Source organism: Xiphophorus couchianus, chromosome 8, assembly GCF_001444195.1.
Source record: "Xiphophorus couchianus chromosome 8, X_couchianus-1.0, whole genome shotgun sequence".
In the NCBI taxonomy this organism is placed as follows: domain Eukaryota; kingdom Metazoa; phylum Chordata; class Actinopteri; order Cyprinodontiformes; family Poeciliidae; genus Xiphophorus; species Xiphophorus couchianus.
The window spans coordinates 13,247,166-13,308,113 of NC_040235.1; the positions used below are offsets into that span (position 1 = coordinate 13,247,166).

The 60,948-nt window shown below is 37.6% G+C and overlaps 4 protein-coding genes across 6 annotated transcripts; 1 reads left to right on the forward strand and 3 right to left on the reverse strand.

Moving 5' to 3' along the window:
• Positions 1-8,244: 8,244 nt before the first annotated feature.
• Positions 8,245-16,921, reverse strand: LOC114149324 (zinc finger and BTB domain-containing protein 6-like). Of its 3 annotated transcripts, none has more exons than XM_028025096.1 (3): positions 16,813-16,921; positions 10,224-10,548; positions 8,245-9,726 (listed from the first exon to the last, which is right to left on the reverse strand). In XM_028025096.1, exons 2-3 carry the CDS (start codon positions 10,530-10,532, stop codon positions 8,668-8,670), a joined length of 1,368 nt encoding a protein of 455 aa, XP_027880897.1. In that variant the 5' UTR covers positions 10,533-10,548; positions 16,813-16,921; the 3' UTR covers positions 8,245-8,667. The 3 variants fall into 3 exon arrangements, with proteins under 3 accessions (XP_027880897.1, XP_027880899.1, XP_027880898.1); XM_028025098.1 differs by having other exon boundaries at positions 16,798-16,876; XM_028025097.1 differs by lacking the exon at positions 16,813-16,921 and adding an exon at positions 11,423-12,018.
• jak2a (Janus kinase 2a) lies at positions 16,889-44,010 on the forward strand. Its single transcript, XM_028025094.1, has 24 exons — positions 16,889-17,188; positions 27,947-28,199; positions 31,576-31,699; positions 31,829-31,949; positions 32,566-32,711; positions 33,439-33,733; positions 33,828-33,947; positions 34,507-34,664; positions 34,772-34,883; positions 35,608-35,794; positions 36,455-36,576; positions 37,805-37,939; positions 38,021-38,108; positions 38,944-39,071; positions 39,201-39,339; positions 39,533-39,684; positions 39,936-40,086; positions 40,309-40,442; positions 40,774-40,963; positions 41,171-41,295; positions 41,369-41,541; positions 42,137-42,254; positions 42,425-42,538; positions 42,613-44,010. The coding sequence occupies exons 2-24, from the start codon at positions 27,965-27,967 to the stop codon at positions 42,718-42,720; spliced, it is 3,375 nt and encodes a 1,124-aa protein (XP_027880895.1). The 5' UTR covers positions 16,889-17,188; positions 27,947-27,964; the 3' UTR covers positions 42,721-44,010.
• Positions 42,945-46,999, reverse strand: rln1 (relaxin 1). Its single transcript, XM_028025099.1, has 2 exons — positions 46,418-46,999; positions 42,945-46,176 (listed from the first exon to the last, which is right to left on the reverse strand). The coding sequence occupies exons 1-2, from the start codon at positions 46,611-46,613 to the stop codon at positions 45,830-45,832; spliced, it is 543 nt and encodes a 180-aa protein (XP_027880900.1). The 5' UTR covers positions 46,614-46,999; the 3' UTR covers positions 42,945-45,829.
• Positions 47,000-47,326: 327 nt separating this feature from the next.
• plgrkt (plasminogen receptor, C-terminal lysine transmembrane protein) lies at positions 47,327-60,469 on the reverse strand. Its single transcript, XM_028025101.1, has 5 exons — positions 60,336-60,469; positions 59,874-59,962; positions 48,981-49,111; positions 48,751-48,860; positions 47,327-47,759 (listed from the first exon to the last, which is right to left on the reverse strand). The coding sequence occupies exons 2-5, from the start codon at positions 59,952-59,954 to the stop codon at positions 47,632-47,634; spliced, it is 450 nt and encodes a 149-aa protein (XP_027880902.1). The 5' UTR covers positions 59,955-59,962; positions 60,336-60,469; the 3' UTR covers positions 47,327-47,631.
• Positions 60,470-60,948: the final 479 nt, after the last annotated feature.

The following is a 60,948-nucleotide window of genomic DNA, read 5'->3' on the forward strand; positions in this document are numbered from 1 at the left end:
TTGTTTTTTTAGTTTTTTCAGCTATAAATCCCTGATATTTGTTTTATTTACAGTTGTGTATTAAAAGAAAACTATTATCTCGACTTAAGTATCTATTAAAGTTGCTGCTGTTGATTCATTGGGATGTACAGTTTTATCTTTCAAATCTATTTCAGCTCTCAGTGTTTGAAAAATATTAACACCATAAAAAAGCAACAAAAACTAACTCTCAAAACAAGCTTAAAAATATAGAAAATCTATATGGAAATTGAAAAATATTCAAGAAATATGGACTTTAAACAAGCTTCTATATCTTCCTGAGACAATATCTGTACATTTTCATCTTATTTCAAGTTTACTGAGATATTTACAGTTAAAACTACACAAAATACTTGGAATGAGAGTTGCAAAAATAGACATAAATTTAGCAAACAACTGCATAGACCCATGTATCAAATTGTCCTCTTTGATGGCCTCTGAGGCCACTGCTGTTTTAGCACAAAATTATGGCCAAATCAAACTAGTTCTGATGGAAACAACATCCAGCAGAGGGCACAGTTCCTGCTAGTTTAGGTTTTATTGCAGTCTGAGTTGTGGTTCACCATCTAACTTCTCATTCATGGAATCAAACTCAGGAAACAGTTTGGATTTTACAGAGCTGAAGTTGGCTTCAGACTGAGCTTCCAATTCAGGAAATGGGTAAAGGGCCTTTACCCATTAGGGTCACCTACTGTTTGAGCATTTTCAATCTGCTTGAGTTTAAAAGCTGAAATACTTGCACTCTTAAAATATGGGCTACATTATTCTACACTAATAGCAGAAAACTTTAAACTACAGATTGTGATTAGTGAAAATTGTGCCATAAATCCAGGTAAAAGCCAGGATCTGGCAGACAGGGGACAAGTTACTAGTTATCTCTCTGAGTTTTTAACTCTTCACTATAGCATGTAGTTATTGTTTCTAGTAATCTTTCTCCAGTTCACCTCTTGTGATTTCTGTGCCTCCATGGTTTAAGGATGCCTTGTTGGTCCCCAGATTCTCCTCCACTCCTCTGTTGTCTGCTGCAGCTCTGCTGTCCTCACATTCATCTGCCTGATTGTCTCCAACACCATTTGGATCTCACAAACTATTCACTTCCTGAAGAAGCTTCTCTGTAATATAACTCCTTACTATATTCTACATTTACCATCATCTGCCAGGCTGAACCTCAACCACACCTTGAACCAGGGAGCTTGTCAGAGACTTCAGTGACCTCTGAGGTTACTCAAAGTCGCTTTCTAATGGGCAGAAAGTGATTTAAACTCTGTGACAGAGTTTAAATCACTTTCTGCTTAGTGAAATCCACCATGTCCTCCCTTTTCATAGAGAGACATGGTGACTGTGGTCCAGATACATTAAAAGGGTTGAAATCAAACCTGTATTGAAGCTTCACAAATCAAAGCTTTAATGCAGCTTCATTTAGGGAAAGAAAAAAAAAAAAAAAACTAGAAACTTGGGTTTAGATAATCTGGCCTGAATAATCTACATGACTGAAGTCTACATATTTTAGTTTTTGAAGTAGATCACATTAAAGATGCTCAAAGTAGCAAGAAATTACGTAGAATTGTCCTTTAGTGATTTCCCAAATTAGAAACTCCAATTTTCCAGCAGAACCTTAAAGGCCTGGTGTAATAACCAATAAAAGTAGAACAAAAATCATTTTCAGCAAGGTCAGATTAACCATATTGGCAGCTGGGCAATTTGCTGACCTATAACTTTTGCCGCCTCTCTTTTTATTGTTTTATTATACACCTTATTTCTGTTATGCTAAACGTAACATTAATATCAACCAATATCCGATTGCTGCTCTCCTTAGCCATCCTCTCTGCTATTTCATTCCCCTTAACCTCATAATGTACTGAAACCCAAATAAAATTATCTGTAAGAATCATCAAATTGATTCTATGAAGTGTTTGTTTTATTTAGAGTTGATGACATGTTATGCTGCAACATGACCCTTCAGAGTAAGAGTCTTCACTTATAATTTTAAAAAAGAACAAAATAAAAAGTTAAATTTGTACGTTTATCTTGTGGCCATTTTTTAAACAGGCTCAAATTAAATGAGGACTTTATTAAGCCCAGTTACTTAAACATAAGTTCCAGTTACACCAGCAGGAAAAAGGCAGATTCAGTTGAAACTGACCACAAAAAGACTTTTAAACCTTAAATTTCCAAATCTCAACTAAAGACGTGGATCTGGTTCCACAGAGACGATAGAAGGAAGCTCTGAATGGAGGAGTTCGGTCTCACCTGGAGCACAGCTGCTCTGATTGGCTGTCAGCCGTCCAGATCCTGTTCTGGGTTCTTTCCCACACTGGGGGCAGCTGGTACAGACCGGATCCATCAGAACATTCTGACCCAAAGCACAGCAGGATGGGTCCTGTGAAGACATTTCTTCATCACTGAAATAGTTCACTAGCAACAGGCTGGAGCTGAAGATGTTCATGAAGGTCCACAAAAAACAAGGGACCAGAAACTGGGTCAGAACAGAACATTGATGATTTCTAGTTTTAAGTACTTCATTGAATTATATTTGGTATCATGACTGATGCCAGTGTTCCCAGTCTGGAAGATGCTGGGTTTCACTGCTTCAGTGGGTTTACAGACAATCTGAATTGTTGCTCTTCACAAGCTTGGTTGTTTTTGTTTCCATGCAACATTTTAATCCATATTAATTCATTCAGACTCTACTGATTTACTGACCAACATCCTTCATGTCCAACTTTAAATTAAGAAGTAAGAAAATTAAGTTACTGTTTATTAAAACACTGAGATCAACCAGTTAATATCATTTAGATTTTATCTCTATAAAGTCACGTGAATCAGTTAGAAACTGGTTTCTTACTTTCTGTCTGATGGTCCAGGTTCATTACTGAAGTCTGGAGGAGGACCTTTGGACCAATCACTCCTCACAGACGGACTGATGGATCCTGGAGGTTTTGCTCTGTTCCTTTTCCGATGCCGATCTTCCATTTTCTGGCCTTTTGGAGAGAGAAACCAGAACCAGTCAGTCCAGTGATCCAGTAACTGTCCTGTGAAGTAGAAAGCTGGTTCCCATCATGTGTTCAAAGGATCAGAGTGAATCATTTGAATGAATGAGTGAACATTTCCTATGAACTAGTGAACTTATTTAGCTCCCAGTGGACTTGAATGCATCATGACTCTATTGTAGCTCTGTATGGAGGGAGTCAGTGTGCAGAAGGTTCTGAGGGAGCAGCAGCTCAGGTCCACAGCTCTCCTCCAGACAGAACCAGGTCCAGCTGGGATCTCAGCAACATGTCAGCCTCTGTGTGCAGCTCAGCAGGATTTCCTCTCAGCTCGAGACACAAAGCAGCTTTCAGGGACCACAGCATCCAGCTGAGGTACCAGCTGGACCCACTGCAAGGAATCATGGGTAAACAGCTGCTTCAATAGGGGGATGAAGCCCCCAAACACTCAGCGAGGCCTGAAACATATTTAGTCAATTGATTCGTCTCAGAATAGAAACTCAATATAAAGAGAAACATTAATGCAACATTTTTAGCTAAAAACTGAAATGTAAATAGTTTCTTACAACTGATATTGTCATGTTGAGTCTATATTTCTAGCCCATATGCAGAACACGACACAGGAGAGCAATATATAGTGTAAGTGAATTTATTACAACAGCAATGATTGAATGCACTGAAGATAACGGGTCTATCCAGGGGGAGAAAGGCTCACGGAGTGGTCGGCACACTATAAAGAACACAGCAAGGAGATGGTGAGTTCACAGGGTATAGGAGACGGGAGTGATGACAGTAAATTAGAATAATCTTACTTGTTGAACAGGAGTTGTAGATTTGGAGGGATAACTGCAGTGCTCGGGGTCCTTGTTTCCTTGTGGTCCAGCGCTTAGCCACAGAGATCCAGAAGGTTGCGAGGGAGTGTAGTCGGAGGGCGGACAGGTAGGTTCAGGCAGAACAGAGACAGAGGAGCGGCACGACTGCCAGTCGGAACATCCAGGAGGAACTTGCGATCAGCCGGAGGAGGTGAGTCTGGAAACTCGGGCAACCAGTGGGTATGTTCCACGGCGTCACGAGGGAGGTCTAGTATAGGAAGCCAGGGGGAATCGTCACAAGGAGAACCCAGGACGTCTCAGGGAAAACACCTGAGGCAGGAGACAACAAGGAGAATCACTAAGTGATCAGACACCGAGGAGAAAAACAGAGACTAGCTCAAGGGGGCTCAGAGGTACCGTTACTGGTTAACACTCAGGCATCGAAGTACTGGCAGTCAGCTCCTCTTGTACACCTTGCCTGACGAGCAGATTGATCACAGGTGCGCAGGATGACAACACACCACTCCAGAGAGAGGTGAGTCTGGCGCCATCTGGTGGCTAGATGGTGAGAAGCAGCAAGCAGACTCTCACAAGGAAAACAAAGAACCCCGGAACACAGCAGATATAAAATGTGTTTCAATTATTATTATTGCTCCATTTAAAAGTATTAAGTTATTTTAGAGGTGCACCGATTGCACATCAAGCAGGTTAATATTATCTTTTTTGTGTGGTGACAAGTTTTGAAGTTAGGAAATATTTGATAAGAACAACTTTATAATTAAACAGTTGAGGCTGTAAAAGCAGCTTTAATGAACTGTGTGTCTCACCTGGACCAAAGGAGTCAGAGGACAAACCCAGCTGGTTGGACATAGTCGAATCTCTGTGGTGAAGACGTTGGATCATCAATCTGCAGGCTCTCTGTCCTTTCTTCATTACAGCATCTATGGCGGCGAGGGCCTTGTCTGCTCTGGTTTGGTTCTTCTGAAGTATATTCTCTCTCTCCGAAAGAGTAAAGACACAATCTGATAGAAGGCCATCGAGGAGCTGATTCAGGATTTCCTCAGAAACTCTGTCCACAAACTCAATGCGAACATTGAAAATATTTTTTTCTGCAGGCAGAAATCAGAGACAGGACTCATTTAACTTGAAGTCTCAGAGAAAATTGTGATGAAAATTACAAGATGTTGCCCTGTCGGCTCACTTTGATGTTATCTTTGAAAGCACAATCAATATTGGCTAACCTGGACAATCAGCTACTATCACAAAATGTTCTTTCACAGAAAACACAGCAGAAACATTTAATCAAATCTACTCTTATCCCCCAACTTTAAGCTGTAATGATGTAGATAAGTTGGTAAATGATTTTCAGTCTAAGGTTTCAGATATTGATTGCATTAAAATGAAGGTTTAGTTATTATATGTGTACACAGTCAGCTGCATAAAAAATACACAAAGATTTTTTTAAAAACGTTATTTGGTGGTTAAACATCCAGCAACCCACATTGCATTAGAAGAATTATGAAAATCAAACATGAACCAATCAGCACATTATCCCAGTGATTCTCTGAGGTTTGAATAAATCAGTAAAATCACAGTAAAGAGCCTGAAGTTCTCTAGAAAACTCAAAACATGAAATATGGAGTTAAAAAAGTAAAAACCAAAACAAACTGAGAGAAATTAAAGCTGAGAATCAATGATGACGTAAAACCTCAAGATTTAGCTTTCACAATGAACATAAAATATATAAAATCTTTTTTTTTTCCAGGTTCCACATGTTCCTGAAAACTGCTCTAAGATCAGAGTTTCTGTAGGACATCCAGTTCTAAACTGGTTAAACTGGTTTCTCTGATGGAAGCTGAAGTTTCTCTGCAGTTTCCAGTAAAGCATCTTTTTATCTGTGGAGCTTTGAGGAACATTTTCATGTCAGCAGAAGGAAGAAGCAGCAGAGAAAAGAGGTTTGAAGTGTCTTTCATGGCTTCAAAGCTGAACTGAAAATGATTCCCATGTTTCCATTCTCAGACCATTTCTGGTTCCAGGATGAAAATGAATCAGAGAGAAAAAAGATCAACTTTCCAGTTGAATCCAGTGCAGATCAAAACTCCATGAAGCCTCTTAATGGAGCCCAGTTTGAATTGGATTTTTATTGATCCAAAAAGACAAACAATATCAGACACTAAATGACAGACACGAGAAAATAAACAGGAGGAAAACCTTGGAGGTCAGAGGTCATCATCATGATCCAGTCAGAGTCTCTTTAGACTCAAACTGCTGCAGCTTCAACCTCTGAGGATCAGCAGGACACTGAGACCATTCTCTACTTCACAGAGATCAGAACCTGCAGAGAGAAGAAGGAAGGAGAGAGCAGATCAGTGAGTGTTTCCAGTCTCTCTCCAGCAGCAGTCCGTGACGCAGCACATCCAGTAGATGGTTTCCAGGCTGCAGTCAGACTGATCTCAGAGCTGTGTGACCAAGATGAACCCGATCAGTTGTTTCCTGTTGAACTGAGAGAACAAACAGATCTGAGATCAGATCTGCTGCTGCCACAGTTTGATGGATGAGGACCACTGTCTCTAGACATGTTGGACGGCTGGGCGATGGAGTCCAGCTGGACTTCCTGGAGACATGGACACAGCAACAACACTCATCTTCACACCAACACAAATGCAGGAAGACAGCAAGCTGTTGCTCCTCTGATTGGCTGATTGCCGTCTCTGTGTCCAATCAGGAAGCCTGAACCATTCTCCTCCCACTGAGAGTTTAAGCCTTAAAGTAAGTTTAAGCCTTAAAGTAAAAATAAAAATAATGAGATAGTATCTCATTATAATGAGATAATTAATTTATTTTTTTTACAGAGTGGCGGAAACGGGCTTCCATAGTCTTAACTGCTTCAGTGGCAAAATAAAACAAGTTTTTTGGGGGTATGAGAAGAAAGCGGTGTTCACAGTGGGTGGAACATGCTTGCTATAGCTGCTGTGGAGTGGCTCTGCCTCGCCTCTTGGTGACCAACACTTTGCAGCCACGCAGCACCGCCGTTCCTCTGCTTGGATCTCCGGATACCTGCCTCTGAGCCTTCCAGGACCGCACTTTAACTCTTCATATTTCCAAAACTAATTATCTATGCGCCACATCATCATCGAAATGCCCTCTGTCTGTCTCAAGACTCCGGCTGCCAGTTTTCCCTCTTCCTCTTGCAGCTAAAAACAAGAGCGCCACTGTCTGCTGGATGTTTTGCACATCATTCCTGATGTGCAAAACAAAAAATCACTAAACTGGAAACAAATTACAAATTGTTTCGCTCCAATATCAAACCTTTCCGCCAATTTCGCCATCTCACTGTTTTTCCCGCTACTCCTTTCGCGCCGCTAATCCCTTTCCCGCTTCTCATCATTTCGCGTTATTTGCGTAACTTTCCTCCGTCCATTTATTTTCTAAATGGAATATACAGTAGAGACCAAAGGTTTGGACACACCTTTCTAATTCAATGGGTTTTCTTTATTTTCATGACTATGTAGGCTATAAGGCAAGAAATCCCACTTATTAACCTTGACAGGGCACACCTATGAAGTGAAAACCATTTCAGGTGACTACCTCTTGAAGCTCATCAAGAAAATGCAGAGTGTGTGCAAAGCAGTAATCACAGCAAAAAGTTGCTACTTTGAAGAAACTAGAATATAAGGCATATTTTCAGTTGTTTTACGCTTTTTTGTTTAGTGCATATTTCCACGTGTTATTCATAGTTTTGATGCCTTCAGTGTGAATCTACAATGTCAACAGTCATGAAAATAAAGGAAACTCATTGAATTAAAAGGTGTGTCCAAACTTTTGGTCTGTACTGTATATATTTATTTTCTTAGTAACAGCACATTTGCTTTCATACTCTCAGGATAGCACTGTCTTTAATATTCCTCTGACAGTCTGGAAAAAAGAGATAGCTAAATTATTTTAGCATAACTCCAGTTTTACTTGGCATATCAGCAATTTAAAAACGGCTGTGTGGTTAAATAATCTCCACTCTAAATTCAAGTTGAAGTGAGACTCAGGGAGGCGGATTCTTGGGGCTTCGTCTTCCCAAGCCAAGTTAAATGGTGAAAAACGTATTTATTTATATTCCCTCATCAAAAACATACCCGGAGTATTGATTTGTTTCTTTTATGCATGTTTGAGAAATCCATTAGTCTTCCGAGGTAACACGCAAAAGGAATTGATCTCACCATGCGCCTCATTTTCCACCCAACAACTCCTCCTCTTGTTGGAGCTGCAGTCTATCTGCTGTGATGAACCTTCCTCCTCCCAACACCCTTAATTAAAGAATAAAACAGCTACAACAGACCTGCATAAAAACGTAATCACACAGTTTGTACATTTACTCCATTTTACAATGACTAAAAAGTGAAAAATGTTCATTTAAATTAAAAAATATAACAAAAGACAGTAAAGAGCTCATCAAGCTTTATTAGTAGAACATGCACAAATGAATGGTGTGCAATGTATTTTTATTTAAACAGCATAATTTAGCAATGTGCATATTGAGTGAATAAAATATTCTGAGACATCAATCACAGAGCCAATAGGCAATCCTGCTCATTTCGAACACCAAACGAATTCACAACTAAATGAAAATAACCTTGACCAAAGATATCTAGCATGGAAAAACCTCTGAGATATGAGGCACACACTCTTTTCATCTTTGGAGTCTTATATAACATTTTTGAGGGACTGAAAAAAAAAATCTGTCTTTTTGCATGTGCATGTTTTTTCTACAATTGAAGTTGGGACCAGATTTCCAAAAAAGACAACAAAAAAAAAAGATACAAGCAGTCAGAACAAACAGCAATGATCACATTTTAATCCTAACTTGCTCCTCCACCTTTCTCCAACACATCTGTCAGGCCATTTTTCTCTCCCTTTAGGCCTGTAAAATCTGACTTGTTTGCTGGGTTCAGACTATGCCTGTGCCCTGTGTGCAGGTTGAGGTGTTCTTGCAGCCAACCCTTTTGGATGAACGTTTCATGGCACAGTGGACACCTGAAGGGCTTGACATCAGGATGAACACGTATGTGCCGGGTCAGTTTGCTCTTCTGGGAAAAGCCCTCCCCACAGACCAAACAGGAATACTGTCTGTGTTCCTTCAGGTGGCCCATGTAGTTCTCAAGGTGCTGGAAGATTTTGTCACACTTTCTGCACAGGTAGGGTCTCTCAACTAGGACGCTGTGTGAAGCCCCTATTAGTACATCTTCACCAGTCTTTGTCGACTGTGCCTCGGAGAGGTTAGATATTTTGGAATCTATCAGGTCTCCACCATGTTCCAGTTGGCCTTTGTGTGCATAAATGTTTTTATCTTGTTTTTCTTCATGTCCTACTTGCTTGTGTTGTTTTTGGGAGATGTCCACCAGCTTTACGTGATCTGCAGCACTTCTAATCTCTAAACCTGGGAATGAAATGAGGTCTTGAAAAACTTCATCCTTGAGAGCTGCTGTGGGGTTTTTCACACCTTGCTCTGACTTCAAAGTGTCAAGCTCAAATTGTTGATCCTCTGATGACTCCAATTTAGGTTTCACAAACTTCATGTCTTCTATAGTCACATATGTATTTTCATTATCCACCTTAGATTCTTGGCTGACCCCATCCATTGCCGGACCAAGAACCACTCCTTCCTCCTTTGTTTTATCTTCCTGGATGCTGGTGCTGGGCTGGGCCACATCCCTTTCCCTCCGATTTTCAAAACTGGAACATAGCCAGCTTCTCTCTGGCTGCTGGTTTTCAGTTTCCTTGGAGCAACTTGAAGGTTTATTGGAAAACATAATGGGTTTAAGGAACTGCAACACAGCTTGACTGCATTTCTCTACCACCTCGCTCATCTGGAGGATGCTGGCTGTGCTCAGGTAACTGACCAGTTCTGCCAAAGGTACCTAAATAGGAAAAAAAAGAAGGAAAAACAAACATTAATTGCATACCATTATGTGAGATTACCTGTCTCTGATAAACCTTTAACAGCAAAAGGAAGCCTCTATGTTTCACCAAGCAGAGGGTAAGGTTAATAAACAATAATAGGAGCTCATCAAGTATGACTGCTTTCCTTATTCCTGTTGAAAAAAGCCTTGGGGACTGTGTGTTGAAGACACTTAAAACACTGTTACAAGGAGTGGAAGGAGTATTATTTGGGCTGGAGGACTTTTTCGCTGTGCAACTTGCAGAAACTGAATCAAACGCACTGTTCAATGAAATCCAAATGGACGAACAAGCAGTGACACAATGTTATTTGAAAGGGAATTTGCCAAAGTTCTTCTACCTCAAAACCGCAGACTGATAAAGTCATGCCTATAGAAGCTATTACTTCTAAAGGCGCTTCTACAAATGAGACATTCTTTTTTTCCATGACTGCATCTCTGCTTACTGAGTACTCCACCTCAAGAAGTCCAGTGTAGCAGGACAGCAGCAGCGTCTTTGCCACTCTCGCACTGGAAACTGCAGCCACACTCATCTCTGCCTGGTCTTCATAGAGCAGGAACTGATCACGGAAGAAATCAGAGGATGCTGCAAGCACCACCCTGTGTCCGTGGAAGTGGACACACTGTTCCGCAGAGGAGTTTTGGTTTCTGAAGATGAGCGTGATGTCACAGAACCGACGGTCTTCTCTTAGAGCATTCATCTTGTGCAGGACAGAGCTCCCATGGGCAGGCAGACTGAAGTACAAAGTGTCACAGGAGCTTGACATGATGATCTTCCTTTATCTAGAGCGAATAGTTAGATCACAATTTTATTTTCCAATGATGGCACCACCATTATTTTACAATAGTGATGGTGTATTCAGAGGTATTTGCAGGGTAGATTTTAGTCATATAGTGTTTTGGATGTAATCCTAAAAAAAATAATGTTAGTTTCATCTGACCAGAGACATATTTGCGACTTTCTCGTGCCTTGGAGCTTTCCCTTCATGTTCCAAAGTGTGAGGATTACTGCAGTTCCCCCAGAGTTACTAAAAGGCCTCTGGGTTGCTTTTTTGATTAAAGTTCTGCTTTACCGGACTTTCAGTTTAGGTCTATTGCCATTAAGATGTTGGTTGAATCAATATTGATTCATAACATTGATTCAAAATAAAATAAACAAATATGTGCATGTAGATCCAAATTTAGATGATGGTTGAGTCAAAATTGATAAAGTATCAGTTACGGTTGAAAAGCTAACATTGATTCAACATGTAAGTCACCAACCGCTTTTTGTATTATATCAAAGCTTTAAAATGGATTTAATATTTCAGCCATACAATATTTTAATGTAGATTCACTCATATTTTACTGTCTGGGTGGTTATGTCTTGGTAGGTTTGCAATCGCTTGCTTAGTGTAATACAAGTTCATAAAGCAATTATAAGAATTGCATTTTTAAAAAGAATTAAAAACCATATATTATGCTCTTTCTTCCCCACAACTATGCAACACTTTGTTTTGGATTATTGCACAAAAAATATTTTTTACAAAAGTAGTAGTTAAAAGCTATTTTAAGTGTGTGTAATTGAATTTCAGTTATACAGTAGTTATGGTTCATATGATTAAAGAAAAAGGCAAATACAATTATCAGGCACAAGGATTTAAAGAAGCAGCCCCACCTTGTTCTGCAGGGTAATCCAGATATAGTAAACAAAACGACTCTTCTTCAACTTTATTGGTAGAAAAAGGAACTAAATGACATTTTTCAGATTTTATGCACTTAAGAAAATAATAACTGGAAATTGTTGCTAATAGTCCATGCATGCATGAGGAAAATAATAATCTCCCATCTCTGAGAAGTCTGCCTGACTCTGCGATCCATCTCCTCTGTACTGCAGACTCAGAGATTCTGAGCGACTCTGAAATCCTTAACTCTTTCAGTGCTTTGAGTAGGCCACAGCCGACCAGCAAGAGAAGGCGTGCAATACCCAAAATGAACCGTATGGTGGTGGTATTGCTCAGCAATATAATTATCACATACACTCATTCCCTTCAGACTGCTACTCAAAACGTTGAGTTGAAACTGGAGCCACACTCCTCTCTATTATGGTCTTCATGGAGCAGAAACTGGTCCCAGAGGATTTTAGTTTTACCCTGCGGCTGTGGACAGACAGAGCTGCTTGGGTTCCAAAGGATGAGTGAGATGTCATGGAACCAATGTTCTCCCCTCGGTGAGTTCATTTTGTGCAGGACAGACTCCCTACAACCAGGCAGAGTGAAGTCAGAGGCCAAATTTTTGAAGTCACTGATAAAAACAGTTGGCTTTAAAGAAAAGTTTCAGATCTGCATATGCTTTGGTTTTGGATGTTCTCATCAGAAACAGGTAACAAAACTTTTTTTTTTCCTTTTGATAACTGCTACTCCTCCCTGGTCATCCTTACTTTCTGTCTTATCTGGTTGGAGATGTCCACTTGTTTATTTGCGGTGGCTTTAGTATTAGTTATACCTTAGTCACACAACAGGTCTAAGTTTCCGTTTCTCTCAATTAGTTTTCAGCAAGGCTTCCTTTTTATGTTTTTGCAAGTTCACTGAATCTTTGTAATGGTCCCAGCTTGTCAGTTGTCGGTTAGTTTGACCTTTGGTGAATTCTGAAAAAATCTCCTTTACAAAATTTCAGGTTTTGCCCCATCAACTTAGTTAATAAATTAATTCTCTGTTCCTTCTTCTTGCAGTCAAGTCCCTTTTTGGCCTGTTAGAAACGAGATCAGCGCAGCATTCTTTTACGAACACCTGAACAAACCTGATCTTTTGTCAATTTTTTTTAACTCATGTGAATTCTTTAGCAAAGTCGATGCAAAGTATCTGTGGTAAATGTCAAAATGTACTTCAGCTTCCTGTCAAGATATGGTTGAAATTAGTTAGAGGATGTGGGTCTATATGTGTCATATAAACAGAAGCAGAGGATTCAGCCACCACATGTTGTACATCTGGACCATTTGTGACCTTCATTTTTGAGTCAAGGTCACAAATACAAACTTGACTGAGTAGACTTGGGATAATTTTTGGACACACCTGAACTCCATTAACGTTTTGATTTATTATCTAAATGTTTTTGTAAGTTGCCACTGATGAATCCTTTCAGACAAAGTAAGAAGCAGAGTTAACCCTCAGACATGAAAATGTCTTGATCATTTAAAAGATTGGGAATATACATACAAAAGGTCCTGTTATGGACTCATTAGATATTCAAACATCAAGCATAAGGTATGAGTGCTTTATTTCAGAAAAAAAAATGCAAACAAGTAAAAGAAGCAAAACTGATGGTGGACAATGTTCAAACATTGAATCTGAGAGAAAATGTTCTCCCAAAACGTAGAAATCATTAGTGAACTGCTCTCTGCTCAAGATAAGAGAACTTTATATTCACCCTGAAATTTTGACTCAGATTGTGAGTTTCAAATACTAACAGCAATAGGATAGAGCTGCAGAGGCAATGTGGGAGTAACCTGTAGAGATTATTGTGGAAACGAGATCAGCACAGCATTCTTTTACAAACACCTGAACATGTCTGTATTCATTCAGACATACAGAAATTACTTTTAATTATTCATCACAAATGCATGATTGTCAAGCATATGATGATGATCATGTCTAAAGTTACCACCTTTACAGGTACTGAAATTTTATTTGGTTCATTTTGTGGAAATTGAGGAACATGTTGAAGCTTTCAAATGAATTTGAGAGAACTACGAATGATTTTTTATTCTGAAAGTTTCTCAAGTGTCACATAACCAAAAAGAATGGTTATCAAAATGTATTAATATGCGTCAGAATTTTATGACTTTTATGAGATCTACACTCAGTGGCCACTTTATTTGGTATGCCTTATCAGTACTGGTTGGACACCCTGCTGCCTGCAGAGCTGCCTTGATTCTTAGTGGCATAGGCCTAAATAATAAAATATATCAAAAACACAAAGATTTTGGTCTATATTAGCTTCTTGGCATCATATAGCTGGTGTAGATTTGCCAGCTCGCACATCCATTGTCTTAAGGTTACTCATGTCCCAATCTTCAACATTGCAGATTTAAGTATTGCAGATGGTCGCTAAGACTGGGTTGTGCTTCCTGTCTGCTGTTATCACATGCTTTCTGAAAATGAGAAAGCTTTTTTTGATGCAAAAAAGGTCAAAGGTAATTTTATTTATATAGCACAATTTCATCAACAAGGCAATTCAAAGGGCTTTACAGGAATTAATAGGAAATACAAACAAAATAACAAACCAAAGGAAAGAGCAAAAGAGGAAAAAGCTAATAATGTTGAACCAAGGTAAATAAACTAGATACTCCTATTCAGGGTTGGTAGATAAGTATAAGTAAGTATCCGCTGGTCTAATTCCTTTTCTGGTTTGGAAGAATAGGAGTCTAAAAAGTAGTTACTAAGATAGTTTTTCTGGGTTCCAAGTTCTAATCCCTGTTCTGGGTTGCTAAATAAGTGTAAGTAAGTAAGTATCCTCTGGACTTCTGGGGTACTAGATAAGTATAAGTATTCTCTGGGCTTTCTAAGTGTGCTCTAAATTAGTAAAAGTAATGAGTACTCCACAGTTTCTAAGTAATAATAAAAAACTAAATGTTCCTGTTCTGGAAGATTTTTTTCTGGATTCTAAGTTCGTTCTAATTCCTTTTCTGGGTTGCAATAATAGGAGTCTCTCTGCATCTAAATAGTGAGAACTCTAAGGTTTCTAAAATATAAGCTAAAAAGTGACTAATAAACTAGAGTCTCTGGATTCTAAGTTTGTTCTAATTCCTTTTCTGGGTTAAAAGTGAGTACTCCAGAGTTTCTAACAAAATAAAATAAAAAAGAGGAAAGGACACATAAGGCAACATTCAGACAAAACAAAGACGAGTGAAGGCGGTGACATCACAGAGCCAGGAAACCACATTGCTCAGCCTCCCGGCAGAAGTCCGATAAAGATCTTGTTATCAAGGCATGATGTCCTTGGGAGCGCTCAGCTCCACAGCTGCATGGATAACAGGAGGGGGTGAAGTGGGAAGGAGCGTTATGTTTACATATCTTCAAGGAGATTGGAAATATGCAGCCCTTCCAAAGCAACACTGGGAAAGCCAATTCAGATACAGAATGTCTTAGGTCGGGTAGATTATAAATTTCAATCTTCCCTAAAGTCTCTCCGATACATCCCAATTATCCAGATTAGTTTGGTCATTCCACTGAGTCGAAACTAGCAACTTCTCCAAGATCGATTCCATCCCATGAGTGAGTTTTGGAGTCTCAGCTGGGTTGAGAGTCTCAGCAAGACTCACATCCAACTTGCGTCTCTGTCCACACCAACAGTCTGAGTGTTCGCCCGTTCGGCCAAGTCTGTCCAAGTCCGTCACAAATTTCTCGATAAGCCAGGAATTCGCAAGCTCCAAACAGCAGAAATCCTGTTATCATGAATAAATCCAGGATGTATCCGTCGGGGTGTGTCCCCGTAGGACAAGAGGGTTCTCCTGTGCCCAGTCTTCTCGTTGAGTAAATTTGATCAATTGCATTGAGAGACTGGCTGACCAGATCCATAATTTGTAGATTCGGAGGATGTGCAAAGAAAGGCTCCAAAAATATAGAAAAAGACAGGACAGGAAGTGTTGTGCAGGGAAAACTCACACAGTATATCACCCTAAGAACATCTTCCCTATAACAGAATCTTGATGTCAACATCACACAGTGATCAAGGTGATCAAAGTTGATGGGAAGATGGATGGAAATAAATGATACAGGGCAACTGTGGAAGAAAACCTGCTGGAAGCTGCAAAGCACCTGAGACTGGGGTGGAGGTTCACAACTAGAGATCTGCACAACATATGGAATCATAATCATCAATGATCATCAAAAATATATTAACTGATATGAGACTGATGTGCTTTGAGGTGTCCTACACTCCTACCCTGGAAACTAAATGGTTGCCAACATTTTAAATGGCTATGGGACAGCAGAGGTTGCATCCAAGAATGTCATCATAAATTCATATCTTCCTAAAATTGTGCGTTCCTCATCTTGGACACATTTGAATTCCAGACCAAAATAAAACACTTCTCTTAAAAATGTTAAATCTGACAGAGCTTCAGGGATTCTGCAATAAAAAAAATATAAAAAATCAGTCTCAAGATGGGAGGAAAAGGGATTCTAAAAAGTGCTGACTCAAGAGCTGGAGAAAACACACACCACACTTTTCAGATTTGTGTTGGTGCAAGCTTGTGAAAACTATGTGTCATTTTCCTTTCATTTTGTGATAATTTTGTTTGTGTAATACTTTCTTAAGTAACGCTACATAATAGCTACTCCACCCATATCCAGTTACTTAACTGAACATTTTAATTTAGCATAAACCACACACCCACAGACTACCATGGAGATTTCCTGTAAACCCACAAACTTGTTAATGTTATTTCTTATCTGCCTGAGTGGCATTTGGAGCACTAGAAGAACACATAAAATTTATCTTGACATCGGTGTTTGTTCAAACACAGTTATATCATCAAACTGAATTCAAAAGGTTTTAATGCTGGAAAAAAGTGAGCTTTGAACATGTATGCTTGTGTTATTATTTTCGGAGGTGGTAAGAAATTAATTACATTTCCTTGAGCAATATTTTTGACTGCATTGCAATTTTAGAAGTAGCCTTAATACTTTTCACTTTTACTATATTGTCATGAATATAACCAAAAATGCACCACACGCAGACATGTTTACAAGCAAGAGGGACTTCTTGCTGTGAATGTTATTGAATGTTATTTTCTATCTGCTGCGCCATTTGGAGGTCAGGTGAACATAAAGTAAACAGTATGTATTATACTTATAAAAGAAAGTTACTCAAGCATAACCGAGTAAATGTATTCCACCTCTTTTTTTTTTTTCTTACACGAGTACAGTTATGGGCAACTCCGTCCATCTGAGGATTAAAAAAAGCGCTTTTTGTGATCAAATAAAAAGTTGGTTTGTTGTCCGAGGATACATTTGAATGCGAGGGATTTAGTTGACTGTGGATTAAACGTACCCAGAAGCAACTTACTTGACCTGTCGTCCTGCTCCGCCCAAACCATCCTCGTCACAGCGCAGTCGGCTTCCCCACTGACGGACGGAGTCAAAGCAGTAGACGGGAGTAACTATCAGAGGTTGTACGCTTGGGTTCGTGTTATTTTGTTGTTGTTTCTTACTTCGAAGAACGCAGCAAGTCGTAATAAAAAAAACACCTTCCGCCGAGTGAACAAGGTGGAGGAAGAGATACGGGGAGCGACAGAATGGCAGCCGGGGACAAATTAACGGAGCGGCTGTCGACGACTGGGGATTGTAGCATAGCTAGCTAATGGGGAGTCGAGAGCTGGACATCACGCCGACCTGAGTTCATTTGAGGAAACTCAGAGCAGCAACTCACTGCGGCAAGCTGGGTAAGAGTTTGGTCGTTATAATGCATGTGTTACGCTATAACCATCCTCCTTCACTGTTTGCTTATTGGCTTCTCAGTTGAGGTGTAAAAGCGCTGTATTGTTGTTGTTTCTGTAACTTGATTGTCCGTTTTGCGGGTGAAAATGTTGCCAAACCAATTAGATAAGCCTCATCAACTGAAGAGAGAATTGTAAAACACTTCATTTTCTGTGTTGTTCAAGGGCTGTGTTGTTCAAGGTCATACGGTCGTGGTAGGATCATCCGTCAGGGTAAAAACTAATCCAAAAATACTTACTCAACTGAATTCATGAGGTTGTGTTATAATTTGCACAAGTAGTCGGTACAAATGCAAAATGTCTAAACTAGCATGTCAAAACAAACGATTGACTCTGATCGATCTAGACAGCTGCAGCGTTTTAAAAACCGAACCTCGCTAATAATTAATTAAGTCCCTGAATTTACATTGAAAGCTGAGAAATGTTTTAACCCCCTAAATTACCCCCCCAAAAATGCTGATGCATTTATTTGAGATATTGTCATAAAACGTCTAGCAAATTTGTTAAATGTTTATCTTTTTTTAGTGGTTGGAACAGACAAGTAATACAAAGTTCATGCTTTTTACTGTTAAATATTGTACTTTTAAGTTGAAAAACTGTGACAGAGCAATATGCACGCATTGACATCAGTTGTGTAGACATGTACTACACACTAACACTTTTGCTTTACTACTAAACAACATTTAGTATAATGTTTAATGCCTACAACTGCTTGGTCAAAAACTGTTGTGGTAATATGCTCTGACATCATAAGTCTGAAAGTAAGGAAATTAGTCTTTCTTTAGCAGCTTAAAAACTCTGCAGCGAACAGCTCAGTTGTTTTGTATTGCTATATTTGTTCATTTCCAAATTTAAATGAAGTTTAATGTGCATTCATCACTTATACATCTCATTTTATGCCCTTTATATGTTGTTGGAAATTCCCAAATGAGATGTGCTAAATTGGTAGAAGAATACTAAATCAGAGAAATGCACTTATTTTAAGTTTTGAGGCGGAATTAGATCATACGTATTTTCATATGAGATCGTCTCCACAATGCATTAGTCATACACATTTTATAACCTTTAAAATCACCTGTCCATGTCATTTCACTTACTTTTTGAATTTCAGTGGTTGACTTCATAACCTCTTCCTCCTGTGTAATGTCTCATTGGTTCTTATCTTGGTTTTGTTATATGTATTATAAATTGTTAGGTTTATATATCTGGACACTGACATGCTTACCAGTTTTCTGTTTACCTTAACATTTCAATCATACTTATATAATGGGCCTGGGTTTAATGCTCAGACTCTCCTGGTATCCACATTCAAAATTGGATGAAAGTTTTAGGAGTTTCAGCTCCTTAACATGTGCCATCTTCTTTTTAAAGCTCAAAATGTAATTAAACAATTGACTCAAAGGCTTTTTCATGAGTAGGTGTGGGCAGTTCCTTTGTCGTGCCATTATCAATTAAGCTGATTAAAGGCCTGGAGTTGATTTGATTTGTAGTGTAGTGCATTTGGAAGATTTTGCTGACAACATGCTGATAAAGGAGCTCTACATGCAGGTGAAACAAACTATGTTTGCTAAGCTGCAAAAACAACAACACAAACATATTTGAGAGATTGTTGCAACATTAGAAGTGGAAAAATTCAACGTCTGGTACATCCTGATAAAGTAAGAAAGCACTGAATGACTTGGATGTCCATGGAGGACAACATGGATGATTGCAGAATCATTTCCAGAAACCTCCGTCACAACAGTCAACCAGATGAGCACCACTCTTCAGGAGGTAGGCATACCAACATACCAAGTCTACTATAAAAAGAAGACTGCATGAAAGCAAACAGAGGGTTCAGATCACGGTGCAAGCCACTCATCAGCCTCAAGAATAAAATAAGCTAGATTGGATTTTGCCAAAAACATCTAAAGAAGTTAGCACAGCTCTGGAAGAACATTCTTTGGACAGATGAAACCAAGATCAACCTCTACCAAAATGATGGCAAGAAAAAAGTATGAAGAAGGCAGAGAGCATCTCCTGATAAAAAGCATACCACATTATTTGTAAAATATGGCTTGGGGTTTTATTGCTGTCAGTGGCGCTGAGACACTAATGTTTAGTGGTAATGATTATAGTACAGAAACAGTCGATTGAATTCTGAGGTGTTCAAATGCAGTTAAATGTAGTCAAAAAGATTAATATGTTTATGGCGTTTCATAATGCAAATGGACAATTAGCTAAAACATTCAGCCAAAGCAACCAAAAAGGAATCCAAATTGTTAAAAAAAAAAAAGTGAAATGGCCCCTTGGCAGGTGTGAGTTGATTCATAGTCAGTACAAAACATCCTGAGGAAATCAGTTGTCTGTACCAACGATGCAACGGGATGAAATTTTACAAAATGATCAAAACTGCAAAATTTAAAAAAAAATGAATGAATTAAAGTGGCTGATTTAGTAATAATAGAGTTGTTTGGGTGCCAATGAAAGATTATTGTTTACTGACAATTTACAAAGTCAGTAAATTGGGGGAATGTGATGATGTTCAGGTGGTGTATTAGGAAGGAGATGATCTCTGGAGTTTTGTTATTGTCTGTTTATTTTCTTTTTAGCTATTAAAAGCATTATAAAATTAGTTGCAACCTATTTAATCTCCATTTAACAGAAAACTTCTCCATTTCATCATCTTTCCTTTTAGCGTCTTCCATCGGCTGACTCTTTAATAATTTGCCTTGTGGTACATACTTTGAGTTTGTCCTAAATGTCCTACTTGTAGTCATGCTGAAAGTCATTGAAATATTAATCATTATAATACATCAGCTTCTTCAGTTCTCTGTGGACAAAAACTATCCAACATAACAATTTTTTTCATCTTTGATCATCTCAGCATGTTATTTGTCTGTTTTATGCTGCTCTGTTTGCATTCTCAGCATTTCTGTGGTCATTCTGGTTGAGCCTTTGCTACTAATTACCCCAGATCTGGAGATATTCTCATTCAATCTCTATAATGGCTTGGGAGACCTTCAAGACAACATTGCAAGCATATCAAAATGAGGGAAATGTGTCCCAGAAGGATCACAGAGAGTTCACATGTTTTCATCTGGGTAGGAATTATCCATTTGCAGATGAAGACCTTATAGAAATGCTCTCTTCCTTTTCTATGTGAACTAAAACTGTGCAAAAGATATGCATTTTATGATTTAATATTTTATTGTCAAAGAATCTTGCTTTTTTGTAAAGTCTTTAAGCGGTTTTGACAAACGTTTTTGCTTTTCTTATAAAATAATTGGCAGTTTCAGACATTTGAAGCGAAAACCTGAGTCATATTGCTAAACAATGCTCTTATTTGAGTGGAGTGATGTTCTATATAGATGATTAATTTCAGAAGTTGGCTCGTCTATTTCTCTTCAGAACAAACTGTTTCCAGTTCAGATGTCCTGAGAATGTCTCTTTATTCTGGTTTTGTGTGTTAAAGCTTTAAAGTTTGCAACATTTGAATCAGTTTTGACAAATAACACTAATATGAACTCTTATTCTGACTCTATAATCTGTTAGAGGGACCTCTTGGAGGATACAGTAAGTATACATTCATCACATCAATCTGTGCTGGAGTTATTGTTTCTCCAGCACATATGTGCTTTTCTTCTTCTGATGTAGTGTTTCACTTGTATGTAGGCAGGGTTGATTCATTTGACAAAGAGACTTCAGTTTTCATTTTGGGTTTTACTGGAAGAAAACAATTGGTGACAGTTATGATTGAGGGGAAAGTACATTCTTGGTGCATCTAAAATCATGTCTTACAGTTTTATTCAGGTCAGAACAGCAAAACTTCTCTGTCAGCTGGTGCAATTACAAAAAAGGGGGTTGACAGGTTTAAAATGGAACAAGAAGACACGGCAAAGTTTTGCCTGGAAGATGTTCAGTTATTGTCATGTAAGCCTGGGTGATTAAAACTCCTGTTTGGTAATGTTGAACAGTTTGTCCAACACTGCCAGGACTGAGTTAAAAATCTATATCAAATAATTTCAGAATGAACTTAATTGGTTTTTGATCAAGGTATTTCAAAAAGCTGATTTTCCATAATGTTTTGTTTTAACTTTTAACAGAGCAATGCTTTCACTTTGATTTAAAACCATAGTAAGCAATGTGTGAAAACAAGTATGAACACGTGCAGGAAAAGGAAACTCCTGCACACCCGTCTTACTTTCATGGCTTTATTCTGTGGTTTGTTCTGTATGTTTTTCATTGATGATGTAATGTGAAAAGTTTTGCCAAAGTTATTCAGGTGTGACGATTTTTTTGTTTGCCAAATGGCAAATATCCCCAGCACCTTTGTTGAAGATGTGTATATGCTGAAAAAAAATTTATACACTATGGAAAAAGGCAAGAAATGAAAACAAATAAGAAAAGAAATAATTATTTTATTTTAAAATTTGTTTATAATAAAATCAGCATCTCTACAATTCTTGTCATTCTTAACACTTCTCGTAGAACAAGCTTTTAGTTGTTTATAAGGACTCCCAATAGCTGCAGTACGATTTTCATCCTCACACCTGAATACGTTTTGTGCAGTTTTGTTTTGATTGTATTGTAATAAAGTGTAACTAAAGCATTTTAAAGTTATATTGCACTTTTTGGCCAATCAGAGTGTTTAATGTGGACATAGTTAATAAATAAGACTGTTGTGGGGGCTTTTGTGTAAGATGAGGGCAAAAAAAATAGCCTTAGAATGAAAATGTTTGGTGTGTCACAAAGTGTTTGTCTTTTATTACTTACGTCCTTTGCCTTCATTTTAGTTTCAAAGCACATAGCACCACAAATGTCCTGTGACTTTTACGCAAGCATATTTTTCGAAGAAAAAAGTAACCCATATCCTGTTTTCGCCTTTGAAAGGAGACAAAATGTTTCTACACTAAGAAAACATTTTTCTTAGTTTTCTAATTTTTTTGTAATTAGAAAAAAATTACAAAAAAAGTCAATTGTGTGAGAATGTAATAATTTATGTATGCTCTAGTCTTCTGAAATATGACAGGATTAGGCCAACTGTTTCCTGTTGCCAAATGGACATTTGAGGCGTAAGAAAAACCTGAATTGTAGAGAGGGTGGATATTCAGTTGTCAAATCAGTGACAAATCAATATAACATTTCAATTATGAAAAATAAGAACGTCTAGGATAAATTCAGATTTAGTTACAGCTGCAGCTCATGCTTGTGTCAGTTGATCAGATTCAGTATAAGTGTTATAAAGACTGATAGTGTTAGTTACAACCAGGCACGATTGAATGTTTGGTAAATGATTGCTGCAGCACTTATTTGAAAATCACCACATCTTCTATATACTTCTTTTATATTATGAGCACAGTTTTAATGAGTGAGTTTTTCTTTTTATTTTACTCGATTAACCCATAGGCATTTGGGATAAATAAGTCCATGATGTATTAATAACTACGTTTATATGCACAACAATTTTCTGTCTACTGACCTTTGCAAACATTTGACTCTACCTCAATTTATGTTGCATAAAATTTTCCGCTAAGCGCTGACTGCTCAATTACTTTTAGTCACAGTGTGTGTCATTTGTGTTCACCCATAGCCTCAATTACAACCAAAGCACTTAAAATATGTGCGGTTGGTGCTATATTGAAATGGCTATTTGTTGATTTTACCAAGGTAGGCTTGATCTAATTTATGCACAGTCCGGTCTTAATTTTGTCTTTACATTGATTTAACTTTCTTTGGAGCATTTATTTTGTTAAACTTTGATTTTACATTTAGCTTTTTCCTAAATGCTTATAAAATGTTTTTATGATTTTTTTTTGTTGTCTCTACAGACTGAAAAAAAAGAGATTTTTTGATATTTTATCTGCTGTTGTCAAACAGGTTGGATCAAAAGAAATGCTGAATGAATGATTGATGCATCTTTGAAAGAAATCAAAATCACTCTTGCTTAAAAAAAATATGTGCAGGCTAACTACATACTAGAAATGCTTGGGAACTTGTAAACTTTCTAAAACAAATACACTGTTGCATAAGCAAAGAAGGCGAGCCGTACCAGTAACAGGCAATATGAACTTTAGACAACATTCCTGAAAGTGACCAAAACAGTTACTTCTGTTTACTTTAGCTTAAATGATCTATCCTGTCATTTGGTGGCATAAAAGTGATGCAGTACAGAGATTCAACTGATAGCACACTGCGATGGGTGTGTTTATGTTATGTGTCTGTGGTTAGTGACAGCATCTAAGCTATGAAATAGACAATAACATGACTTGGGAAATGGGAAGTTTTATTTAGTATTTTAAAGGTAAGACATCCACATTGATCTTATATGCCGATAGCTACGTTTTGCTATATTTTCAGAGATTTTTATGGAAACCAGAAACATTTCCTCACCACATAGTGAGACAAGTTTCCCTTTTAGATTGAATATTTCATCCTAAAAAAGCGATCTGCTCTATACTAATCAAAGTTGTGGATTTGGTTTTAAGGTGGGCTACATTTGGTATGATTTGACATCTTAAATTTTGTACTCGTTGATCTTCTACAACAAATAAGACTTCTGGCTACGATGGTGCAGATAGCACAGCTGGTTTGAGGTGAGGCCTGTGAACATTTTTGAGACGGGTTGTTTTGCACAGCTTCTCTGTAGCATACAGATGGTGTGTAAAGTACCGTCACACTCCCCTACTGCTGACTCCTCCTTCTGTTTTTATATCAGTCTTTGAAGGGGATTTCCCTTTTGAGGCGACATAGGCTGAGTTCAAAGGTGTTGATGCTTTTAAGTGATTGGAGGTTTAATGAGAAGATGGAAAAGCATTATTTGAATCGCTATCATTATTTTACATAGTTTGCCTGGGTTGCTACTGTTGACAACCGTTGCTGTTGGAGTTTTCTATGTCACTTGAGAAATATTTTGGCCTTTTCAGCTATGAGTCAGTGTGAACTGTCTTTGCCAGCTTTTCCCTTATGGACACCAGAACCTTGCAAGTTTTTCTCAGAAAAGCACAAAGGTACTTTCCTGTCAGGACCATGCCTCATTTTTCTGAGGTGTTGCTGTTGTCTACTTTGCCAAACCTCTGGTGTTGCTGTTGTCTACTTTGCCAAACCTCTATCATGTGTTTTTTATGCAGTCTTTGCAAATTACATCATAGAATTAAATAATTTTATCAGCATAAATCAATGAAACCAACTGATTCATTGCTGGCATTTTGCCCTGTGGGTTTTCACAAATTTTTAAGTAAAAAAGAAATCCATTGAAGTCTTTAGAGTGTTCAGCAGTCACTGTAGGATCTTATCTGAGGTCCTAATGGTGGGCTCTCTACCTGACAACTTCAGTGTTTTATATATTGTTTGGATTTGATTTTTGGCATACTAAAGGTATAGCTAGCTTGAGAAGATACAGGGTACAACTGCAAAGTATCGGAAAAACAGGCAATTTTGTTATAATTGTTAAATATTTAAATAACTTCTGCGTTTTACCTCACATTTTCACCACTTGTCTCATATTTTTTCCACCATTACAATGTCCACAACACTCTTCTGAGCTTGTGGGTCTTCAAGACCGCAAAAGTCTCAATTAGAAATGGCCAAAAATATTCTTGTCATGCAGAGCAGAAAAAAATCAAGGCACTTAAATATAGTAACTTATCAAATACTGAATCCAAGATGTCCAAGCTGCAGTCTTTGATATATTTTGCAGCTCTACTGGGGCACATATCCTTGGACATATGAACTGGACCAGAAGTTTGGGTCGGATCAACCACTTAGATTCCTTTGTGGTGAAGTGAAATAATATTGTCAGTATAGCTGATGTATACTGTATACAAAAGTAGAAATTTTGAGTTTCTTATTTTTTTTTTTGAAATGTTGAGCCAATAATATGGATATTAATGATCCATGTTTTATTTGCTTTTTGTCTGATAATATACGTTTTAGCTCCTATGCACACAGAAACCAGATAGCTGTCCATTTAAGGCAAAAAAGGAGAAAAACAGCAGCCACTAACTAAATGAGTTATTTATCAGAAAATTACCATACCTTGCTATGTTTTACAGGACTAAAAAAGAATTAGTGGGGGTTAAAAGAAAAATCTCCAGCTGGTCAACTGTATATAAAAAGAGAGATTCCCATAAAAAACCTGGAAATGTACCAAAAAGGCTTTTATATGGGAAAAATGGCAACAGGCATGTAATGGCCGATGAAGCCTTCTGAGAAGATTCCATTCTTTGTTTACAGTTTGGTCAATGTTTTTTTTATGAAGATGGTTAAAAGAAGCTTTCATATTCTAAAGAGAATACAATTTACTATGCAGAAAAGGGTACAGATGAATTAATGTGTGCACACAAACATATAAATCTTTTTCTGCATATTAAATAATGTTTATTAGAGGGGTGTGAGCTGAAAAGATTTATACCTACAAAATCTGCTTGACTTAGTGTGCAGAGCATTGTAGAGTATTTCAGTTTCTACATCATGATGATGTTCCTGGTCGATCTTAACAATAAAACTTTAGGTAAGTTAGACCTAGTTAGAAATTGATCTTTTTTCTTTTTATAGTGGTTATATTCTCAATTCTTTCACTTTCAATACCTGTTTTTGAAAAAAAAGTATTCAAATTTTATTTGAAATGAGCAACTTTGTCATGATGATTGCCTGCCTGACCCATTTTGGGGATCGTGCATTAACCCAGAGCTGCTAAAGCTGGAGCTGTGTTCCTCTGTCAGTGGCTATATTGTGCCTTTGTTTTCTGTCTTGTTTTAACCTGACCTATTTTGAAACTGCTGTTGAGTCATTTGTTCAGAACATATTGTTAAATTTTTTTTTTTCTTCAAATGTTTTCCTGTTTGGTAGAATTTATTGCATTTGTACTTCTAACTATACTAACAATGGAATCCTGCATGTAAACATAATAAAATAGTCAAATGATGTTGTTTCGTCATCTTTATCTAGCTTTTACTTAATCTAGCACTGATGCACTCATTTTTGCATTGCAGTGCTCTGTCAGAATTAAGGGATACAGACTGAAGGTTTGTCAAAGTTATTGTAGTTCTCCAAGGAACAGTGTTATAACTTTAAAGGAAGCTCAACATGTTTTTGATTGAATTGCCCAGTTCATGTCAGTTGAATAGGAGGCACTTGTAGCTGCCAGTGGACCCGAGAGGTGATAAGCAGTAAAATGTGGCTGAACTGATATCCATAACTCAAGCAAGCATGGCTGATAACACACATCTGACTCACTGTCTGCAGGCTTGGTGATAAACGTTTTGGGTGTGTAAACAGCAACAAAAATTAGTGAACTGTCTTTTTTTTTCATTCTTCTCTATAGACTTGTTTTAAGCTTCCAACCATGCAACCTCAGCAATGTCAGTGTCACCTAAAACAGAGGATTTAAAAAATATTTAGCACTACAGTGAACCCTCGCTATATCGTGGTTCACCTTTCGCGGTCTTGCTGCTTCGCGGATTTGCATCGTGCGTTGTGTTCTGCATTCTGATTGGCTAAACAGTCTCTCCGCTTCTTTTCTACCTGTGTGTCAACAATGTTGCAGTTTAATATGTACACGTACGTAAAACAGCTTGCCAAATTTAACATAATCGATGGTGGCATGTCGGTTTATAAGAATCTTTTTGCCCAGAAGAAAAAAGAGCGACAACAGCTACCGATAACTATGTTCTCTCGAAAAAACACACCTGCACCGCGGGCTTTAGAAGAAAAAAACCGTTACAGAGCGGAGTTAGGATGCAGCGGCTCAGTCAGAAGAGCAGTGAAATACACGTGAGTCACTATTTGTCCTACTGTACTTTTTTTTTTTTTTTTTTTCATAATCATTTTTTATTTTCTCCCGTTCTAATCCAATGGCTCAGGTCGCGGTGGGGCGGCGCTGATCTCCGCAATTCGGGCACGGGAATCCGCCTTCAGTTCGTATTAAAATTATTATTTTACAGTACAGTAGTTATTTGTAATAAATAAATAAATAAAAATGTTTATACAGTACTTTTTATTTGTTAAACAAATGTTTGGGCCTGTAAAAAGGTTTTGTTCTTTGGTTTCAATGTATTATGGAGTATTACATTGTATAATAATTGTAAAAAAATAAAGGTTATTACTTCGCGGATTTCGCCTGTCACGGTTTCCTTTTTTAACGTAACCCCCGCGAAAAACGAGGGATCACTGTACTGTCCCTTACAAAAGCTTGCAGACACTTTAACATTTTGTCATATTACAGCCATAAACTTGGACTTATTTCATAGGAATTTATCAGATAAACCAACTTATGGTACAGTATAATTGAAGAAAAATGACATATGGTTTTCAAAACTGTTTTACATATTAAAAACATAAAAAGTGAGGCATATAATTGCATTAATGTCATTCAGATAATATCATAGAACCACCGATTGCTGTAGTTATAGCAGCAAATCTTTCTGGGTTTGTCTACCAGCTTTACACAGCAGATTTTCCCCCTTTTGTCCCTGGAAAATAGCTCAAGCTCAGTCACTTATGTTCAATATGTTCTTTGAATTATTTGCTATGATGTAAAGTTTTTATTTTGGGAAATAAGGATAAAATCGAGATTGTGAGTATTCTGCAAAGGAGTTCTATAATATTTTTAACTTTATTGCCCAGCAGTGAGCCAGAAACTGACTCAACTGCATAAATAGACACATCTTCAGGAACTGCTGCGTTCACTCACTTATTTTTGACTTATTTCTCCTTTTGTTGCAGTTTTTCAGTAAGGAGCACATGGCCTTTATTCTGCTGACGGACATGGACCCTCTTTCTTCCAACCCTACAACACTTGACGGCTTATCCACTGACCCTGACCCCAAGCAGGAAGTAAAGGCAGTTACTTTAACTCTTCACCTTTACCACCTGGGAAAGACTGAAGAAAGGAGCAGCTGCTCAGAAGACACCCTCACATTTCCACCGGGAGAGTATGTAGCAGAAGAACTGTGCATCACCGCTGCCAAAGCTTGTGGTGAGTTCCCTTAGCATTTTACTTCTCAGATTTAACCTATACAACTGTCATATTTGTTTAGCTGATTTAGGTCTTTACTTAGCAAATCTTTTAATGGTTTTTGCACAAAAAAAACAAAAACTCCAATCCGTTTCACTCTCGAACAATCATCTTGGGTTTATAGGCAGTTACTTCCTATGCTCCGTTTACATATTTCTTGTTCTGCATTAGCAACTTTTTAAGTGTTTACGTACATCGTGTTCTCATTTTTAACATCACATCTTATTGTTCCTGTAAGATTGTTTGGTTCTGCTTTTGATGGTGTTTGTGTGCCTTGCTGAGGAACCACACCTGATCTAAATGCATCATAGCATTTAGATCGGATCGGAAAGTGTTGTTTTGTTTTAATCAATAAACAAATACGTGTAGTGAAAATTGTGGATAAAATGTATGGTCAGTCCACCAGTATTTCTGATATTTAAAGCAAACAACAAATCAATAAATATCAGTATTGATAATTATCGAGATTGCAAATAGGAAACGCTTATATAATGATTCGTTTTTCAGGCGATTTTGTTGCTCCATTGAGCAACAAAATCAAAGTACTTTGATTTTGTTGCTCAATGGAGCAACAATTTCTTTGTTGCTCTCTTTATTGAACTCAGTCTGCTTTCACATCTTGTTTTAATTTTTTTTAAGATAACTCATATGTGGAAGTGTTCTGTTTTTGATCTGCTTCCTGCCTGTGTTTCTTCTTCCACAATCTCTTGCACCATTTTTTTGATATGTTAAACAAGTTATGCCTCTTGCTCTTCCTTGTGTTTATCCTCTAATATTGAATTCCTCTGCAGCTCAGTCTGTTTTTTATTTACACGTCTGTCTTTCCAGCCCATTCTCACTCCCAACTCGTCATGTATTAACGCATGGGACGGTCCGTCCTCGTCACGTGTTGACGCGCAGGGTACCCCTTTCGCGTCAATATGGTGTTTTACACTATGCCTTACCGTAATTTTTGCCCTAAACCTAACCAAATCGTTGGGTTTTGAAGGTTCGGCAGCGTTTACGAGAACCCTTCGCGTAAAAAATCCACGTAAAACATGTGACCTGCCCAAATCGTCAACATGTGACGCTGAAGGACCCTGCCCAAGTCGTCAACATATTGACGCGAAGGGGGTACCCTTCGCGTCAATATGTGACGCATGGTCAGAAATTGTCCCAAGTCGTCAATATATGACGAGTTGGGAGTGAGAATGTGTTGGTCTTTCCTGCTGTCTCTCTCTCTTTTTGTCTCTTTCTTGGTTGAACCACATTTGTATCACACGTGTGACATTGTTTTCAATGGTTGGGCACGATTACAGACAGACATCTTTGTTAAGTTTGTGTTTTGGTGGTCCTGAATAGGCATGCAACAAAACAGTATCAACATGTAACAATAACATGGTAATGGCTTGTAGCATACAATGACACCATCATGTATGTTAATAATGCAAGAACACATTTGCAACGATCATTAAACTTTAAATTCTAATGAACAGTAACTCTGGAACTGGAAGACATTTTAAATATCCAAATAACTAAACAAAACAAGTAATAAAATAAGTTAAAGCCTCTGTAAACAAAATTGTCCTTCAAAAAAGGGCTAGATTTTTTAAACTTTTGTCATTAAGTTTTTGGTAGAAAGAGAAGAGAAAAACAGTAAATCATGCAAATGGAAAATATTGAGCTTGTTTTACTTTATCATGCAATTAACTGATTTACATCACTGCATTCCTACGTAGTGATGTCTGCAAAATGTATTCTACATTGCAAAACATTTTATTTTCTATTTCATGTTACATAACTTCTAAAAATAGCACAATACATTCAATTTGACTGTGCATGTATAAACATTGCCTCGCAAAAGAATTCATACCCTTTCAACTTTTGCACATTTTCTCACATTACAACCACAAAACCTCAATGCATTTTCTGGGATTACATGTGATAGACCAATAGAATATAGAGCTTTTTTGTGAAAGGGAAGGCTAAGGAGGTATGATTTATACATTTTCTTACAAATAAAAAACTAAGCAGAGTGGTGGGCATTTGTGTTTAACCCCCCTACACAGAACCACCATATTAATGCAAATCTAAGCCTCTAGTCTTATGTCTCCACCACATTTACATCTAGGAACTGAAATTTTTGCCGTGCTGCATCTGCAGTTGTGCAGATGCTTTTTCCATTTCCAGATGATTGAACAGTGTTCTGTGAGTTGTCTGAAGGTTGGGGCAATGTTTTTGCAAACCATCACTGCCTTAAACTGTATGCTAAGTTTGCTTGGACTTCTGGAGCAAAGTCATTACTCTGTATTTGATTTAGAGGTGTCAAAGTGAAGGACGTCAGATATAAATGTGTTCTTAATCTTAAAGATATTTGTAAGTTTTTGCTAACTGTTTATACTTTTCCTTCATTTTATAGTAAACACACCCAGTTCAGTTGTTTTATTTATATGTAGGCATTTCATATCTTAATGAACATGGGACTTGACTTGTTCAAGCTTTGACATTACTTCCCCTGTTGTGGTTCGGCTACTTCCTTTTAAGCAGGACTTCTCATCTCTTGCACTTGCCTCACACTTGACTGCTTCCTGTGGTACAATGACATTTTCTGTCTGCCAGTTCCAGTTGGTATGATTGGTAAAACTGCTTACTTTGTTCTGGTGCAGACTGAAAAACAGTGGGAGCATAAGACACAATAATGCAAAGACAATTGGACTTAATTCTTAGTAGTATGTCACTTTTACAATTTAATCACAAGATGAAACACATACAGTTCACACTAATTGTTGTCGTTATTAGATCTGTCACCCTTTATTGCAAAACTAGAGATTTTTGCAACTGACAGAAAACAGAGGGATTTTTCATCAGACAATGTTAAAATATCAGCCTGTTAAAATATACAACAAATCTTTGGGTGAATAAAGAAATGCTCACTGCATCTCAGGTTTTTCTTATTATTGAAGAGATGCTGAGGTTACATTTGCGAGGTGGTTGGTGGTTCTCTGGGGAATTCTCACAATGTTCAGCGGTGTTTCTGTAGATTTGAGACGAAAAGGTTTGAATGTAGTAAGCCACAAATTCAACAAAGTAAAATTAAAAATCTGAAGTTTTAGCAAAATGTTTTTTCCTGTTAAGCACCTGAGCTATTGCATGTGAGTCTTCATAATAATTAAGATTTTTCTTTTGTTTGGTTGAGTGTACCAATACAGACACCTGACAAAGGTGCCTTATTTTCTTATTAAGTATCAAAAAGGTGGGTTAATGTCATACTTTCCTATAAGTCCACGTTTTAGTTTTTATTATGGCATTTATATTGGAGCTAACCTAAAAATTTAAGGATATTTGTTCTCTCTTTCAGGAATTAGCCCGGTGTACTGCAGCTTGTTTTGCCTGATGAGAGAAAATGACCGAATATATTTTCCTCCTAATCACATCTTCAAACTGCACAACTCAGCCAGTGAAAACCTGCACTTCAGAATAAGGTAGCAAACTTTAGGGGTTTTCATTCTTCAATTTAAAAAAACAAAAAAAACAAAACTTGTTTCAGTGGTGAATATATTTTTCTAGTTTTGCTGATTTTTCTTTTCTTTTTTGATATGCTTTTTGTCCAGATACTATTTTCCAGGCTGGTATAACAGCAGTAGCTCCTTCTACGCCCATCGTTATGGCTTGTCCAAAGAGATGGAAAGCCCAGTAATGGATGACTGTGTCATGGCCTACCTGTTTGCTCAGGTTTGTCTTAGTGCCTCATGCATTACAGCAGAAAATGTTGCTTAAGGACTAATCTTCTCTACTGAAGCTCCAACACTTCTCTTTTTGTTCTCATTTACCCTTTATAAGATGACAAGAAGAGCTGCCGGGTGGAGATAGCTTCTTATTTCCTTCTCTTTGACTGACTGGCAGTCTGCATGTCCTCTGTGTCAGCCCTTTGTTTTGTTTAGCTATGAAAACAGGAAGTGAAGTAGTAAGAGTTTTCAAGAAGCGCAAATGAGGACCAAGACTCGTTTTAGGATTCCATGTGTTTGCATGAGTCTTTGCATACAGGCCTGTGGTTTTGTGTATATGCCTGAGTTTCAAAATAATTTCTGCTTTTTTTGTCCTCACATTTGTGCAAACCTCACATGCACACACACCACACCACTTTGGTTTGACTGTTTATCTCTAGGGTTACTTTGTCACCATGAGCAGCTACAAAGTTTTTGCTGTATGCACAGTAGTTGTTTAAAGGTTTAAGGTATCTTGTCTCCTGATACACAGTGAGCTGCTAACATAACATGTTTGACCTGCTCCTTTCGCTGCTACATTTATTTTTAATATTTATACTTTTTAAATCCTTCACCTGTTGCAGTGGCGCAGTGACTTTTTAAATGGCTGGGTTCATATTCCAGTCAGCCATGAATCTCAGGAGGAGTGCCTGGGTATGGCTGTTCTCGACATGATGAGACTAGCTAAAGAGAGCAATCTGTCACCGGTGGATATCTACAATGATACCAGGTATTGGATGCTTCCTCATTTAATATGGTAAAAATGGCTTGTACCATCCAGAGGAACGCTTCACACTAAAGACAGTCATTGACCCATTCTGGCACATATTCATTTGCTGAGTGAATATGAGAAATGTTGATGAAACGTAGAGCTGCAGCTCCGACAAATTTGGAAACTCCTCTGTTGATTAATTCATTAATTTATTGGGTAATTGGATAGCCATGTTCGACATCATTAGGCTTCTTTTGGAAGCACCATACTAGTATTTGAAATTAAAATGTCATCTGTAGTTTTCTTGCATAAAAGTATTTCTGAACAGCAACTCTGTAACAAATATAGTGTGGCTTGTACTGCATTTTTTTATGTATAACTGGTAGGTGTTCTCCACGAATTGGCACTGAATAGTTCATATACATCCATTAAAACTGCAGTGTGTAACCTTTACAAATATGTTTTTTTTAATATATACAGTATATATATGTTAAAACTGTCACTATGTTGTGACAGTATAGCATGAGATATATATACGGTAATCTGAAAAAAATCAAGCTTGTCTGCCTCCTCCCTGTGGTATTGCAGCCATTTTCAGAAATACAGTGCTCAGTCAGAAACAACCAATCAGAGTCAAGAGGGTCTTAGCGGTGCTCAAATCCTCCCCCTCACTGAATGAAATATCTTTAATTTTTTTTCACCTTCATCTCCATCTAAAACCCGCCTGACCCCTTCCCTGCTTTAGCTACAAGTCCTTCCTCCCCAGATGCATGAGGAACCGCATCCAAGAGTACAACTTGCTGACCCGGAAGAGGATCCGCTACCGCTTCCGACGGTTCATCCAGCAGTTCAGTGAGTGCAAAGCCACTGTATGCAACCTGAAGCTCAAATACCTGATGAACCTGGAGATGCTGCTGCCCTCTGTGTACTCTGAGCGCTTCCAAGTGACTGACCTGTCCTCACGAGAGGTTACCATCGTGGTGATGGGCAACAAGGGCATCCTTTGGTCTAAAGGAAAAGGAGAGGAGGGAACAGAGGAGGTAAAGGCTTTAATGAAAACCCGCAGGATGTTGATGTGTCGAGTCATAGGGGACAAGTAAAAAAAATTCCTGTGTTTACCTTTTATGTGACTAGGAGCTGGAGATATATTGTGATTTCCCAGAGGTGATCGACATCAGCATCAAACAGGGCAGCAAGGAAGGCTCAGCAGAAAGTCGCATCGTTTCCCTCACCAGACAGGACAGTCAGATCTTGGTACAGTGCTTTCCCCTTTCCGCACAGCTGTTACTAATAACTATAATACCTTTCAGATGCAATTATTGATGAAGAGTCTAGAGCTAATTTACTGCACATGCATGACATCCAGGAAACCTGTTTGTAACTTTGAATGTAAGTCGTGTCTTTTCTTTGACAACAGCAGAAATATTAAGGCTTTACTCAGAGCAATCTGTTCCCTAAGCAAAATATCTGCAAAATTATTGACAGATGTAATCAAAGTAGTTGAGAAGGAGCCTAAGATGAGATATTAGCTTCAAAATTGAATATTCTTTGCAACTCATGCAATGCTGTGCAAAATTACTCATATGGCATAAACGTTAAGTACTTCTAATAAGAAGGATGAACTTTTAAATTACATTTTCAAGGACGCAAAAACGTTTTACCAGTAAAGCTTAAGTTTTGTAATTACCTTGTATTCACATTTTTATTTGAAAAAGCAAAAATATAAATTTATGTAGCCCAAAATTTACATTGATTTCAGTACATCTAGTGCAGAATAACAGTTCCATTGAATTATTTATTTTGCATCTCAAAGGAGCTGGAGTTCCAGTTGCTCTCCGAGGCCCTGTCTTTTGTTTCTTTGGTTGATGGATACTACCGACTGGTCGCCGACGCCCATCACTACCTGTGTAAAGAAGTTGCCCCACCAAGACTTCTCGAGTGCATTCAGAGTTACTGCCATGGCCCTGTATCGTGAGTTTCTCTGTTGTTTACTAAACCAGCACATGAAGCATGTCGTCATGCCCTCACAACCACAAACCTTTTAACGCGAAGGGCACATTTCGCTTCTTTGATCACAGGATGGAGTTTACAATTAGTAAGCTGCGTCGTTTGGGTAACTATCAAGGCCTCTACATCCTACGCTGCAGCCCCCGAGAGTATGACAAATTCTTCATGTCCTTTGTTGTTGGGGTAAGATGTTTTGAATTTGTTCCCCTGCGTCTCATTTGAACCAGTAGGTTCCAGGATTACGTAACAGCTATTATTCAAGGAGGACAACATTTTGTTTTTAGTTGCACTAAATGTTTGATTTAAGTATGCAATTATATGCACGTTACTGCAGAACTTGGAAACATACCAGGAAAATCTTCCAGATCCAATGTTTTTCTTTCATTTATTTCAAGTGTCTTTTCCTCCACGCTTTTATTCTTGTCTTTGCTCACTTTCCTTGTCCTTCATTGTGTCATTCTTCCTGGTGTCCATCCTTCTCTGTGCTCTTATTTTCTTGAGACTTTCCCTTTCAGCTTTCCTTTTGTTGTCTCCTGTTAATTTCTTCATTCTGTTTTTTTCTGCCTCTCTTCTTCCCTTCACTATTTCCTTGTTGTTGCACGTTCTTTTTTGCGTTCTTCCTTTATTTGTGTCTTCCATTCTTCCTCTCTTCCTTACTTCTTTTCTTACTGTTTGTAATTCAGTTTCTGGTATTCCTGGTACTGTATAAATCAGGTTAAAGAAAATGCAGGCTTTTACACATGTTAAACCACTAGAGGGAGCAATTGGGCTATTTTTGTATACCTTTGCAATCGTTTACTCTTTCATTTTTATTTGTACCTTCAGTACCACTGCTTTTAGTAATTGTAAATTTAATTTACTAAGAATAATAATTAAACATGTAGGGAAACTTGTTTTTGTTTTTCAGTATGAAACCATGGTGGATTATAAACACTGTCAGATTGTGAAGACGGAGTCGGGAGAGTTCATCCTGAGCGGTGCCAAAAGAAGCTTTGGTTCTCTGAAAGAGCTCATGCATTGCTACCAAAAGGAGGCGCTCCGCACTGATGGGTACACTTTCCAGCTCATCAGGTGCTGTCCACCCAACCAGAAAGGTCAGAATTCAAATTAACATAATAAAATAACAATGCCGAAAGTAGGGAAGCGTTAGGAATTGTTGTTTTCTTTTTTATATGCAATCTCTGTACTTTAGTCTTAACAGTTTACTCGATTGTACTTTTGGTATCTTGGTTTCCCCACACATAAAAGAACATGAAACCATTATACAAGAAGAAATACTGAAAACAGTACAGCCCAAGACAGTCAGCAATAAATTGCGGTCATATTCATATACATTAATTGTAACATTACTGAAAAGTCAATTTATTTAAGTAACTCAATTCACCAAGTGAAACAGAATATATAAATTAAATCTAGACTGATGTTTTTAAGCCTTTATTTCTCTCAATTACATTTATATTTTCATTCACAGCTAGTGGAAACACTTGAATAATTTAAAGTTGGAATATTGCAGTGGACCAATAGTACTTTAGATGCTTAGACATTTCCCAAAATATTGTTATACTTACAACTACTTTCAGTCTTTGAAATAACTTCTGCACATAATTTCCATCCTTTTTTTTTTTATTATGAAACTTGTTTCTATATAAAATAAATGTCCTCTAAGGGTTGTGGTCTTGCTGAAATTATGTGCATGAAATTTCAAAGTCAAAAGTTTTTTTCCCCAGATCCTCTTTATCTTTATGCTTCCACAGACAAATCCAACCTGCTGGTGTGCAGAAATAACCAAACTACAAACGTCCCTCCATCTCCATCACTTCACAAACACATCAGCCAGATGGTTTTCCACAAAATCCGCAAAGAAGACCTTATCTTTGTAAGTCGATGTTTAATGTCACCATTATCAATAACGGCCATATCTACACCTCTGTTCTTGTGATGTACAATTACTGGGAAATCAACTTTTTGTTGAATGACTATTGAAAAGGCTTAATTTTCCAGACTATAATTGTTATTTAAAAATAACATAAAATTCAGAAACTTTTTTATTTCCTTTTTTTCCCAATTTATTAACTTTCCATTGTTTGAGCTACTTACTGATTATTAACATCTTTTTGCATCAAAACTCCTTTCACTTGGGTTCAATTTAAATACAACGGTTGAGCTATTTTTTTAAAAAATGTGTAAAATTAGGTTATACTGATCATAAGCTGTTATTTAAAGATAAACATTTACAGGAAGTACTGTGCAGTATCAGGAATATTTTGTACACATGCCTATTATCTCATAAACTAATGTAAAAATCTAGAAAATTATTTTAGGAAGTGTATGACATTTTTAATTAAACATTTTCAGAAACTCTGTAGGAAATGGTAAAAGAGAATAACTACTCTCCTAAAAGTGTCCATATGTACATAAAGAGTAATAATAAAAAAATAAAGGCTGGATGAGAACCCAAATTTATCTAGCCAGTGCACATAGTGAGTGTGGGATCTTGGGTCATAAAATTTCCATAGAAACAATCTATTTTAAAGATTTTTACACATCTTTTCCAGTTACGGAAATTATTGGAAAAGGCCCTCTGCATTCTGGGTTTGACTCTTTGTTACAACTTCTTCTTTTTGATACTTTCAGTATGTCATTGAAATATCTCGGTGTAAATCTGGACGTGAACTGTACACTTATAATAACAATATAATAATGCTAAATGTAGAAACAAAATAAACAGAAAGATTCCAGACCTAAGTATGCAATAACTTTTGATTAAAAACAGTTCTTGCTGCATCAGCTGCAGTCCTGCAGGACATGTTGGAGTTTCTCTTCCTGTGACCTTTAGTTTACTGTATTTTTCAATTTCTCTATGAAGTTTTTTTTTTTTTTTTTGCCAAAACACAGTACTCTGACATAGATCAGAAACAGAAAAAAATTACAATTTTCCTTTCCTCAAACATATTGAATTTTTTTTTTTTTTTAAATAATTAGGAGCTTGTTTGAGGCTTCTTCATTTTGAGACAGTTATTTGGTTTTTGATGGGGTTTTGTCTGAGTGAAATATGGAATGTCATACTTTTTGAGAGTGGCTTAATGGCAATTAAACTGTTTCAGAATGAAAGTCTGGGCCAAGGAACGTTTACAAAGCTCTTTCGTGGTGTGAGGAAGGAACTGGGTGATTATGGGGAGGTTCACCAGATGGATGTGGCGGTCAAGATTCTGGACAAGGCTCATCGTAGTTTTTCAGAGGTTGGTCATGTTAAATGAGTTAAGTAATGATCATTTCAAGGGTTTAGATTGGAATAATTATGTTCTTGTTTTCTTCCTCAGTCCTTCTTTGAGGCCGCCAGCATGATGAGCCAGCTGTCCCACAAGCACTTACTCCTCATTTATGGTGTGTGTGTTTGTGGTGACGAAAGTAAGTAACGTACACCAAAACTAAAAAACATCCTTTCACACAATTATGGCAGATTGGTGTTTTTTTTTATATATTCACAATGAGTTGGTCTGTTTTATATTCTGGAACTAAGTAATTATTCTCTAACCCTCTCCCATTGTTTTGGACCCACAATTCTCAACAACAACTCTTTATATTCATTGATGTTTATGGTCCAAAGGCAGCTTTTCCATCAGACTGAGGTCTGAACATTTCCTTATTCAGCCGTTCTGCTCTGACTTGGCTGCTCTGTTTGGAATCGTTGTCCTGTTAAATGACTGAATTTGGGTCAAGATGTGTTAAACAGATGGCCTCCATTTATGTGGAAGAGTTCATTGGCATGGGGTTAACACACACACCTGAATGCTCCATACCCGCAAACCACAGGAAATGCATTTTATTAGTTCCTGATGCATAAAATCTAAAATTAAAAGAAATGTGGTTCCATTTGATTCTTCCTCCAGTCTATGTAAAGTTTTGATACAGTCTAGTTTTTACAGGTCTGAAGACAATATTTCCAGCCTTTCTGCTCTATTTTTTGTCTTTTACACACACCGTCACCTGTGAAAGTTGCAAAAGATGACAGAAGCTGAATGCATCACATAACAAGAGTTGCTTATTGAATTTTGGTGTAATTTTGTTTTTGAAGAATTGAGCCTAAATTGCTGGAATCTTTTTGAAAGATTTAGACACAGTATTAAAGAAATTATAGATAAAACTGTCAAATTATTGGTGGAGCTGCTCTACTTTACTGAAATTGTACTGTAGGGACCAGAGTGATATATTTTCTTGCTCTTTGTCTTTACATGTATTTCAGACATGATGGTGCAGGAATATGGAAAGTTTGGCTCTCTGGACATTTATTTGAAAAAGAAGAAAAACTGTGTCAACATCACCTGGAAGCTAGAAGTGGCCAAACAATTATCCTGGGCTATGCATTACCTGGTAAGACTTTACAAGAAATCCAGTCTGTCTTGTTCTGAATTAACTGTTTGTCATTTTAATTTTTGAGGCCTTCAACGATTCTAGTGCACGGTAAAAAAAAAAAGTCTGTTTTCAATTTATTTTCTACAGGAGGATAAAAGCGTAGTTCATGGGAATGTTTGTGCCAAAAACATTCTGCTGATCAGAGAGGAGGACCGGAAGACGGGCAGCCTGCCTTTCATCAAGCTCAGTGATCCTGGTATCAGCATCACCGTTCTGCCTAGAGAAGGTGAGAAACTTCACGTAACGCATGAAGGCGCAAACGTCATTCCTGTGTGAGGCCATGTGAAAATAAAAGGCACCAGAACTGTTTGGTGTGATCTTCTGCTACCTGTACAGACACTGATCACCTCCACTTTCTGTAACTCCTGTTTTTTCTCTTTTTTTTCCTTTTTTCTTTTTCTTACACATCTGCTTCCTAGTTCTGGTGGAGCGTATCCCGTGGGTGCCCCCTGAGTGCATCGAAAACCCCCAGAATCTGAGCTTAGCAACAGACAAGTGGGGCTTCGGGACGACGCTTTGGGAGATCTGCAGCGGGGGAGAAAAACCACTCAGCACCCTGGACTCCTCAAAGGTCCCACAGCTACAAATATATACTTGATAAATATTGACTTTGTTTTACTATTAAGAATGAATTCAGTGATGGTTAAATTTGATTTTAATTAATTTCTCCTGCATTTTGAACAAAAATGCAAACACTTCCCCAAACTCAGGAGAAGTGATGAAACACATACCCAATGAATTCTGCAAACTTAACGTCTGCGTTACCTACGTTTGATCATTTTTCCATGTAAAACTTCTGAACCTTACTGTATGCATCTGCAGAAGAACCTGTTCTATGAGGACAGACACCAGCTGCCGGCTCCAAAGTGGACTGAGTTGGCCAACCTGATAAACAGCTGCATGGACTATGAGCCTTTACACCGACCCTCCTTCAGGACAATCATCAGAGACCTCAACAGTCTTTTCACTCCAGGTGGGAAAACAAGTAGAAGTAGAAAACATGTTTGAGTCTATAATCAGAGTTTATCTTGTGTGAACTACCAGTGAGCAGGAAGTGTATGGATGTAGCAGCAAACTGCAATATCCAACGTGTTTGTCCACTGACTACAGTTAAACATTTAGCTTTTATGCACCACCTCACCACGTCTTTTGCTACCGATAATGAAAAGGACATTTTTGAAACATGATTTTGCAGATTATGAATTGCTGGTGGAGAGCGACATGGTTCCCAACAGGACCCGAGGGTTTGGCTTCCCGTGGGCCTCAGTGAGCCAGGAGCCAGCGCAGTTTGAGGAGAGACACTTGATCTTCCTCAAGCAGCTGGGCAAAGTAAGCCAAACTCTTTGTGAATGCACAGAAACAGCTGTCATGACTACAAGGACTTGCAGTCCGTTTGCTAACTGTTTGTATAAAGTGTCAATCTTTACAGAGAAATAGAGACACTTCTAGAAACATATTTTAGAGAAATAATGTTTTAATTTAAGCCACTAGCACAGATCTATTAAACAGTTTCCTTTGGAGAAATATTTTGGAATGAGGCATTGTCCAACTCTGTTGCACAGTACCATACTTGTTACTTTATGTAGCTTTTGTTTACATTAATCTAAGGTTGTTTCTCACCGGTGTTTCAATGTGTTCTCATTCTGCCTGAACGCCGCAGGGCAACTTTGGCAGCGTTGAGATGTGCCGGTACGACCCGCTGCAGGACAGCACCGGGGAGGTGGTGGCTGTGAAGAAGCTGCAGCACAGTACAGCTGAGCACCTTCGGGACTTTGAGCGGGAAATCGAAATCCTCAAATCGCTTCACCATGAGAACATTGTTAAATACAAAGGAGTGTGCTACAGTGCAGGTGTGGAAAAATGCCTCGGCATCTACCTGAAAATATTTTTTTCCCCCTCTCAAACTTACTGCTTTCCCTCTACAGTGCTTCTATTTTGTTTCTTGTGTAACAGCAAGTTTTTACCAATGACATGTTCACACTACCTTTGTTTTCAATTAATTTTCTACCATGAAAACAAAGAAATCCCATTCATATTTAACCATCTTCTTCCTGCAGGTAGAAGAAACCTTCGTCTCATCATGGAGTACCTCCCCTTCGGCAGCTTGAGAGATTATCTCATCAAACACAAGGACCACATTGACTCCATAAAACTGCTGCACTACGCATCGCAGATATGCAAGGTAACACAATTAAAAAGCTTGCAGACATTCTGATGAGCCTGATGCTGATTAAATCATGAACTTCTTCTTCCAGGGCATGGACTACCTCGGTGGCAAACGGTACATTCACAGAGACCTGGCCACCAGGAACATTCTGGTGGAGAGCGAGATGAGGGTGAAGATCGGCGATTTTGGTCTAACTAAAGTCCTGCCGCAGGACAAGGAGTACTACACTGTCAGGGAGCCTGGGGAGAGCCCCATCTTCTGGTGAGGACTGTCGCGGAGCAACTATGCTGTTTTTGTTTAGGCACATGTTTTTGTCAAAAGAAGATGGAGAAACAGCGACTGGCTGTCAAGAAGATGTAAAAAGATTAAAGAATCTTTTTAAACAGTGAGGCAGATCAAAAATAGATTTGTCCAGAGTGCTGTTTGTCACACATGCATCAAATAATATAATTTTAATAGAAAGACACTCCATTCTGTATGAAGAGTGCAAGTTTTTGGAGATTTGGATGATGATTCTGGAACACTACCATGCAACAAACCACCTATCTGTGACATGGGAAGACAGGATCTCTTTTCTGGTGTGATAATTTCATCTTTTGTGTTCATGCCACATCCATCCACAGGACTATTTTATGTGGTTTCTAAATGCTCAAGGATTTAATCTTCTGCCTGAAAATTGATGTGAATAATTAAATGCCCTTATTTTTAAACAGTAAAGAGCAAAATGGATTATCTTTTTATTTGCATCTCTTAATGGATACATTAAAAAAATCTGCTGAATTTTGTTTATCCGATTATTGGATTATTATAATAATTGTTAGTCGCAGCCGTAATAATGTCTTGCTGTTTGTTGCAGGTATGCCCCTGAGTCGCTGACAGAGAGCAAGTTCTCCGTAGCGTCAGACGTCTGGAGCTTCGGCGTCGTTCTGTATGAGCTCTTTACCTACAGTGACAAGAACTGCAGCCCCCCAGCGGTACGGCGCCTCTTTGTTCTTAGTTTAACTACCCACCTCACACTTAAATTAAATATCTTCATTCAAGTTGAGTTTGAAAACAACCATCAGTTTTACTGCCTCACATATGTGATCGGGACTCTTTTTTTTTTTTTAAACAATTATTGAGAGCAAACTCTTCTGTGTTGTAGGTTTTCATGGAGAAAATTGGAAATGAAAAGCAGGGCCAGATGATCGTCTACCATTTGATCGACCTGCTGAAGCAAGGATATAGACTCCCTGCTCCTGAAAACTGCCTAAAGGAGGTCTGCAGCAATTACAAGTTTAGTGTTTATTGTCACCATAATGTGGCTTTAACTTCTTCCTTTTGCTCCTTCAGATTCACAAGATCATGATGGAGTGCTGGAGCAGTGACCCGAAACTGCGGCCCACATTCAAGGCCCTAATCCAGCGGGTGGAGACTGTGCGAGAGAGCAAGGACGGATGAGATGGACGCAGCGAATTCCTGAACTGTTGACCTGCTGGTGTTGACGTGCGCAAGTCAGTCGTCACACAACAATCAGAGTTACCAATGGAGTTTAGGTGGTGGCTGTCTTCGCACTTGTGGCAGCTCGACCGCTTCATGAAGAAAAGACTGAAATAACGAGAACACTACAGCTAACTCAAAGATTTTCTCTGATGTTTTCAAGTACAATTCTATGTTTTTTGGGGTTTTTTTGGTGTTTACAATCCAAACTGCATTCCGAACAGACTTTCAGCCATGTGGCTGCACATGAAATCACAAGGAAACCAAGAGGTTCCAGTTCTTCACCGGAGTTGGTGCTAGGGTCAGTCTTTAAGTGGTTCTGCCTTGCTTTTCCACCACTGTCATTACATCATTATAAACATCTCATCTAATTATTGTTTGGTCCCCCCCCATCTTCTGAGAATGGAGGCAATTCAACCAAAGAAATAGGATTTATCCAAGTATTACTGCAAGCAGATGCCCCAATATAACCAACGTGGTTTATTAACACTTCTAAAAAATTGAGCTTTTGGATGCCTGATCTAACACAGCTTTTAGAGAAAGATTTATTAACACACCTGTGTTGAAGAACTGAGTCAGAAAGGAGAATAATCAGCTCTGACCACAGCCGTAAACCGGCTTACTTAAACTCTGAGATAGATCATTTCAGAATAAGCTGTGAAAAGAGACGGTCATCTTCTGTTATTCTTATGCTAATCTGACAAATTACTATTGTTGAAGCACAGTTTTTACAGTTTTAATAAAGCCCAAAACTAAATTCTGGTTTTAAACGTTTTAAACGTGGCATTTATTAAAAAGAGTTCTTTCCTTTGGTCCGATTGCGACCTGGATTAGCACGGGATTCCGAGCCCGGCTTAGATTTTGTCTTGGTGAAGCGCTGGGAACAGTTTGGTGGAAAAGGCTCTAATGAGACCCAGAGATTTGTTTGGACCTTCTCAGTTACTGTGGAATCAAATGTGCATAGATAAAGCGACTTGCAAAAGTATTTACACCCTGAGAAGTTTAACAAACGTGTGAAGGCTTCACCAACAACTGCATTAATACAGTTTAAATTATACACAGACAAACTGGATTAGTAATGAAGGGAGTTCTAAAGGGAATTACCGAACTGAACCGAACTGAACATTAACCGGTTAGTGCGCGACTTGCCAGTGGAAAAACGCCTACAGTGAATCTGGGGAGGCAGCTAGAGATTAGGGAAACTGCAGATAGGCCTTCCAACCTCAAAGACTTGGAGTTCATCACAAAACCTAAAACATTAAAGACCAGTGGAAAGATGAAAAATGTGCCCAGTAATTACAGGAAGAGCTGGACTGCTGTTATGCCAAGCAAGATTTTTCCATTGATTGTTGAGGAAGGTAGAGTTTTCAACTAAATACATGGAAGTTGTGAAGTGACAAAATTTGAAAAGACTTTAGGGGTAGGGATAATTTTACATGGCACCCTAAGTCATACACTTTGCAAGGTGAAAAAAGATTTTAATATCAAAGATATTGAAATGTTTGCATCTTTTTATTAAAAATTGTGTTTAACAACCATGAATGCTCAACAATTAAACGCTTTGTGGAGCCTGCATTGTGTGAGCGATCATCAAGTTACACTGTAATGCCTCTGAAAGGTTTTTATTTTAATTTACATATTCTTTTTTAATGCATCACACATTCTGAATGATATAAGGCTTCATTATCAGCCTATGGAAAGCTTTAAAATAAGTGGATGCTTATATTTTGTGCAAGCTATTAGTTTATTTAAAGAGTTTTGTGATTTCTGGTCAGTTAGAGATGCTGTCTTTTGATATGAATATTTGCATTACATTACCAACCATAAATGAGTGGTAAGAAGGGCTGCTTTGTTTTTTTTTTAAATTCATGTCACTATTTTGGGAATATTTTAAGGGGACCTATTATGCAAAGTTCACTTTTTGCATGTTTTTGTATTTCAATTTGGGTCTCAGTTGCTTGTAAAAACAGTTCAAGTGATTTAAAACAAAAACACCCAGAAAAGACTATTTTTTGGAAGTAAGTTCATATGAACCTCCAAATTATTCAGGCGCTGCCCTGTTACCTAGCAACCGTTGCGGAGCTCCAGCATGTTTTTTTCAGCTGTTTTTACCGCATGTTTGTATAGCCATAGACGTATCCTAACTTGTTCAAGAAAACATAATAGGTCCCCTTTAAGACTAAGTATGATGGATATTGATGACTGAAGGCTTTAAAGAAATTATGCATTTTGAAATATTTTTTAATGATCAATTTTTTCTGCCATAAATGACAGATCCTTATTCATATTGTTCTTATTTAATTCAGTGCCTTTACTTTGTTAAAAATATTATAACTGCAAAAATTCATAAAACATGTTGAAAAATTGGAACTTAAAAGAGCAAGTTCAGTTATGCTTACTTTGTTTAAAGCTGTGAAAAATGGCATCTTTGTTTCAGTTGTACAACTTTTACTAATGATGAATTTGTGTTGTTTATGGTCAAATATGTTAATTTGTAAAGTGTGAGTTTATTTCATGACCAAAGATTTTTATACAAAGAAACATTTATACTGCTCGGCTCTTTTCCACATTCATTTCCAGCCAGTTGGATTGAGCTTTTACTGTGAATGTAAATGATCACAAATGTTTGGTGTAAAAAAAAAACGTGCTTACTCATTTAATTCACAAAAGATTTATCAATTTTGATCATAAAGTTAAGAGATTGTATTTTTTTTCTAAAGTCTGGATGTTTGTTTTTGATGGCAAATAAAATTCAGATCTTTGCCTTTTTGTTATCAAAGATATAAATAAAAATATTTCAATCTTCCAAAAAAAAAAAAGTCACTGTCATTTAAGCATAATGACACTGTGTTAATGAGTCGTCCTGCAGTACTTAAAATTTATTCACGTTCCAAGGAAGGCGACAGTCAACATACAGAACATGAATTTTATTAAAATAAGTTCAAAGACAAACAGTTAATGGCTGCTATTAAACAAATATGAACCAAATGTTTCCCTTCTTGTTGCTCAAAACAAATTATTGTACAGTGCCTAATCTTCATTATCACACCAGCCTTTTCTCCTTTCTGCCTCAGCACAACCGTCCGATATCGTTCTTGGTGCAGCCTTGGTTACAGCACATCCCCGCCACGCCCAGAGAAAAGTTTCTCTTCTTCTTGGTCACTACAAGCCGGTCAGCTGCGTCTTTATTCTGCACCTGGTCACCTAAAGCTATGGACTCCCTCGGCAGGCCTGGGGAGCCTGAAGACGATTGTTGTCTCTCGTTTGTGACTGTGAAGAGGGTCAAGAGGTCAGCTAGCGAGTTGGAGGCAGCAAAGGGGAGAGGAGAGTTATCGTCTCTGAGATCTGTGTCATACTGCCAGGTCCTCAGCTCGGCTTCGGGTGCAACATCACTGAGGGAAGTCCAGTGGAACGGCTCTGGAGGAAGAAAAAAAATCATCCTAAATTTATTAAATGTTCTTCTCCCGAGATGATTTTAGAAGAAATGACTTTCAAAACTATTTCAGTTGATCATAATATCCTTTCTTCCAACTTTTTTCAACATTTTTTTCAATTTTATTTAAATCTCGAGAAATGCAGATTTTAATTTTTCCACCACATTAATAAAATTTCACTGTGAGATTGAGATCTCAATAACAGAGTAAATAGTTTGACTCACCTCCTTCCCCCTCTGTGGACCGTTTCCACCGAGAGCCCCCGCAGGTGAAAATGACAGCTCTGATAAACTCTCTCCCGCACAGTTTCACCCCATAGTCCCTGGGCACGATCAGTCTGCTCATCACATCGGCTCCCACGCTGTTGCATGCGCCTCCGACGCACATCACGGCCAAGGCAACGGTCACCTTCCACAGCATCTTCACTAAAGGCTGAAACTGTAACCTAACTGGGAAGCTGAAACGTTTTTTTCAGAGTTGAGGATCCTGCTCCTGACTTTTTCACCTGCAGAGTTCAATTAAAGCCCATTGAAACAGCAGCAAATGCTCCAGTTTTTCCTGCGTCTTGCTCCTCTGGTTCTCTCTGAGCCAGTGGCCACAACCTTATATACTGTAGTCGGTAGTTCAATCATGGACTTGTGTGTTTCTGCTGCCCACCCGCCCTCCCTCCTCGCAACACACACGCACGTCACTTGGATTGATGGCACTGACGTACTTTTGAGTTATTTCTTTGTTGCAGTAATATAATTGCGGACACCGTCTATGCACGTAGATAAAAAAATAAAATACAGACGATGAAACAAAGATGAATAAAATGTTTTTGATTTTATTTTTTTCCAGAAAGCAACAGATTATTACAAAATAATATCTGAGACAATGTTATTGCAAGATTTTTTTTTTATTGGCTTTACAAATACTTTCAATATGTCAGATGCAAATTATGCAAGTAAATATAAATGTACAAATAAAAAGCTTTGGTTTGATGACCCCAATTATTGAGTAGTGAAGCAGAAACTGACTAATGAGATGTTGCACCAATAAATAAGTAATGACGGACATTCTGCCCCCTAGTGGTCGGAAATCATCACCTACGGTAATTTGTCAGGAGCAAATAATGAGTCATTGACAGTGTCTGCTTATTACTATCATTTGTATTTTATACCACAACAGCACAGTAAATGTATACATTTAACTCATCTAAAATCAGTAAACTTCATCAGCCAATCAGCTTTCAATAATGACATTGCTATACAAAATCAAACCAGCTACAGATTTATTTAAAGGTTCATGATATAGACTTGGTGCAAACCGCAGACTCCAACACGTTCAAGGAACCCAAATTGGACCTGACAGCTGTTCTCTATGATAAAACAGAAATAGCACAGGTGAACGCACCGGTCGGACGGTTTGGATCTTGATTCGTGTCACAACTGATGAATCACTTCTCCAAAAAAGAGATGAGGCCGGTTTTGGCCCGGCGGGCCTTCTCTATGCTCTCGTACGTTGGCGTCCCCAGAGGCAGGTCCAAACGATCGTGCTCAGACGCCATGATATTCTCAGCCTCGCCTAAAGGTCCAACGAAACCAAACATAAAAGGAATGCGGCATATGGATGTCGTCTTCTACCCAAACATAAGACAGTCATTTTTCTTCTTTAATCCAGAAACATTTTGTGAATCAGTAGTTCTGCCTCTGAAAGTCAGTATGTTTGAGCTGTACTACAATCAATTCTTCCTGTAAGACATTTAAGTAAATTCATATGCATGAATGATCAGTTTGGACCTTTTAATTATGCTTCTAATTATCTATTTATTTTATTTTACTAACACTGGCTTACATTTCTGAATATCCTAACTAATTTTTAAGGTTCTTAAACAACATGTGTAAACTTTTGATGCTGTGTCTGTTAGATCTACACAATACGTTTAAAACTGTTCACCTAGTTTGTTTTTAAAGTGCCGGTTTCATGCATTTTCCAGGCACAGTGACATTTTATAGCATAATGGTGTAAATATCAAACATGACTTAAAAGAAATGTTACTTTGCAATTTGATGCCTTGAAAATTAGCTTCTGTCTGTGTAAGAAGCTTCTACTCTTTCTGACACTCCGCCCTCACTGCATCATCACAACGTTTCTCCATCATGCAGTTTATAACCGTTCTTACGAGAGCTGGACTGAAAAGTAGTTGGTATGTTGAGCGCAGCAGATTCAGGACAGACAGGAACTTTGTGAAAGCAAGCGTTTAGGCACCCCGAATGGTTGACTGGAGGATTTATCAAACATCCATGAAAGAATCAAAGCAACACTCCAGCGTTTCAATCAAATAACATTATAATATGATATAAACCTAAAAAAGTCCTATTTATGCAGTACAATCTCGAAAAAAAAACATTTAAAGTTGTCGTGCCATCCTTCCACCATTGACAAATAAGAGCCTGAATGATTTTAAAACTCAAAATCAAAACGACATTTATGTTCATGACGCATGTTTGTTCATATCTCAACAGAAAAAACCCCCAAAGAACATGTTTCTACATCTACATCCAAATAGCCTCACCTCTCATCCGATAAATGAGTGTCCCATAGGCGCTGTCCATCTGATAGGCAAATATGAAACCGAGAGGAATAATCGGAGCCAGCATGCCGGGATTTTTTCTTTTAATGGCTCTGAGGATGACCAGACAAAAAGAAGCAAGGTGTTCACATTTTTGGCAACACATTTTATATTGGTCATCACCCAATATCTTCCTCTCAGACTGTAAACAGTGTGGCTGTTCCACCTCTCACCCTGCTGTTAGTCCCAATGTGGCCACTGTAAAAAAGGAGCCGAAGTATTTGAGAAACTCTCTGGACCAGGCAATCTGCATGGCCATCTGTCTCTCTCTCATCTGGTTCTGCATCTGGATCTGACGCTCCATCTATGCAGAAACACACAAGCATAAACAGATGCACATCAGGAAAGAGGACGTCATTAGACACTTAAATACAAAATAAAATGTGTATAAAGAACTTAGTTAACGTGAAAATAATAAAATAACATTTCAATTTTAAATAATTTGGGTTTGGTCCTTTCAGAATTTATCCCCACAGGAGCCTAGATGGAGCTAATCTGTTAAAATTGAACTTAATGCCGAAAGGCAAAAAGCTTTAAAAAAAAAAAAAGTACTTTTTGTTAAAACCTTTGCTGTTTAAGGTCAGATGATGTTACTGTAATTACAATTTGGCAAAAACAAGCATGATGGGAAGTTATATTCCAACTACAAATTCAAAAGTCTACATGACTCAAGTTTATCAGTATCCAGGACTAGGCGATATGGCTTAAAAAAAAATCTCAGATTTTTTTTAAGCCAATTTCTGATTTTAATGGATATGTTTCATCACACTTTTTTTGCTAAAAAGGAATAAGCAATGACAGAAAATTATTTTAAAAATAGGCTTTCAATCATTCCCTCTGTGAGTTGACCAGAATTCAAACTTGAAATAAACAGAAGCTGTGAAACACGCCTATCAATCAAGATGCTCTCTTGATGCTTTCCTGGCCAACATCTATGCAAATACACAAACCCAAAGAGTGCATTAGTAAAAAAAAAAATTTAAAAATCCAGATTTTCCAAAAATTAAATCTTCAAAAACAAAACAAAACAAAAAAGATTACTTGATAAAATTAGTTCATTGCCCAATCCAGAAGTATCAAGTAAAAGGTTTATAGGACAAGTTTCTTTATATTTTTGCATATAGCCCACATTCTAAAATTGAAACTACAGAAGGAGGCAGCAAGTCGGCCATGTCAGACGCTGCCGGGGTTAAATCAAGGTGGAGCCAGTCAGTCAGTCCAGGGTCAGGGATGCTGCATCCATGCTGATTAACCTCAGGAAGGTGAAAGCTTTGTTTTTAGTTTCCTGTTCGACACGCACACAATGGCCTGCGTCCATTTAGACAAATACATGCATCCTGCAGAGCCCGACTGAGTGACATTCTCAGTTAAAAAGCCTTTTATTTTTTAAAAGTGAAAGTGTCAAAGATGAGTTTTTGTTTTCCACCACCAGGGAAGTGACTCTGACCTGATGATGATTCAAAGCTAGCATTCAGCTGAGCTAACAATGTATGTGAAAATAGTAAATTGGACTGTTTTCCACAAGCTGTTGATTTGACAAATTTACATTGACAGATGCATTGTGTCAATGTTAGGCGCAAGAAACAAAACTGCACAATTAACACAAAAAGATTTTCAAGCCACAAGAAACGACATCTAATTTTTGGTGAAGAAAATGAGGAGGGTGCAGGGGGGAAAGATGAAACAAATGAAATAAATTGAATTCTTAGGAAACTGAGCAAAACAGGGGCGTTTGTTTGAATGAGTCAGAAGCAATTTAATAAGACTTTATGAGGGAGTTGGCTACACTTCGATTCACTCCCAGCATGAAATGTCTTTAACTTGTCAAACGCCAGGCAAGGCCACTCAGTGCCTTCCTCAGGATGACAGTAGGCATGATAAGTAGCCTGGCAACCCATTATCAGCCACATCGGTCATTTCGCTCAAACTGAGGTCCTTAGCAAGTTGAACACATTCAGAATCTCACAAAAACATTCATAAACTTTGAATTTCTTCTTTTATGGTGTCCATTAATATCTCACCCCCCTTAACTCTAATTCCTTACAATAAAATCTACAGCAAACAAGTGTCTTTATAAGCAGTAAAAAAAAAAGAGCACTTAATTCTAATTTACTTATTAATCCTTGTTAACATCAGAGGTCGTTAGAGAAAATCAGGGAACAAAGTAAAAAAATATAGCCTTTATGAAAAACAAGGAAGAACCTTCAGCAGATGATTGGTGGAAATTTTTGTCAAACCACCTCAAATGCTAGGTGGTGAAGGCATAATGCTTATTGGTGCATTTTTAGCACAGATCAAAGATCTTATTGTAAGATAATACAACATTAACTGAATGTTTGAAGTTCTATCTAAATATTCCTAATTTAGCTAATTTACCTTCAAAAGACTTTAATACGTGGATTTTGTGCTACATTCAAATTAACCATCTACAGTCCAATATTCTAATTTTAATGTTGATTAAAATGCACACAACACTCATCAGATCTTCCATTTGTACAGACTATGAAAACTACGACTTTCCTTCCATTTAACAATAATGCAGCACTTTGTATTGGTCTATTGCATACAGGGACATTTGTTGGTTCTCACATAAAATGTGAAAAATTTTCAAAGGGTATCAAACCAAACATACAAATGCTTTGAATAATGTGGCCTTATATCTGTTTGTTTATTATGGAGCTAAAAATTCACAAATGTACAGGACAAGATTCTTGTGCACTTGTGAATTATGAGACAGTTTTAGCTCCATAAAGTACTTAGGCGGGTCATACCGTCAGGCCCAATTTGTCGATCCACCTTAGGCAATAGCCTCTTCTCCAACATTAACCAGATTTTGTCAAGTGATCTAACTCCTTTTGTGCGTTTCCAGCTCTACCTGAACTCCAATATTTTTCATATGAGAAAACAAAAAAGTCCCTGCTGGTAAAGACATGACGCATTTCTTGAAGGAGACCAGGTGGGTTAATTACAGACTTAAGTAAACTAATGCTAGTTAGCTTTGGCAAACAAAGAAACTACTCAGCAAAGTTAACCTGTAATCATGAGGCCAAAGCGTCACTTGAGGGTAAAATTACAGTCTAAGCTACTTACACTCACAAAGCGCAATCAACTCTTAAACTGAATTAATTGTATTTTCCTTAAATATACAGTTGGACTGAATGCTAAGAGTGTGATCAGCCGCTGTGAGTTTTATATTACTTTAACCAACAACGGTCAAATGTGGCAAAACAAAAGTCCACTCTGCAGGAAGAAAGACAACATTTGTTTAGGCCTTCTTTTTCAAAAGTATTGCTTCAATGCATACAAATGCTCTCAATGTTGCAGAGCAACAGAAACGTCATGGAGTCAGTCTAATATTATGCAAAGACTTCAGAGTTATAAAATATATAAATGAAGTCTCCAAGGGAAAACAAGAAGTCATGTAGGGAAAAGATATGTTGATGCTTATTTTTTTCTGATGCTTTCTATTTCTATATAAAAATCAGAAATGTTTTGTCTTAATTCACTTTTTGCATCACTTCCAAATATGTGACAAACTGGAGAAAAGTTTGTCACATTCCCACCGTACACCGAGAATACGCTTTTATGTAAATCAAATATGTTTATATTTGTTAGGTCAGAGACTTTAACACCTTTTCAGTTAAATGTCATTTTTAATCCTCTTTATTACTCTGGAGAGCTTCAGTTCGATCAATATTCCCAATGATGGATAGAGGAGGTGCAACAAATGTTCTTTGTAGAATATTTAAACAGATCTTAAATCAATTTCATGTCAGCCATCTCACAGTATGAGAAACAGTTTACAGGTGGAAAGCATTACAAACAGCTATAAAGGATAAAACAGAAATATTTATAGTACAAATATTTACAGCCTTAACAAAAAATGGAGGAAATAGCCAAAACAGCTTGAATTAGTCCAACTCAGGTAGTGTTTAATATATGCAAAACAAATAACTTTAAGTGCTTAGCTTTTACAGATAGTTTCAGTACTGATTTTAGGCCTGCGCCAACAGCTTGGTTAGTTCACAACTTGTTTTTTTTTTTATGAATGTTAACTGGAAATATCTATGTTCTAGAAACTTTAAAGATTACAAGATGCAGTTCCTTCAAAGTATCCATATAAGAATGACACTTTACAAGTTTCCATGAATTTATGGCAGACATTACTACAGTGGGAAGTGTTCAAATGTGGAGTTTGGAGTAAATAGATAATGGATAGAAGGAAGGAAGCAAAGAAAAAAAGTTAGGAGGATACAAAGAAGGGAGGCAGAATACAAGGTGATAAAAGGAACGACAACACAGAGGGAAGGAGGAAGAACACAAGCAAAGACAAGAAATAAAATTATGAATGAATGAAGAAAAGTAAGAGGGAAGAAAACAAGGATAGAAAGAATGAAGGACACACAGAAGGAAAGAAGGACACAAAGGAGAAGGTAAACAGTGAAGGAAGTGAAGAGAGGTAATTTGACAGGAAGGACGACACAATGAAAAAAGCCAAAGGGAGGACAGCAGGCAACACAAAAAAGACAGAAAAGAAGTAATGACACAGGGGAGTAAAGACAGCAGGACACAAGAGAGGAAAGAAGGAAGTTACCGTAAGGAAGCACATGAGGACGAAACTGAGGAAGGAAGAAACAAAGAACAGAAGAAATAAAGGAAGGCTAATAAGAACATTTACAAGGATGACAGGAAAGACACAAAGGAGGACGAATCTTAGGAAACATTTAGTCTGTGGGAAATGAACAAAATCTGGAAATATAAATAGCTTTACACACCCATATTTTCATTGTCCATACTTCTCCAGACTGGAGTTACAAAAAGTATACTTTAGCAATGTTTCAAACGTAAAATGAACTAAATAGCTTACATCGAATAGGCATAAGTCGCAGTTACACTTACTGCAAGAGAGCCCTAGAGGGAAACATGGCCATTCAGAGTGAACGGCTGACTACCATGACTGTGATCTGGAAATGACTGGAGGTTTTAACCATGTTTTTTTGAGGAGTTTTAGTAGAAAGTTTCACACCTGCATTAAATCTGAAACCAACCCTTGGAATCCACTGATAGGACCTGCGACACGTGCTTACCGCACCGATGACTCATTCCAGGAAGTGGGAACTTACAGCAGCGTTAGACCCAAGAGCTTCGGTAATGAGAGTTTCTCTCATCACCGAAGCTGAGTAATGTTTCGAAGCAGAAACCCGCTGAGGCAGAAACTAATACAAGTCGATGGTTCTAGAAAGTGATGATGGTGCACATTAATGAGAACAGAAACCATGAAAAGACCCAGGTATATACATTACACTTAACCGTAGAGAGAAAAGTCAAGTAGAATTCGTACTGATTTTTCATTGAATCTGAAACAGACTACAAAGACTAATTTAGGTAAACAAATTCAGTCACTGCTCAAATAACTGCTTGGTAAAAGTCAATAAGGAGCCCATTTGGGATGAGGTCCGGCTAGCATCCTTTTGATCAAGATGCCCCAACTTTGACTTTGTGTATTTTAATGTCTAACTCCAGTTAAAGTCAAGTTTATCTGTACAGCACATTTCAGCAGCAAATCAGTTCAAAGTGATTTACATAAAATAAAAGGCTGTGCAGAAAAAAAACTACTTCCACTTCGACTATGTAGAATAGCGTCCAAAGCACATATGGAGGAGGAACTGTGATGCTGCGGGCCTGTTCCCATCCAAATAGACTTGGAACATTGTTAAAGTCCGTGGCTTAATAACCGTTTATATATATTTGAGCATTTTGAATAGCTGGTTGCTTCACACAAGAAAACCCAAAATAAGCTCATTATTAGATCTCTAATGCTTCTTTAGACACAAAGTTTAAAGCATTCTACCATGACCTAAGTTCAGTAAGAAACCTGTGGGGTGAGCTGAAGAGAGGCAAACATAAAAGAAGTGTCAGGACTGATCTGAAGAGGCTTGTTCACAGCAGGAGTACAGCCAAACCATTGTCTTATAACACTCGAAGAATTTTCTCAAGATAAACGTTGGAGTTTCCGAAATCTTTCAATGAATGATGATGCAATAAAAGTTGGGTTTCCTTCTGAACTCTTCACCGACAGTGCCAGTAAATATGGAACGGTGTTACTTGATGACAACTTAGTTATGCTGAAAACTTTGCTGAGAATTTAAAGCGGTACGTGTTCTTGGAAACGGTTCAAATGTTCTGCACGCTGGCGACATCACAGAGTATGACAAAGTGGTTTTGAGAAAGGCCGGACAAGCCGAGACAGTGACTGGAAACAGCAGTGAAGAAAAAAAAAATGAAAAGAAGAAATGAGACATGAATCCAGTCTGAAGGTGACAAAGCGAGAAGAAAATGACGCTAAATCCAAGCCAGGAGCTCACTGACATTTATAAGGGCTTCAGCCTGAATCAAATTCGGACAAAAGCTTGAGAAAAAAAATTGTGCAGAAATCATCACAAATCAGCCTAGATATTCACACTTCACTGTAGCAGCTGTTGGGAGGGGAAGCAGAAGTATATAAGTCAAACAACACAGAGCGAAGCACACACTCAAAACAAGTAGCACCTACATACGATCGATCGCTTTTTATGCCACACTGATAAACTTAAGATATATAGTAACCTGGAATAACTAAGTTTCAACACAAAGTTTTAATCAGTATATCTCATAGATCTCTGATTGGTTTCTTTTAAGGCTTTTTCTCTCCAAATAATACAAAATAGAAGAAAGATTTACAGAAATACATGAGCTCCTGAGGAGATGACACACTTCCCAATGATTAATATTCAATAATCATATTCATAGTGTATTGCAAGAACATGTGGTTATATGACAATGAATATAGTCAGTATCAGGAGGTTGCTCAGTCATTTTGGCTTGATCAAGTTTTGATCACCTGTGAACTTTAACAGGAGTTGAATGACTTGGAAACTAATAATAAAACATTGTAAAATGAGTACCTTTTATTTACCATTTATTAAATTTTTATCTGAAAATAACAAGTCTAAAATTTAATTTTCCATTGACAATCAATGGAAGAATCTTTTATTTGCTTTATAGCAACTAAGGGCACAGAAAGACCTCCTTGCCATCACCCTAATCATTAGCTTCCTCCACAGATTTACTTTAGGACTCTGACTGAACCACTTTAAAATATTAATATTGCTTCCAGTTAGAAAGAGCATGCTGGTGAAATTAAAATACTAGTTTAAACCTAATTCTGCACGTGGTATGAATAATTAAGGGCTAAACTGAATGCGTAAGGAAACATGTTAGGAGAATTTATTTGGATATATGGCAACAGAATATACCAACACATATTGGAGTTATTCTGGTTTGAATACATTCTTCAAGGAGATTCAGACTACTTGTTAGGACATTTAAAGTTAGTCAGGCAAACTGCACCAGACATTATCTTGATTTAACCAAACCCGTCAACTGCAAATGCACAATACAAGAATTGTAGAAGTGGATACGATAATCCAATACCTTATCATGAAAATCACACCCAAAAACACTTTTAATTTTGAACGGCAAACACAAAGAAAATCCACAAAACCCCACGGGGTTCATGCCAACTTCACCCGCAAGGAGATTCCAACCAACAACCTTTTACATGTGACCACTGTACCATCATGCTGCCCCCTGTCACAATCTAGCATGTGCTCAAAGAATACAGAACCAACTCAATGAAATTCCTGGAGAGACGATACTTCAGGGAGGTTTCTCAGTAAGATGTGAGCAGAACTTCACTCTCTGCAATTGTGCAACTCAGTTTCCAAATGTTCTCTGTGTAACTTCTCTACTGGAATTAAGTTGACATTTACATGCTGTCACAACCCAATGCAGAGGCGTTCTTCCTCTTTGGAAAATTATTAAGAATAATACAAACCAGTTTTACCATCATGACCCGGCAAAGACTGAATATAATAATATATATATAATACAATGAATGGAAATCCATCTAAAAGTCTAAATATCATCGACAAACTAAAAAGTTGCAACGCTGATGTTCTGCACCTCTTTAAAAAGATGCATCATTTTGAAATGAAAAAAAAAAAGTACATCAGGGGAGCAAAACATGGGCAGCTTTTCAAAAGGAATCAAGCTGGGATCTAATATCCAGTGTTCTTTACGCCGCTTTAAGGTTGTTGTTTTTTTTCCATTTTCAAATTAGTTAATGTAGAGTGCAAGGCAAGACCTTGGATCACCTCCATGCTCACATTAACACAAAATATGGTAGAGAAGAACTAGCAGCCAAATATTTTTCAGAAAAAAGACAATGCCTACGTCATTTCATTGCTTGCTTTAGCTTTAAAGGCATGCGTCAGAAAAATCAGACCAATAGCCAGTAAATGTTATGGTGGATCTCTGGAGGCCATTATTCAAACACAATGACTGCGTAGCTTTGACTTAAGGCAACAGCACGACAGGGATCAATTAACCATGACCGATGGGACGTAAAAAACAGACAGAAAGACATTTTTGACATCTTAATGCAGGGGGAGGCAACAACGTAGCTTTGTGTAGACATTTTAAAACGACAAGGGTCACTCTGACTTATTCAATTAGGCAAATTAAATTTCAAATGCAAAAAAATAAAGTAGTTAAATTATTTCATATAATTGACCAGTAAGAGCTCTCACCCTCAGTGACCCAGGACATTTTTACTGAATGTTTCATCTACGCCACATTTTTATTTAATTGTTCACGTTGCTTAAAGTATTCAATTAAACTGTATACAAGGTGATTCTGAGTGTGCACTATAAAAACTGAAAGCAGCTAAAGACAGTTGGGGCTATGAAACAATGCAGAGCCACTTCAGTAATGCATAAATATGCATCTAATATCCCTCAATGAATCATCTTCAGGACTCAGATGAGGGTGCTGTGAAATTCAATTGCCAAACCTTTGGCATCACTGTATTGTGTTGTATTAGTCATCATCTTCCACATTTAAAGCTGAAAAAAACTGAGAGGATTTCAGGTGCAGACCACAGAGAGACCCTTTTGGGTCTAAATTTTATAATTTCGTTGACATTATGACACTCACGAATCCCACCTGCTGCTCGACGGCTTGCAGGCATGAATGAATCAAACAAAATTATCTCTAATGGAGAACATGGGTGGGGAGGGGAATAATATTTTGTTTGAATTAAAAAAACATGGAACAACAAAAAATAATAATGAGAGCAATAAAATCCTGTTTTCTCCAGATGGAAATACGAGGACAGCTTTGAAACGGTGGATTTGTGACTCATAACAAAACAAAAACGTCTGACGGACATGAGAGGTTAGTGTTTCATTCTGATGTATGGATGTAACATCTACCCAAGTATAAATGCTGTCATATTTTGAGTACATTATTTAATGAATCCAGGAATCCATCCTATCCTGGAAGGCATTTGCATTAATCTCCCTGTACTCTGCTATACCTAAAAAAAAAACCAAGAGCAACAAATAAGCTCCTTCATTTATGTTTCTTATTTTAGAAACAATAGTGCAATAACAGAATGATTAAAACCAAAGAACACCTACAAGTAAGGAATAAATTTTCATAGGCAATTATAAGTGGTCTAGGTCAGGGGTGTCAAACTCCAGTCCTCAAGGGCCACTATCCTGCAGTTTTTAGATGTGCCAGTTTTTAGAGGTACAAAACACTGGACTGAAATGGCTTAATTTCCTCCTTCTTGTGTAGAGGCCTGCTAATGACGTAATTATTCTATTCAGGTGTGGTGCAGCAGAGGCGCATCTAAAAGTTGCAGGGCAGTGGCTCTCCAGGACTGGTGTTTGACCCCTGTGATAGGTTACAAAATGTTCACCTCTGTATCACGTCCGACAGCTCTGTGGAAAGAGCAGATGTCTTACAATCCGAAAGTTATGGGTTTAATTTAAGTTTCCTCCTGTCACATGTTGATGTGTCTCTGTGCAAGGGACCCAAACCAAAGTCAATCTGTATATTGGTATGAATGTGCGACTGGTAAATGTGGCTCTAAAATGTTTTATAAATTCAGCCCATTTACACCTGTTTGATCAGTAACAGAGGCTTTTTACCTCATGAGTGGGTGTCTTGGTATTAAAAATATTTATTAGGCAGAATAGAAACCTTTTATTGCAGGTTTACAGAAGGTTTGGTGAAATATGAATCAAAGGTTTAAAATAACATCGTGTTGCTGACCTGCCCATTCTTATTCAGTTACTTTCAGACATAATGTCTTGTCTCATTCTTGAAAAGATACATCCAGAATAGCAGTGACAGACATGATGAAACCAAGGTTCTTCTACTTACACATTTTCCAAATATTCAACTTGGTGGTGATGCATTTTCAGCATTATGATTAAATCTTCAGTGCATGAGCATGGTGATGCATCCTGCTCAGCAACAACTAAGACCAGAAGAACCTAAGCAAATATCTTATCTTTCCTGGATATATATTTGAAAGGTATACATGTTATATATGTATAAGTTTGTTAAAAAACAAAAAGTATTTTAATGTCTATTCACCACACCTTCAGTGTATATATATTTGCTTCTGTTGCTGTTGTTCATCTCTTCTTCTGGGGTGGTTGGGTTAGGATTTTTTTTTCTTTTTAAACACACAAAAATTGTAGCCTATTTAAAATATGAGCTCTGAAAATGAAAACCTTAAAAACAAAAAAGTTAATTCTCCTGTGACACAAGAAGCCCAATTAAAGAGAGCAAGGGCCTGCTCATGAAAATGGCACCGTTGAAAAATAGGATCAAATCTGCCATTCAAGTCAACTTAAGATGCACTTTTCTGTGAACCTTTCAGTAGCAATTTTGGTAGAACTCAGGCTTCTCATCTGTCTTTTTAGTCAAACACTGCACAGGTGGCTCATTTATAAGACTAATCTTTTTGTTTCTCAATATTGAAAAAACACTTACTCTATTAAAAATATAAGATGCAATGGAGCTAATCAGCTAATCAGCTTAACTCATGACCTGAAGCAATCCACAATGATTTTAGCTAATGAACTGATGCATCTGTTAAAAATGTAACAGCCAAACTCCTTTAAAGTACAGTACGAGCTTTTTCTGGTGTTGGAGTCACCTTGACTTACCTGCAACCGTGAATTGTTAAGCATGAACTCCTGCTGCTTTTGTAAGTTTGCATCCATGGATTTAGACATGAGAAAGCCCATGTTTGAAACTGAAAAGCAAAACATAGAGAAAGACAAAAGTTATTCTGCAACTGAAACAAAAGCAACAACACTTTTTTCATATTATAGTGACCTTGCAAGGCTACAGAGAAAATACGTCCTTGTTTAGCATGGGGTTAACTAGCAAATATAAGCACATTCGCTTTTTATTTCTATTACATAAAACCGAATAATCTGCATCGTGCATTGCTAAAAAGCTTGAGATAGTTTCATACATGTTTGTCTCAGTTAACTCGGGAAACAAGTGAGAGGAGCTAATATGGCTAACCTAATTAAATAGCTTATTCTGCTCCTCTTTAAAGGATTTCGTTTTAACCCATTAATTTTAAGTTTTGGCTAACTATAAATAAAAGTTTTACATACCTATAATACTTTGAAATGTAAAAGTAAGAGGAACTATATTACAAAAAGAGAAACATTCAAGGATGTTTACAAAAGCAAAGACAACGTGAGCTGCAGTCCTAGAAACGGAAGTTTATCAATGCCTTACTTCCGGGAAGATCTTCAAAATAAGTTACATATTATTGTTTTTATTCGTTAGTTCTTAACTTAGAGATGTCGGTTTTATAAATAACAAAAGCTATTTCTTAGTTTCTGCACAAATTAGAGTTAAAAATGGATTAAATCTGTTTGCCAGCTGCTGTTATTATTTTGTGTCCAGCAGTGTCTTCACACTGCTGCAGAGAAGACAAAGAAATGGCTCCCTCTGTTGAAAAAACAAGGTTTTAAAGATTATAGAAATAAAACAAAAGTTTTAATTATAATAATTCTTTTTAAAGTTAAAAATCTGAACTAAGAACCTGAAGGAAAAAACATTTATATATCTCCAGAAATCAGGAGGAAAAATAAATAAAAAAGCTGAAGATATGTAGAATTCCTTGCAAGTCTACAACACATTTTACACTCTATGCATGTTATGGACATATATTCAGGCTAAAAAAAAAAGAGACTACACCCTTTGATAGTTCAATTATTT

What these genes read in the sequence shown, in the direction of transcription:
- LOC114149324 (XM_028025096.1), bottom strand. Translation starts at nt 10,532, where the DNA reads ATGTCAAGCTCCTGTGACACTTTGTACTTCAGTCTGCCTGCCCATGGG. An exon ending in GCTACACTGGACTTCTTGAG is followed by an intron (nt 9,727 to 10,223) that starts GTGGAGTACTCA and finishes TTTCCTATTTAG; the next exon opens with GTACCTTTGGCAGAACTGGT.
- jak2a (XM_028025094.1), top strand. Translation starts at nt 27,965, where the DNA reads ATGGCCTTTATTCTGCTGACGGACATGGACCCTCTTTCTTCCAACCCT. An exon ending in CACCGCTGCCAAAGCTTGTG is followed by an intron (nt 28,200 to 31,575) that starts GTGAGTTCCCTT and finishes TCTCTCTTTCAG; the next exon opens with GAATTAGCCCGGTGTACTGC. An exon ending in CCTGGGCTATGCATTACCTG is followed by an intron (nt 39,072 to 39,200) that starts GTAAGACTTTAC and finishes TATTTTCTACAG; the next exon opens with GAGGATAAAAGCGTAGTTCA.
- rln1 (XM_028025099.1), bottom strand. Translation starts at nt 46,613, where the DNA reads ATGCTGTGGAAGGTGACCGTTGCCTTGGCCGTGATGTGCGTCGGAGGC. An exon ending in GTCCACAGAGGGGGAAGGAG is followed by an intron (nt 46,177 to 46,417) that starts GTGAGTCAAACT and finishes TTCTTCCTCCAG; the next exon opens with AGCCGTTCCACTGGACTTCC.
- plgrkt (XM_028025101.1), bottom strand. Translation starts at nt 59,954, where the DNA reads ATGGGCTTTCTCATGTCTAAATCCATGGATGCAAACTTACAAAAGCAG. An exon ending in TTAACAATTCACGGTTGCAG is followed by an intron (nt 49,112 to 59,873) that starts GTAAGTCAAGGT and finishes GTTTCTGCATAG; the next exon opens with ATGGAGCGTCAGATCCAGAT. An exon ending in ACTCATTTATCGGATGAGAG is followed by an intron (nt 47,760 to 48,750) that starts GTGAGGCTATTT and finishes TTGGACCTTTAG; the next exon opens with GCGAGGCTGAGAATATCATG.